Genomic DNA, 72,089 nt, shown 5'->3' on the forward strand with positions numbered 1-72,089 from the left:
ACGGAAACGGGCAGCCAGATGAAGGCGTGTGCGATATACGACATATAGTTCACTCGAATTAACTATTTTTTATGAGGCGGAACAACAGAAATGGGCAGCTACATAAAGGTGTGCGATTGAGGGCATACGCTTCAAAAGGATTAACTATTTGCGATTAGGCGGCAGAACAGAAACGGTCAGCCAGATCAAAGTGTCTGTGATAGATCGCATACACTTCACATGGATGAACTGTTTGTGATTAGCCACAACAAATAGAAACAGTTAGACAGATCAATATGTGTGCGCTAGACGGGCACACATTCTAATTAAAAGAAGCGTGTGTGATGGTAATAACGAGCGCGCACGGTTCTCAGAACAAGACGTGTGCTAACATTGCCTATTGCGGTGCACCCTATGGTGCTAACACCATGTACGCGGCCAAGAAAGTGTGCCCATGTTACGCGTCCGGGAATAGTGTCGCACTTAGAAATTATAGAACCGTCAATAAATTTGGAGTCTGCGTCCTGTCACATTCCAAATTGCAAACCTATTCACACCGATCAAAACCTAAACGGCTTCCCACTTAGGAGCGTATTAGTACTCGGTTATAAATACTACTACTCCAAGATAACTACACATTCCTCCTCAACTCCTCATCCACAAAAACAAACAAGTCATTCATCATCGTTCCCTTGCGTGTGCCATGGCTAGCGTGACTTCTGAGTCGAGAGATTGCCACCAGGGAGAGGCGAGCATGGAAGCGGAATCACCAGAGATGTCCCGCCTCGCCGTGAAAGCAGCCAACATGTCCCGCCGCACGGCCGTAGAAGCATAGAGGTACCACCTCGCCGCCGAAGCAGCACGGAGGTGCCGTCGATGCAGCAGACTGGTGCGGCCGCGCTGTGGAAGCAGCAGAGATGTCCTCCCGCGCCGCGGCAGCCTAGGAAAATGTCTCGTAGGCAGGCGAGGACTCTTACAGGCGCATGCATGCGGTCGTCCATAGCCAGATAGATCAGATCTCCAGCTGGGCGAGGTTGCAGGACGACATGAAAGCCTCGTTTGAACAGGCTACCGGCAACTAAGGGAGAGCAATGCGAAGCTCTAGGCCGAGCGCGACCTGCTGAGGGCGAAGATCATCGGAAGTGCGGAGCAGCAGGAGGAGACCACTGCCTTGTTGAAGAGGACCAGTGTCATCATCGAGAAACTTATGGACGAGAATGTCGTGCTGCGCATGAAGCACAAAAGGCTGGTGGAGGAATCTGTGGATGCTCTCAACCAGCATATTGAGGACAGGAAAGAGCTCATCGCCACTCGCCAAGGAGACTAGTTCCCGTGGCCTGCAGCAATGCATAAAGAAAATAGAGATCAGCGAGCCAGATCGTTGTCTTCCTTCTTCTTTTGTCCTTGTGTATTTCGGGCGTTGCCGCATGTGGCTTTTTTAGTTATGTTCCTAAATATGTAAGACAATTATTATCCATTATCATCGTCCTTATATTCATCATGCTTGCTATAAGTCACAGCTGATGCTATATAGGTCCGTCGGATCTGACATCAAGATCCATACAAAAATTTCTTTTCAGATTTTCATTTTTCTCTCTTCAATCTCAGTCCAGTGAGACATAGCCACGCCGTGAAACAGCGGCTCGGGTGCCATTAATGGAGACGTTGGGAGGGAGGTGCACGGCGGATAGAGGTCAAAGGGCTCTCCTCCCTATGAGCACGCGCAGGGGTCTTATCGCACGCCTCCCGTACTCAAATAGCTACCCCGCACGACACCTCCTAGCCAATAAAAAAGGGGACACGTGGTGGCACGTAATTGGTAAGTAGAACGCCCACGGTTTCAATAATAGTTGTGTTTCCGACTTGTAACGTGACAACACTTTTTCCAAAATGACTTTATTGATTGTTAATGTGTGCACCTTCGCAAATCATACAGAAAAATTACCACGGCATGTTGGTGCCTGATGGCAGCTAGAACTACGTTGGCATTACCCCGGAGAGGGAGGGATGATGTAGCACAGCAACAGTAGAGTATTTCCCTCAGTTACGAAACCAAGGTAACGAACCAGTAGGAGAACCAAGCAACAAAACGTAAATAGCCCCTGCACACAAATAACAACACCTTGCAACCCGACGAGTTAAAAGGGTTGTCAATCCCTTTCGGGTAACGGTGCCAGAAATTGGCGTGTGACGGGAGAAAGTTGTAAATATTGATAGATCGAATGCCAAACAAAATAAATTGCAGCAAGGTATTTTTGGATTTTTGGTTTAATAGATCTGAAAATAAAAGCAAGGAAAAAGTAGGTCATCAAGGCAAATATATGAGAAATAAGACCCGGGGGCCGTAGGTTTCACTAGTGGCTTCTCTCGAGGAAAATAGCGAAGGTGGGTAAACAAATTACTATTGGGAAATTGATAGAACATCAAATAATTATGAAGATATCCAGGCAATGATCATTACATAGGCATCACATCCAAGATTACTAGACCGACTCCTGCCTGCATCTACTACTATTACTCTACACATCGACCGCTATCCAGCATGCATCTAGTGTATTAAGTTCATGGGAAAACGGAGTAATGCAATAAGAACAATGATATGATGTAGACAAGATCCGTTTATCTATATGGCGGTAGATATAGATCTCATCTTTTTATCCTTATTAGTAGCAACGATACATACATGTCGGTTCCCTTTCTATCACTGGGATCAAGCACCGTAAGATCGAACCCACTACCGGGCACCTCTTCCCATTGCAAGATAAATAGATCAAGTTGGCCAGACAAACCCCTAATATCAGAGAAGAAATACGAGGCTATAAGAGATCATGCATAAAAGAGATCAAAGAAACTCAAATACTTTCATGGATATAACAACATAGATCTAATCATAAACTCGAAGTTCATCGATCCCAACAAACACACCGCAAAAGAGTTACATCATATGGACCTCCAAGAGGTCATTGTATTGAGAATCAAGAGGGAGAGATGAAGCCATCTAGCTACTAACTACGCACCCGAAGGTCTACAAAGAACTACTCATGCATCATCGGAGAGGCACCAATGGAAGTGGTGAACCCCGCCATGATGGTGTTTAGATTGAATCTGGTGTTTCTGGACTCTGCGGCGGCTGGATGAATATTTCGTCGACTCCCCTAGGGTTTTGGGAATATTTGGGTATTTATAGGGCAAAGAGGCGGTCCAAGGGGCACCCGAGGTGGGCACAACCCACCTGGGCGTGCCAGGGTCTCCTAGCGCGCCCTGGTGGGTTGTGCCCCCCTCGGGGCACCCCCCCCAGGTGCAACCAGGGCCCATCTTCTTCTTTTTGGCCCATAAAAAATCATCGTAAAGTTTCGTGCCATTTGGACTCCGTTTGATATTGATTTCTTGCGATGTAAAAACATGGAAAACAGTAACTAGCACTGGGCACTATGTCAATAGGTTAGTACCAAAAAATGATATAAAATGACTATAAAATGATTATAAAACATCCAAGATTGATAATAAAACAACATGGAACAATCAAAAATTATAGATACGTTGGAGACGTATCAGCATCCCCAAGCTTAACTCCTACTCGTCCTCGAGTAGGTAAGTGATAAAAACAGAATTTTTGATGTGGAGTGTTGTTCATCAAGTCATATCATATTATTTTCTTTATAGCATGGACATTTGGACATTTTTGTGATTCAAAGCAGTAGTCTAGTTTTGACATAATAATTTAGATACTCAAGCATATCAACAAGCAACCATGTCTTTCAAAATATCAATGCTAAAATAAGTTATCCCTAACCCATCATTCTCAAACATTGATCCATTCATGAAACACACTCGAATATTAACTACACCCAATACTTGAGCACGATCATATTGCCTCCTAGTTGGTGCTTTTTATAAGAGAAGATGGAGACTCAAATTTCAAAATAAAATTTGCATAAAGTAAAAAATAAAGACCCTTCACAGAGGGAAGTAGGGATTTGTAGAGGTACCGGAGCTCAAAGCGAAAAAAATTGAGATAGAAACATTTTGGGAGGTGTATACATCCCACCAACAAAAACGACTTAGAGTTCCGAACACTTTCCATGCTAGATATGCCATAGGCGGTTCCTAAACAGAAAATAAATTTATTCCTTTTTCCACCATAACTTTCATTTTCCATGGCTAACCGTATCCACAGGTGCCCTCCATACCAACACTTTCCAAGGAATTTATTATTTGACAACATAAAGTAAATTCATTTTTTTTTGCATTTCGGGACTGGGAATCCCTAATGCGTTTGCCTTACTCTCATGCAATGACAAGTGAATAAACACTCATTGAGGGAGTCCTGGGTTAGGGGGTGTCCAGATGGCCGGACTATACCTTTGGCCGGACTCCTGGACTATGAAGATACAAGATTGAAGACTTCGTCCCATGTCCGGAAGGGACTTTCCTTGGCGTGGAAGGCAAGCTTGGCGATACGGATATGTAGATCTCCTACCATTGTAACCGACTCTGTGTAACCCTAGCCCTCTCCGGTGTCTATATAAACCGGAGAGTTTTAGTCCATAGGACGAACAACAATCATACCCTAGGCAAGCTTTTATGGTTTAGCCACTCTGATCTCGTGGTAGATCTACTCTTGTACTACCCATATCATCAATATTAATCAAGCACGACGTAGGGTTTTACCTCCATCAAGAGGGCCCGAACTTGGGTAAAACATCGTGTCCCCTGCCTCCTGTTACCATCCGACCTAGACGCACAGTTCGGGACCCCCTACCCAAGATCCGCCAGTTTTGACACCGACATTGGTGCTTTCATTGAGAGTTCCTCTGTGTCGTCACTTTTAGGCCCGATGGCTTCTCCGATCATCAACGGCGATGCGATCCAGGGTGAGACTTTTCTCCCCAGACAGATCTTCGTATTCGGCGGCTTTGCACTGCGGGCCAATTCGCTTGGTCATCTGGAGCAGATCGAAAGCTACGCCCCTGGCCATCAGGTCAGATTTGGAAGTTTGAACTACACGGCCGACATCCGTGGAGACTTGATCTTCGACGGATTCGAGCCACAGCCGAGCGCGCCGCACTGTCAAGATGGGCATGATTTAGCTCTACCACCGAACAGTGCCCTGGAGGCCGCACCTGTGTCCACTCCGACCCCTAGCTCGGAGCCGATCACACCAACCGAGGATGGGTGGTTAGACACCGCCTCGGGGGCTGCAATGTCGATGGCGATCGAGCCGAACACCAGCCCTATTCTCTGCGAAGCCCGTGACTCCAAGGAGCCGGACTCCTCTCTAGACTCCGAGCCCTCCGCGCCCCGACCGATCGAACCCGATTGGGCGCCGATCATGGAGTCCACCGCCGCGGACATCTTTCAGCACTCGCCCTTCGGCGATATTCTGAATTCACTAAAGTCTCTCTCTTTTTCAGGAGAGCCCTGGCCGGACTATGGTCAGCAAGGTCGGGATGCGGATGATGAAGAAATTCAAAGCCCACCCACCACCCACTTCATAGCCACTGTCGATGATTTAACCGACATGCTCGACTTCGACTCCGAAGACATCGACGGTATGGACGCTGATGCAGGAGACGATCAAGAACCAGCGCCTATAGGGCACTCGAAAGCCACCTCGTCGTATGATATATACATGGTGGACACCCCAAAAGAAGGCAATGGCGATGGAACAGCGGAGGATGACCCCTCCAAGAAGCAGCCTAAGCGCCGGCGTCAGCGGCGCCGCTCTAAATCCCGCCAAAACAAAAACGGTGATTCCGGCACGGGGGATAATAACACCCCGTATAGTGCCGAAGACAACCACCTCCAGCAAGATTCAGCACAGGAGGATAGAGAAGCCAGCCCTCATGAGAGAGCGGCAGATAGAGAGGTCGAGGACGATAATTATATGCCTCCCTTCGAAGACGAGGCAAGCCTCGACGACGACGAATTTGTCGTGCTGGAGAATCTCGTCGAACAAGAGCGTTTCAAACGTAGGCTTGTGGCCACGGTGAGCAGCCTCAAGAAAAAACAGCAACATCTTAGAGCTGATCAAGATTTGCTAGCCGACAGATGGACTGAAGTCCTTGCGGCCAAAGAGTATGAAATCGAACGCCCCTCCAAGAGCTACCCAAAGCGCAGGTTGCTACCCCAATTAGAGGAGGAAGCACTTAAACATACATCACCAATGCATGATGCGGCCGACCGGCCACCCCATGGCCGCGACAGAGAGGCCTCTCAGCCCTCCACTCAAGCCGCACCCCGGCGCCGCTCAAAAACCACCAAGGCATGGGAAAATGCGCCAGACCTGTGAGATATATTGGAGGACAAGGAAAGGCAAACAAGATTGATCTACGGATCACGTGGGCGCCCCACGGCACGAGACGGTACTCGTCACGCCGTATACAGTAAATCCGGTCGGGCCGAACACAGTAGACAAAGCTCGTTTGAGCTACGTCGTGATGTAGCCCAATACAGAGGCGCCGCACACCCACTATGCTTCACAGATGAAGTAATGGATCATCAAATCCCCGAGGGTTTCAAACCCGTGAACATCGAATCATACGATGGCACAACAGATCCTGCGGTATGGATCGAGGACTATCTCATTCCTATCCACATGGCCCGCAGTGATGACCTACACGCCATCAAATACCTCCCACTCAAGCTTAAAGGACCAGCCCGGCATTGGCTTAACAGCTTGCCAGCAGAATCAATTGGTTGTTGGGAGGACCTGGAAGCCGCATTCCTCAACAATTTCCAGGGCACTTATGTGCGACCACCAGACGCCGATGACCTAAGCCACATAATTCGGCAGCCAGAGGAATCAGCCAGACAATTCTGGACATGGTTCCTAACCAAGAAAAATCAAATCGTCGACTGTCTGGACGTAGAGGCCCTAGCAGCCTTCAAGCATAACATCCGCGACGAGTGGCTTGCACGGCACCTAGGACAGGAAAAGCCGAAATCTATGGCAGCCCTCACGACACTTATGACCCGCTTTTGCGCGGGAGAAGACAGCTGGCTAGCTCGCAGCAATAACATGACCAAGAGCCCTGGTAATTCGGATACCAAGGACAACAGTGGCAGGTCGCGTCGCAACAAGCAAAAGCGCCGCATTAACGGCGACAATGCTGAGGATACAGCAGTTAATGCCGGATTCAGAGGCTCTAAACCCGGTTAGCGGAAAAAGGCATTCAAAAGAAATACTCCGGGCCCGTCCAGTTTGGACCCGAATACTCGACCGCTCATGCCAGATACATGGCACCCCCGAAAAACCAGCCAATCACACCAACAGGGATTGTTGGGTGTTCAAGCAGGCAGGCAAGTTAAATGTCGAAAGCAGAGACAAGGGGCTGCATAGCGATGACGAGGAGGAGCCCCGGCCGCCGAACAATAGTGGACAGAAAGGTTTTCCCCCACAAGTGCGGATGGTGAACATGATATACGCAACCCACGTCCCCAAGAGGGAGCGGAAGCGTGCGCTAAGGGACGTATACGCGATGGAGCCAGTTGCCCCAAAGTTCAACCCATGGTCTTCCTGCCCGATCACTTTTGATCGAAGGGACCACCCCACTAGCATCCGTCATGGCGGATTCACCGCATTGGTTCTAGACCCAATTATTGACGGATTTCACCTCACTAGAGTCCTTATGGACGGCGGCAGCAGCCTGAACCTGCTTTATCAGGATACAGTGCGGAAAATGGGCATCGATCCATCGAGGATTAAACCCACCAGAACGACCTTTAAAGGCATCATACCAGGTGTAGAAGCCAACTGTACAGGCTCAGTTACACTTGAAGTGGTCTTTGGATCTCTGGATAATTTCCGAAGCGAGGAGTTAATCTTCGACATAGTCCCGTTCCGAAGTGGCTATCACGCACTGCTCGGGCAAACCGCATTTGCCAAATTCAATGCGGTGCCGCACTACGCATACCTCAAGCTCAAGATGCCAGGCCCTCGAGGAGTCATCACGGTCAATGGAAACACCGAACGCTCTCTCCGAACGGAGGAGCATACGGTGGCTATCGCAGCGGAAGTACAAAGCAGTCTCTCAAGGCAATTCTCCAGTCCGGCCATTAAACGTCCGGACACCGTCAAGCGTGCCCGGAGTAACCTACAACAAGACCGCATGGCACGTTCCGAGCAAGCGTAGCAATGCGGCCCCAACCCCAGCCCTCGTGAACTTGTGAAACCAGTGTTGCGCGTACATAACTACGCTCTAGAAATACCATGGGCACAGGGGGAGGGGCACCATCACGGCACGCCCGAAACGCGGCTTAAACCACACTAGGGGCTGCCGATTTCTTAATTTTCTCTTATTTTCAGGACTCCATTCTTCAGAGGGCTTGTCCGGCAGTACAATTGCCGCACAAACGATACAACCAAGGAAGCAGAAAGCTACGCCGCACTACGGAACTCTAAGGTGGTCTCTATAACGAGCAGTATACCTGTTTCGCATAACATTGCGCAGCTCGCCCCTGGAAAGGACATATTTGATAGTCCCATCTTTTGCTTATCGCACTATTTGTATTGTTCTGCTTTGATCGCAGCTTTTTTAAATAAACAATGCATAGCTTCCGTCTATTATTGCATTACCTCTTTTTTACGAATATATGTTCATTAATTACATGTTGCACCCGTACACTTTGGTACGGCCAATACGCCAGGGGCTTAAGTACCCCACAACATGGTGTGAGAAGTCCGAACACTTTCACAAGTGAGGCACCCCGAACTTATAGCATTATATGCATCGGCTCCGAATCATGTCTTGGGTCAATAGTTGGGTTTGCCCGACTCCTATGTTTTGGTACCTTACATTCCGTTATATCGGCTAAGGTAGCACTAGGAGAACTATTACGATTGTGCCCCAGTTGAGCTAGGCTAAGCACCTTAGTAGAGAAAGCTAAAACTGACCGTCGTGATGAGGCGAGAGTTGGTCGCTGTTCGAGAGGTTTTCGAGTCCCTAAAGACTTATGTCGCTTAGAGCGAGGAGTCGGCTTTGTCTGGCCTAGGCATGGATAGCGCCCCGAACTCGGTCTTCCGAACACTAGGGGCTTCGCCGAAATTTAAAATTATAGAACTCTATGGCTAAGTGAGATGTTCAGGCATTATAGTCTGATTGCCTTGTTCGTTGTGTTGAGCGCCTCCCTCGAAGGACCCAAGAATGGGAAAAAGAGCGCTCATGTTTATCCCGAACACCCCAGCACTCGTGCCATGGGGGCAGAAGCCGACGACTGGCCATCTCTCAAATTTGATAAACGGTCGCACAGAAGTTAATATTTTAAATTCAAAAAGCATTGCTTAGTGCACATGAACAAGTTTTCAGCGCACAGGACAAAACGAGCGAGTTCATTGAAAAATTACATTCATGGAACATTCATCCGCCATAAGGCGGGCACCCTTCAGAACGCCCTCATAATACATCTCGGTCTTGCGATGCTCCTTGCCCGGCGGTGGCCCGTCCTTCACAAGCTTCTCAGCATCCAGCTTGCCCCAGTGCACCTTCGCATGGGCAAGCGCCCTACGGGCACCCTCGATTCATACGGAGCGCTTGATGACTTCGAGCCTTGGACAGGCCTCCACAAGCCGCCTCACCAGCCCGAAGTAGCTCCCAGGCATGGCCTCTCCAGGCCACAGCCGGACTATGAGGCCCTTCATGGCCTGTTCGGCCACCTTATGGAGCTTGACCAGCTGTTTCAGCTGGTCGCTTAAGGGCACCGGGTGTTCGGCCTCAGCATACTGAGACCAGAACACCTTCTCCGTCGAGCTTCCCTCCTCGGCTCGGTAGAAGGCGGCGGCATCCGACACGCTACGGGGCAAGTCTGCGAATGCTCCTGGAGAGCTCCGGATTCGGGTAAGTGACAAGTGATTCACTTTTACGTGCTTGCTTTGCATAAAGAATGCCTTACTCGCCGCTATCTTTTTTATTGCCTCAACCTCCTGGAGGGCCTTCTGGGCTTCGGCCTTGGCATACTTGGCATCTTCAATGGCCGCCGCGAGCTCAGACTCTCGCGTCTTTGAGTCAAGCTCCAAACTCTCATGTTTTTTCATGAGAGCCTGGAGCTCTTGCCGCACCTCGCCAACCTGCGTCTCATGCTTATCCCGCTCGGTGCACTCCGTGGCCGCCCTCTTTTCGGCCTCGGACAGCGCTTGCTTAAGGGTCGCCACCTTAGTTGTGGCCCCTACAATAGCCGCGTTAATCCTGTCACTTTTTGCAATTGCACCTTTCACATATTTCAATAAGGTATTCCTTACCTTCCTTCTCCTCGAGCTGCTGCTTGGCTAGGCCGAGCTCTTGCTCGGACCGCTCGAGGTTCTGCTTCAGCGTATCCACCTCCGCAGTCAGTGCGGCGGAGGCCAGCAGCGAAGCATGCATACGCATATTGACTTGATCATGTTAGACTCCTATGAATGTTATTAGATCCTCTATTCGGCTTTTCTTTCCGAACGCCGAACAGAGCATCAGGGGCTACTGTCTATGCGGTAATATTTTTACATATTCTTTACTTACCTCAAAGCCTGTTAGAAGGCTGGCACAGGCTTCAGTCAGTCCGCTCTTAGCGGACTGAACCTTCTGGATCACCGCACTCATAATAGTGCGGTGCTCCTCATCGATGGAGGCGCCGTTAAGCGTCTCCAGCAAACTGTCCGGTGCCTCCGGTTGGACGGAGGTCACCGGCTCGGTAGGCTTGCTCCTCTTGGAAGGAGGCTGCCTACCGGAGTCCGGAACCGTTGAAGGTTCCGGCGCGGTGTCCGGCTCAAGGCCGGACTTTGAGCCCTTGGGGGTTCTATCCCCTTTACGCCTGGAGTCCGGGAGGTTGCCTTGCGGCGCCTCCAGGACCACCTCCTCCTGGCTTGGAACCTGTTGGGACGCCACCTCGGCGCCGTCCGTAGGGTGGGGGGAGGAAGCCGTCGGAAGCGAATTCACATCCGACAAATCCAGGGAGCCACTCGACGATTCGTCGAGCCCGGCCTTGGGCGGACTGCACAATCATGTTCGACGTAAGGAAAAATTGTGCAATGGGGGAATACTATGAATCACTCTGGTATTCGGATACTTAGGATCTCGCCAGGGGCTTGGCCCTGTGCGGCCACTACTCTTCACCGTCGTCGGCGTTGGTGGAGTAGTCCGGAGGAGTGGTCTTCCCCCTCTCGGACCCTTCGGCCTCCCCGGTTGGGGCGGCCTTCCTTTTCTTCCCTCCCCCCGCTGGAGGGGGAGAGGTCTCTTCTTCCTCCTCCTCGTCTACATGGGAGGAGTGTGCCTTGGAGTAGTCGGATGATGAATTCGACACCTCCTGGCGCCGGGAACTCTTTTGAGTCCCCGTGGCCTTCTTCTTGGCCTTCTTCTCCGGCACCACGTAGGGTGCTGGAACCAGCAGCTTCGCCAAGCGAGCGTCCACTGGGCCTTCGGGCAAAGGAGCCAGACAGTTGATCTGTCCGGACGTCTCCTGCCAATCATGTCAAAGGTAAGGGAGCTTAGATCCCGCATGGAGTCAAACTATGAAAAACTAATACCTTGTAAAAGGTAAAAGCAGCTTACCGCACGAGCGTGACGCTGCGTGCTGAATCCGCGATCCTCGGTAGCGGATGCGGGGGCCTTGGCACCCTTGAAAAGCACCTTCCAGGCATCTTCGTATGTCATGTCGAAGAGCCTGCTCAGAGTTCGGTGCCGCGCCGGGTCGAACTCCCACAGGTTGAAAGCCCGTTGTTGACACGGAAGGATCCGGCGGATGAGCATAACCTGGACTACGTTGACAAGTTTGAGCTTCCTGTCCACCAGGGTTTGGACGCATGCTTGGAGTCCGGTCAGCTCTCCCTTTTTACCCCACGACAGGCCCGTCTCTTTCAAGGAGACGAGACGCGTATGGGGTCCGGATCAGAACTCGGGGGCTGCGACCCATTCAGGGTCGCGCGGCTCGGTGATGTAAAACCACCCCGATTGCCACCCCTTTAGGGACTCCATGAAGGAGCCCTCGAACCATAGGACGTTGGGCATCTTGCCCACCATGGCGCCTCCGCACTCCGCTTGGGTGCCGTGCACCACCTTCGGCTTGACATTGAAAGTCTTGAGCCATAGGCCGAAATGGGGGCGGATGCGGAAGAAAGCCTCGCACACGACGATAAACGCCGAGATGTTGAGGACAAAGTTTGGGGCCAGATCGTGGAAATCCAGGCCATAGTAGAACATGAGCCCCCGGACAAATGGGTGGAGAGGGAAGCCCAGTCCGCGGAGGAAATGGGGGAGGAACACCACCCTCTCATGGGGCCTGGGGGTGGGGATGAGCTGCCCCTCTTCGGGAAGCCGGTGCACAATGTCGTTAGACAAGTATCCGGCCTTCCTCAGTCTTTTGATATGTCCCTCCGTGATGGAGGAGACCATCCACTTGCCTCCCGCTCTGGGCATGGCTGGAGAAGGTTGAGGTGGGGTGTGCGGACTTGGGCGCTGGAGCTCGAGTGAACGGAAATGGATAGGCAAAGGAGGAAGAAGGCATGGATGAAAAGGTGGATCCTCCCTTATATGGGCGGACGCGACTATGCGCCCCCACCAGCCTGGTAAAACTCGCTTATCTCCCAAGCGCCGTAGTCAATGGCACGGTTGGGTTACCCACACCCGTATTGATGAGAATCCCGAAATAAGGGGACACGATCTCTGCTTTAATAAGACGTGCCAAGGAAACCGCCTCGCTAAACGCGCTGAGGTGGGACAGTAAAACGATTCGAATAAAGACTTGGCTGTGGTGTGATGTCATGCTACGGAATACGTCAGCGGATTAGATTTGTGTAAATATTATTCTCTCTATGGCAATATGTGGAAACTTATTTTGCAGAGCCGGACACTACCTTTGTGTTCAAAATCTTCTATGAAATACTTGGAGGAGGAACCCGCCTTGCAATGCCGAAGACAATCTACGCGCCGGACTCGTCGTCATTGAAGCCTGGTTCAGGGGCTGCTGAGGGAGTCCTGGGTTAGGGGTGTCCGGATGGCCGGACTATACCTTCGGCCGGACTCCTGGACTATGAAGATACAAGATTGAAGACTTCGTCCCGTGTCCGGAAGGGACTTTCCTTGGCGTGGAAGGCAAGCTTGGCGATACGGATATGTAGATCTCCTACCATTGTAACCGACTCTATGTAACCCTAGCCCTCTCCGGTGTCTATATAAACCAGAGAGTTTTAGTCCATAGGACGAACAACAATCATACCATAGGCTAGCTTTTAGGGTTTAGCCTCTCTGATCTCGTGGTAGATCTACTCTTGTACTACCCATATCATCAATATTAATCAAGCAGGACGTAGGGTTTTACCTCCATCAAGAGGGCCCGAACTTGGGTAAAACATCGTGTCCCCTGCCTCCTGTTACCATCCGACCTAGACACACAATTCGGGACCCCCTACCCGAGATCCGCCGGTTTTGACACCGACACTCATCTTGAGAATAGCACATCTAACATGGAAAATATTAGCCACCCTTCACCGCTCCGCGAGTGAAACAAACACACAAAAGAGAAGTTTATTTTGAAAATTAGAGATGGCACATGCAAATTTGCTTAGTACGGCAAAAGAATACCGCATACGGGTAGATATAGTGGACTCATGTGGCAAAACTGGTTTAAAGGATTTTGGATGCACAAGTAGAGGTCATACTTAGTGCAAAATGAAGGCTAGCAAAAGATTGGGAAGCGGCCAACCAAGAAATGAATAATCTCATAAGAAAGCATTAAGCATAATTAACATCGAATAATGCACCACAAGTACGATATAATTTTCATTGCATGACTATTGACTTTCATACTTGCATAGGGAATCACAAACCTTAACACCAATATTCTTACTAGAGCACAATTACTCATCAACATAACTCACATATCACATCATCATATCTCAAAACTATTGCTAAGAATCAAGTTTATTTTGTCCAATGATCTTCACAACATTTTATTTTACTTTATCCATCTTGGATATCTATCACTTTGGGACTAATTTTCATGAGTTGCTTTTCATAAGCTCAACCAAATATAAGTGAAGATCATGAGCATGACTATGAGACAACCCAATATTTATACCTACTGTTTTTGTGTGTTCACATGATTATGCTACTGTAGTAATAATGTTTTATAGCTTTTGTTTCAATAAAGTGCCAAGCAAGACCTTTGGGATGGTCTATGGTGATAGTTTTTTTGATCTTGCTGAAAAACAGAAACTTTTGCGTGCAGTAAAATTAGTTTCATTTTTTACAGGAAGGTGATGAAATATTTATTCTTTTTGCACAAGATTCATATACAAATTGCCCGGGTTTTCCTAACTTTTAAGAATTTTCTAAGTTACATAAGTATGCAAAGTTTCCAGATTACTACAGACTGTTCTGTTTTTGATAGATTCTGTTTTTCATGTGTTGTTTGCTTATTTTGATGAATCTATGAGCAGTATCGGAGGGTATGAACCATGGACAAGTTGGAATACAGTAGATATAACACCAATATAAATTTATAATGAGTTCACAACAGTAACTAAGTGGTGATTTGCTTTGTTATACTGATGGAGCTTACGAGTTTTCAGTTGAGTTTTGTGTTGTGAAGTTTTCAAGTTTTGGGTAAAATTTTGATGGATTACGGAACAAGGAGTGGCAAGATCCTAAGATTAGGGATGCCCAAGGCACCCCAAGGTAATATTCAAGGACAACCAAGATCCTAAGCTTGGGGATGCCCCGGATGGCATCCCATCTTTCGTCTTCGTTCATCGGTAAATTTACTTGGAGCTATATTTTATTCGCCACATGATATGTGTTTTGCTTGGAGCATTATTTTATTTCATTAGGATTTGCTTGCTATTATTTAGAGTAATGTTTTGCATCTTTTAGTTCAATAAAAAGGTCAAGTATAGCCTGTACCATTCTTATCTTGCAAGTCTATATGTTGTTGTTTTAAAAACAGAAAGTTTTCTATCATTGTTCGAATATTTGTGATAAAATCTTGAAATTTTTACACAATGAGTAACAACAAATTATCTACAGAGTGGTAATGTTTCAGAATTTTTGGAGTTAAAGAAGTATGATTCCTCTTGCACTCTTTACAGACTATCTTGTTTAGACAGATTGCTGTTACGATTGCATTGTTTGCATATGTTTGCTTGTTTAATGATTCTATTTGAGGATAGGAGTGTTAAATATGCAGAGGCGTTTGGTATGCAATGTCAAATTATATTTAGTGATTTTCTATAGTAGGGAATGATAAGGTTTAGCATGGATTTATACTAACTTATCTCACGAGTTCTTGTTGAGTTTTGTGTGGATGAAGTTTTTAAGAATTAGGGAAACCTTGATATGAGAGGAATTAAGGAGACACAAAAGCTCAAGATTGGGGTGCCCAATGCATCCCTAGTTAATATTCCAAGAAGTCTCAAGCATCTAAGCTTGGCGATGACCCGGTAGGCATCCCACCTTTCTTCTTCAACAAATATCGGCCAGTTTTGGTTGAGCCTAAGTTTTTGTTTCTTCACATGATATGTGCTATCCTTGCAATGTCATTTTATTTTGTTTTGCTTGTTGTTTGAATAAAGTACTTAAGATCTGAAATTTTATTTATGAGAAGGAGTCTTCACATAGTTACATAACTATTCAACTACTCATTTATCTTCACTTATATCTTTTGGAGTAGTTTGTCATTTGCTCTAGTGCTTCACTTATATCTTTTTAGAGCATGACGGTAGTTTTATTTTGAAGAAATTGATGAACTCTCATGCTTAACTTATATTATTTGGAGAGTCCTTAAACAGCATGGTAATTTACTTAGGTTATGAATTTAGTCCTAATATGATGAACATCCAAGAGGGATATAATAAAAACTTCCATATAAAGTGCATTGAATACTAAGAGAAGTTTGATTCCTTGTGATTGTTTTGAGATATAAAGATGGTGATATTAGAGTCATGCTAGTGAGTAATTGTGGATTGTAGAATTACTTGTGTTAAAGTTTGTGATTCCCGTAGCATGCACAGATGGTGAACCGTTACGTGATGAAGTCGGAGCATGATTAATTTATTGATTGTCTTCCTTATGAGTAGCGGTCGAGGACGAGCGATGGTCTTTTCCTACCAATCTATCCCCCTGGGAGCATGCACGTAGTACTTCTTTTGATAACCAATATGTTTTTGCAATAGGTATGTGAGTTCTCTATGACTAATATTGAGTCCATGGATTATACGCACTCTCACCCTTCCACCATTGCTAGCCTCTCTAGTACCGCGCAACTTTCGTTGGTACCATACACCCACCATATACCTTCCTCAAAACAGCCACCATACCTATCTATTATGGCATTTCCATAGCCATTCCGAGATATTTTGCCATGCAACTTTCCACCATTCCATTTATTATGACACACTTCATCATTGTCATATTGCTTTGCATGATCATGTAGTTGACATCGTATTTGTGGCAAAGCCATCGCTCATAATTCTTTCATACATGTCACTCTTGATTCATTGCACATACCGGTACACCGCCAGAGGTATTCATATAGAGTCATATTTTGTTTTAAGTATCGAGTTGTAATTCTTGAGTTGTAAGTAAATAAAAGTGTGATGATCTTCATTATTAGAGCATTGTCCCATGTGAGGAAAGGATGATGGAGACTATGATTCCCCCACAAGTCGGGATGAGACTCCGGATGAAAAAAAAAGAGGCCAAAAAGAGAGAGAAGACCCAAAATAAAAAAATTGAGAGAAAAGAGAGAAGGGGCAATGTTACTATCCTTTTACCACACTTGTGCTTCAAAGTAGCACCATGATCTTCATGATAGAGAGTCTCCTATGTTGTCACTTTCATATACTAGTGGGAATTTTTCATTATAGAACTTGGTTTGTATATTCCAATGATAGGCTCCCTCAAATTTCCCTAGGTCTTCGTGAGAAAGCAAGTTGGATGCACACCCACTTAGTTTCTATTTGAGTTTTCATAAACTTATAGCTCTAGTGCATCCGTTGCATGGCAATCCCTACTCACTCACATTGATATCTATTGATGGGCATCTTCATAGCCCGTTGATACGCCTAGTTGATGTGAGACTATCTCCTTCTTTTTGTCTTCTCCACAACCACCATATTCTATTCCACCTATAGTGCTATGTCCATGGCTCACGCTCATGTATTGCGTGAAAGTTGAAAAGGTTTGAGAACATCAAAAGTATGAAACAATTGCTTGGCTTGTCATCGGGGTTGTGCATGATTTGAATATTTTGTGTGATGAAGATGGAGCATAGACAGACTATATGATTTTGCAGGGATAACTTTCTTTGGCCATGTTATTTTGAGAAGACATAATTGCCTTGTTAGTATGCTTGAAGTATTATTGTTTTTATGTCAATATTAAACTTTTGTTTTGAATATTATGGATCTGAATATTCTTGCCACAATAGAGAATATTACATTGATAAATATGTTAGGCAGCATTCCACATCAAAAATTCTGTTTTTATCATTTACCTACTCGAGGATGAGCAGGAATTAAGCTTGGGGATGGTTGACATGTATCCAACATATCTATAATTTTTATTGTTCCAAGCTATTATATTAACTATCTTGGATGTTTTATATGCATTTATATGCTATTTTATATGATTTTTGGGACTAACTATTAACCTAGAGCCCAATGACAGTTTCTGTTTTTCCTTGTTTTCGAGTTTCACAGAAAAGGAATATCAAACGGAGTACAAATGAGTTCAAAATTTACGATGATTTTTTATGGACTGGAAGAAGCCCCCGAAGCAAAAGAGTTGGGCCAGAAGAGCCACGAGGCATCCACAAGGGTGGAGGGCGCGTCCCCATAGGGGTGCGCCCCCCTGCCTTGTCATCGCATCGTGGACCCCCTTGCCTTGTTCCCGACACCAAAAATTCCTATAAATATAGAAACCCCCAGAAATAAACCTAGATCGGGAGTTCCGCCGCCGCAAGCCTCTATAGCCACGAAAAACCAATCGGGAGCTCGTTCCGGCACCCTGCCGGAGGGGGAAGCCATCATCGGTGGCCATCTTCATCATCCCGTCGCTCTCCATGACGAGGAGGGAGTACCAGTAGCTATGTGTTTGATCTCTCTCTCTCTTGTTCTTAATTTTGCACGATCTTGATGTATCGCGAGCTTTGTTACTATAGTTGGATCATATGGTGTTTCTGTTGGGAAACATAGCATGCAATTCAAAAAACATCCTACGCTCACACAAGATCAATCTAGGAGATGCATAGCAATGAGAGGGAGAGAGTGTGTCCACGTACCCTCCTAGACCGAAAGCGGAAGCGTTTGACAACGCAGTTGATGTAGTCGAACTTCTTCTTGTTCCGATCGATCAAGCACTGAACGTATGACACCTCCGAGTTCTGCACACGTTCAGCTCGATAACGTCCCTCGAACTCTTGATCCAACAAAGTGTCGAGGGAGAGTTTTGTTAGCACGATGGCGTGGTGACGGTGATGGTGAAGTGATCCGCGTAGGGCTTCGCCTAAGCACTACGACAATATGACCGGAGGCGTAAACTGTGGAGGGGGTGCTGCACATGGCTAACAACTGTTGATGTTTGTTCTAGCGGTGCCCCATCCCCTCATATATATATATATATAGGTTGGAGGGCAAGAGAGGCAGCCAAGGGGATCCCCAAGTAGGAGGAATCCTACTTAGGTGCCTCCCAATTCGACCTCCCCCTTTTTCATATTCATCTGGAGGGGGAAGGAAGGAGGAGGGACGAGAGAAGGAAGGGGGAGGACGAATTGCTCCCCTTCCTTTATCCCTTCCCCTCTTTCCATCTACCCTTATTTCAGACTACATGGGGTGCACCAGCCCCCTAGGGGCTGGTATGTTCCCTTCTTGGCCCATTAGGCCCATGTAGTTGCTGGGGGGATGCCCGGAACCCCTTCTGGTGACCCGACATGTACCCGGTACCCCCGGAACACTTACCATGTCCGAATATCATCGTCCAATATATGAATCTTTACCTCTCGACCATTTTGAGACTCCTCGTCATGTCTGTGATCTCATCCGGGACTCCGAACAACATTCGGTCACCAAATCACATAACTCATATAATACAAAATCGTCATCGAACGTTAAGCGTGCGGATCCTACGGTTTCGAGAACTATGTAGACATGACCGAGACACCTCTCCAGTCAATAAGCAACAGCGGAACCTGGATGCTCATATTGGTTCCCACATATTCTACGAAGATCTTCTTCGGTCGTACCGTAATGACAACATACGTTATTTCATTTGTCATCGGTATGTTACTTGCCCAAGATTCGATCGTCAGTATCTTCATACCTAGTTCAATCTGGTTACTGGCAAGTCTCTTTACTCATTTCGTAATGCATCATCCCGTAACTAACTCATTAGTCACATTGCTTGCAAGGCTTATTATGATGTGCATTACCGAGGGGGCCCAGAGATACCTCTCCGATACTCGGAGTGACAAATCCAAATCTCAATCTATGCCAACCCAACAAACACCTTCGGAGATACCTGTAGAGCATCTTTATAATCACCCAGTTACGTTGTGTCGTTTGATAGAACACAAGGTATTCCTCCGGTATCCGGCACTTGCATAATCTCATAGTCAAACGAATATGTATATGACATGAAGAAAGCAATAGCAATAAAACTTAATGATCATTATGCTAAGCTAACGAATGGGTCTTGTCAATCACATACTTCTCCTAATGATGTGATCTCGTTCATCAAATGACAACACATTTCTATGGTTAGTAAACTTAACCATCTTTGATTAACGAGCTAGTCTAGTAGAGGCTTACTAGGGACACTGTGTTTTTCTATGTATCCACACATGTATCAAGTTTCCGGTTAATACAATTCTAGCATGAATAATTAACATTTATCATGATATAACGAAATATAAATAACAACTTTATTATTGCCTCTAGGGCATATTTCCTTCAGTCTCCCACTTGCACTAGAGTCAATAATCTAGATTACATTGTAATGATTCTAACACCCATGGAGTCTTGGTGTTGATCATGTTTTAGTCGTGGAAGAGGCTTAGTCAACGGGTCTGTCACATTCAGATCCGTATGTATTTTGCACATCTCTATGTCTCCCTCCTTGACTTGATCATGGATGGAGTTGAAGCATCTCTTGATGTGTTTTGTTCTTTTGTGAAATCTGGATTCCTTCGCCAAGGCAATTGCTCCAGTATTGTCACAAAAGATTTTCATTGGACCCGATGCACTAGGTATTACACCTAGATCAGATAGGAACTCATTCATCCAGACTCCTTCATTCGCTGCTTCCGAAGCAGCTATGTACTCCGCTTCACACATAGATCCCGCCACGACGCTTTGCTTGGAACTGCACCAACCGGCAGCTCCACCATTCAATATAAATACATATCCGGTTTGTGACTTAGAGTCATCCGGATTGGTGTCAAAGCTAGCATCGACATAACCATTTATGACGAGCTCTTTGTCACCTCCATAAACGAGAAACATATCCTTAGTCCTTTTCAGGTACTTCTGGATGTTCTTGACAGCTGTCCAGTGATCCACTCCTGTATTACTTTGGTACCTCCCAGCTAGACTTATAGCAAGGCACACATCAGGTCTGGTACATAGCATAGCATACATGATAGAACCTATGGCTGAGGCATAGGGAATGGCTTTCATTTTCTCTCTATCTTTTGAAGTGGTCGGGCATTGAGTCTGACTCATTTTCACACCTTATAACATAGGCAAGAACCCTTTCTTTGACTGATTCATTTTGAACTTCTTCAAAACTTTATCAAGTATGTGCTTTGTGAAAGTCCAATTAAGCATCTTGATCTATCTCTATAGATCTTGATGCCCAATATATAAGCAGCTTCACCGAGGTCTTTCATTGAAAAACTCTTATTCAAGTATCCTTTTATGCTATCTCGAAATTCTATATCATTTCTAATCAACAATATGGCATCCACATATGATATTAGAAATGCTACAGAGCTCCCACTCACTTTCTTGTAAATATAGGCTTCTCCAAAAGTCTGTATAAAACCATATGCTTTGATCACCTCATCAAAGCGTATATTCCAACTCCGAGATGCTTGCACCAGTCCATAAATGGATTGCTGGAGCTTGCACACTTTATTAGCACCTTTAGGATCGACAAAACCTTCTGGTTGCATCATATACAACTCTTCTTTAAGAAATCCATTAAGGAATGCAGTTTTAACGTCCATTTGCTAGATTTCATAATCATAAAATGCAACAATTGCTAACATGGCTCGGACAGACTTAAGCATCGCTACGGGCGAGAAGGTCTCATCGTAGTCAACTCCTTGAACTTGTCGAAAACCTTTCACAACAAGTCGAGCTTTGTAGACAGTAACATTACCATCAGCATCATTCTTCTTCTTGAATATCCATTTATTCTCTATGGCTCGCCAATCATCGGGCAAGCCAACCAAAGTCCACACTTTGTTCTCATACATGAATCCTTTCTCAGATTTCATGGCCTCAAGCAATTTATCAGAATCTCGGCTCATCATCGCTTCCTCATAGTTCATAGGTTCGTCATGGTCTAGTAACATGACTTCCAGAACAGGATTACCGTACCACTCAGGTGCGGAGCGTGCTCTGGTTGACCTACGAGGTTCAGTAGTAACATGATCCGAAGTTTCATGATCATTATCATTAGCTTCCTCTCTAGTTGGTGTAGGCATCACGAGAATTGTTTTCTGTGATGAACTACTTTCCAATTCAAGAGAAGGTACAATTACCTCATCAGGTTCTACTTTCCTCCCACTCACTTCTTTCAAGAGAAAATCCTTCTCTAGAAAGGATCCATTCTTAGCAACAAAAATCTTGCCTTCACATTTGTGATAGAAGGTGTACCCAACAGTTTCTTTTGGGTATCCTATGAAGACGCACTTCTCCAATTTGGGTTCGACCTCAGGCTAAAGCTTTTTCACATAAGCATCGCAACCCCAAAGAAACGACAGCTTAGGTTTCTTGCCAAACCACAGTTCATACGGTGTTGTCTCAACAGATTTAAATGGTGCCCTATTTAAAGTGAATGCAGCTGTTGATACATCTCCAATGTATCTATAATTTTTTTTGTTCCTTGCTATTATATTATATGTTTTGGATGTTTAATGGGCTTTATTATGCACATTTATATTATTTTTGGGACTAACCTATTAACCGAAGGCCCAGTGCAAATTGCTGTTTTTTGCCTATTTCAGTGTTTCGTAGAAAAGGAATATCAAACGGAATCCAAACGGAATGAAACCTTCGTGAGGATCGTTTTTGGAACAAACGCAATCCAGGTGACTTGGAGTGGACGTCAAGGAAGCAGCGAGGAAGCCACGAGGCAGGAGGGCACGCCCCCCACCCTCGTGGGCCCCCCGTGGCTCCACCGACCTACTTCTTTTGCCTATATATACTCATATACATTGAAAACATCCAGGAGCACCATGAAACCCTATTTCCACCGCCGCAACCTTCTGTACCCGTGAGATCCCATCTTGGGGCCTTTTCCGGCTCTCTGCCGAAGGGGGAATCGATCAGGGAGGGCTTCTACATCAACACCATAGCCTCTCCGATGATGTGTGAGTAGTTTACCACAGACCTTCGGGTCCAAAGTTATTAGCTAGATGGCTTCTTCTCTCTCTTTGGATCTCAATACAAAGTTCTCCTTGATTCTCTTGGAGATCTATTCGATGTAATTCTTTTTGCGGTGTGTTTGTCGAGATCCAATGAATTGTGGGTTTATGATCAAGATTATATATGAACAATATTTGATTCTTCTCTGAATTCTCATATGCATGATTTAAATATCTTTGCAAGTCTCTTCAAATTATCAGTTTGGTTTGGCCTACTAGATTGATCTTTCTTGCAATGGGAGAAGTGCTTAGCTTTTGGTTCAATTTTGTGGTGTCCTTTCCCAGTGACAGCAGGGGCAGCAAGGCACGTATTGTATTGTTGCCATCGAGGACAAAAAGATGGGGTTTATATCATATTGCTTGAGTTTATCCCTCTACATCATGTCATCTTGCCTAATGCGTTACTCTATTCGTATGAACTTAATACTCTAGATGCATGTTGGATAGCGGTCGATATGTGGAGTAATAGTAGTAGATGCAAAATCATTTCGGTCTACTTTTCACGGACGTGATGCCTATATACATGATCATGCCTTGATATTCTCATAACTATGCGCTTTTCTATCAATTGCTCGACAGTAATTTGTTCACCCACCGTAGATTATGCTATCTTGAGAGAAGCCACTAGTGAAACCTATGGCCCCCGGGTCTATTCTCCATTATATTATTTTCCCGTCAACTAGCTATTTCTGTTGCCGTTTATTTTGCAATCTTTACTTTTAAATCTATACAACAAAAATACCAAAAATATTTATCTTATTATCTTTATCAGATCTCACTTTTGCAAGTGGTCGTGAAGGGACTGACAACCCCTTTTATCCCGTTGGTTGAAAGGTTCTTGATTGTTTGTGCAGGTACGAGGGACTTGCGTGTAGTCTCCTACTAGATTGATACATTGGTTCTCAAAAACTGAGGGAAATACTTACGCTACTTTGCTACATCACCCTTTCCTCTTCAAGGGAAAACCAACGCATGCTCAAGAGGTAGCAAGAAGGATTTCTAGCGCCATTGCCGGGGAGATCTACGCACAAGTCAAGACATACGAAGTACCCATCACAAACCCTTCTCCCTCGCATTACATTATTTGCCTTTTTCCTCTCATTTTCCTCTCCCCCACTTCACCCTTGCCATTTTATTCGCCTCTTTTCTATTCGCCCTTCTTTTTCCATTCGTCTCTTTTCGCTTGCCTCTTGTGTTATTGTGTGTTGGATTGATTGTTTGTCACGATGGCTCAAGACAATACTAAATTGTGTGACTTTTCCAATACCAACAATAATGATTTTATTAGCACTCTGATTGCTCCTCTTACCGATGCTGAATCTTGTCAAATTAATACTGATTTGCTGAATCTTGTCATGAAAGATCAATTTGCTGGCCTTCCTAGTGAAGATGCCGCTATTCATCTAAACAGCTTTGTTGATTTATGTGATATGCAAAAGAAGAAAGATGTGGATAATGATATTGTTAAATTGAAGCTAATTCCGTTTTCGCTTAGAGATCGTGCTAAAACTTGGTTCTCCTCTTTGCCTAAAAAATAGTATTGATTCATGGAATGAGTGCAAAGGTGTTTTTATCTCTAAGTATTATCCTCCCACTAAGATCATCTCTCTTAGAAATGATATTATGAATTTTAAGCAACTTGATCATGAGCATGTTGCAAAATCTTGGGAGAGGATGAAATTAATGATACGTAATTGCCCTACAGATGGTTTGAATTTATGGATGATTATACAAAAATTATGCCGCATTGAATTTTGCTTCTAGAAATCTTTTAGATTCAGCCGCGGGAGGCACTTTTATAGAAATCACTTTAGGAGTAGCTACTAAACTCCTAGATAATATTATGGTTAATTATTCTCAATGGCACACCAATAGATCTACTAGTAAAAAGGTTCATGCGATAGAAGAGATTAATGTTTTGAGTAGAAAGATGGATGAGCTTATGAAGTTGTTCGCTAATAAGAGTGCTTCTCCTGATCCTAATGATATTCCCTTGTCTACCTTGATTGAAAATAATAATGAATCTATGGGTGTGAATTTTGTTGGTAGAAATAATTTTGGTAACAATGCGTATAGAGGAAATTTTAATTCTAGGTCGTTCCCTAGTAATTACTCTAATAATTATGGTAATTCCTACAACAACTCTTATGGAAATTTTAATAAGATGCCCTCTGATTTTGAGACTAGTGTTAAAGAATTTATGATTTCGCAAAAGAATTTCAATGCTTTGCTTGAAGAAAAATTGCCTAAGATTGATGAGTTGGCTAGGAACATGGATAGAATTTCTCTTGATGTTGATTCCTTGAAACTTAGATCTATTCCACCTAAGCATGATATCAATGAGTCTCCCAAATCTATGAGAATTTCCATTGATGAGTGCAAAGAAAGAACCGCTAGGATGCGTGCTAAAAAAGATTGCTTTATGAAAGCATGTTCTTCTAGTTTTCATGATAATAATGATGAAGATCTAAAAGTGATTGATGTGTATCCTATTAAATCTTTATTTTCCAATATGAATCTTGATAAATATGGGACTGGAGATGAGTCAACTTTAGTTAAAAGGCGTCCCAATGACTCGGAGTTTTTAGATCTTGATGCAAAAATTGGTAAAAGTTGTCACACCCTAGCTAGTTCAAGCATTAGAGTGTGCATCATGTTTAAATTTCTCTTAAATTTGAAATGGGGAAAGAAGAAACCCCCAACACCCCCCCCCCCCTGGAAACAACTAGGGTTTACTAAAATTATCTTCAATGAACCTGAAATGCCCTTCTAAAAAGTTCACCCTCTTTGTCTTGGGTTAGAACCTCTGGCAAAATTGGTGCACAATTTTCTAGGTCAACAGAAGGTCATGGAATTAAATCATAAGTATTTGAATTTGGGCATTTAAATGCTATAAAATAATTTAAATGCTCAAATAATTCTGGAAATAAATGTTTGCTGTTAGGAATAATCCCAACAGAGCCCACAATTATTTTCAGGATTTTAGTAAGTGCCTAAGTATTTTTAATAAAGCCCTAAAGCTACAGAAAAATAGAAAAACAAAACAAAACAGGAAAGAGAGAAAGGGAAAGGCTTACCTGGCGCCACCCACCAGGCCCACCTGCCGGCCCAGCCCAGCTACCGCTCCAGCGAGCTGCTTGGCTCGGCCAGGCAGGCAGGCAGGTGCTCGACAACGGCACCAGCGCGCGCCACGCAGCTGGCTGCCGCCCTGCTTCCTCCCCTCGCCGCCCTGCTGGCCTGGATAGGCTCCACGTCGCCGCCTCGACCCCCTGGACACGCTCATTCGCCCCCTGCCTCACTCCCTCGCTCCCCTTCGCCATGGCCGACGCACCCGTCGCCGTCCCGCCACCGTAGTCACGTCCACCGCCGTCCCCGTGCTGCACCATCGTGTCCACTCGCTCCGCCGTCGTCGACTACTTCGAACAGACCGAGCCCCGAGCGCTCACACGCTCTGCAACACCTCCACCGACCCCGTCTTCGTCAGCCACCGCCGGAGATCCCTTTCGACGTCCCCGCCGCATCAGCTCATCCCCGACCGCGCCGTCTGTCTCTGCGTGACCGCTGTGAGCCCAGCTACCTCCCCATCCTCTCCGTTCTCCTCCTCGTGCACCACCGCGAGCACACGGAGCTCACCCGCACGCACCGCCGCGGAGCTCGTCGCCGATGTGTCTCCGGTCAACCACCGGCCAAGCCATCTAGTCTACTAACCTCACCGCATCCCCAGGAGCACAACGCCCCACTCCACGCACCTCGCCGTGCCCCACAGCCTCGGGTTCGTCCTCACCCGACTCCGGCGACCGCCAAGCTCGTCGCCGGCGACGTTTTCGGCCACCCCGAGCCCAACCACCACCACCAAACGCTGCGGCTCATTCCCGGCTACCCGTAGCTGCTCTCCGCGCATCAAATGGTGCCCTGTGGGCGATTCCCGCAGCGCGCCTCCGCGTCTGGCCTCGCCGGCGGCTAAACGCCGGCAGGCTTTGACCCGCTGACCGGCGAGGTTGACTCTGCTGACACGGGTTGACCTCCCCCTCTCTCTCACTGACATGCGGGCCCCGCCTGACTAATTACTATGTTAGTGCTAACTAACTAGGTTACTTTAATTAGTATAGTCACTGACTAGTGGGCCCTGCCCAGTTAATTAGGCTAACTAAACGTAGTTAGTGCACAAAGTCACTGACCAGTGGGCCCCACCAGTCAGGTTTGACCTGGGCTGGCGCCTTTGACTCGCTGACGTCACAATGACGTAGTGCTGACGCAATTATTCATTTTCTGGATTAATTTTTATACAGGAAATTCCAGAAAATAGTTCAAACTTCAAAAATTCATAGAAATTCAACCGTAACTCCAAATGAAATAATTTATATATGAAAAATTATCAGAAAAATTCAATCTATCCATATGTAATGGTTTCATGCATGACAAAACAAGTTTACCTTGCTGTTTAAGCAGAATAAGGAAATGCACTATTAAGGCCATGTTTAATGAGCTAATATTTGAATCTTTGATTCAAATGAGTTCATTCCTTTCTGTTATAGCTTGCATTAGGCCAAGACACATTCATATTGCCATGTCATAGCATGCATCATATTGTTGCATATCGTCATGTGTTGATCGTGTTCCGATGTGTTCTTTGTGGTAGGTTCTGCCTCCGAGGATATTCATCAGTATCCAACTGAAGGGCAGTATCCCGCTACCACTCCATAAGGCAAGCAACCATTGATCATTCCGATACAAACCCATGTTCTCGCTTCTGCTCTTGTTTACTGCATTAAGACAACGCGATTCAAACTGCTGTGTGCTACGGTAGTTGAACCCTTATCCTCTGCATGACCTGTCATTGCCACAGTAACTAGATGAAACCCACTAGCATGTGTAGGAGTTGTTTGAGCCATGTATGTGATTCCTACCTTGCTATGCCTGCTATGCTTAGAGTTGTGTCAGGTCTGGTTCATCTGGGTGATGGGCTAGAGTGAAATGCTTATGACGGTAATATGAGGGATGTGTTGAACATGTTTTGGTAAAGGTATCGATGAGAGGCCATGTAGGAGTACATGGTGGGTTGTTTCATTGAGGCCGTCCCTAAGAACTGAGATCTGTATGCGTGATTTAAGTTTCAGCTACTACCACACATTGGGCCCTGAAATATGACCCCGCTCAACTTACTGACCCCTCTCGCCTCTGTCCAGGAGTTGCAACTAGTTTCTGGTGTTTGTAGGACATGTGTTGGCGGCCGTGCGTAGCGCTGACCCTAGGGGTGGGCTATGATGCGGAAGATACACCGTGGCCGGGTATGCCGGGCGCCCGTTTGGCGCCTCGGGACCCTGTACACATCGTTTGGGGCCGTTGAGGACACCCTGGCCGGATTTCCTTGCGGATGGAACCTGAATAGGCGATAAACCTGGACTAGAGACTTGTGAGGTTAGTCAGGTCGTGGTCTACACCCACGTCGGTTTTCGCTTGAAGTCTGCCGAGCACATGTCGTGTGCAGACGCTAAGTGGTGGAAACATGTGTGACGAGGTACACCCCTGCAGGGTATAAAACTATTCGAATAGCCGCGTCCGCGGTAAAGGACTACTTGGTTGCCTATACAGTTCATAGACAAATTAATGGATACTACTAAAAGACTCAAGATAAGTGCGAGTACCGAGGATGGCCCTCTTGTAGGATGACGAGGGAGGATCCACGGTGGAGTATTGTGTTAGTGAGTAGTGGACTCGTGTGCGAAAACTATTTTACTAGTGAAGTTCCGTAGGATAGTTTAGCCAAGAGTCAAAGCTGGCTTGCTGCAATAAACCCACCACCTTCTTGAGAATGAGCATGTATAGTAGGTTCTGATGTAAGACTTGCTGAGTACCTTGTACTCATGTTTGCTTATTTATTGTTTTCAGACGACAACACTGCCCCCTCCGATGGGTTTTATGTACACCTTGACGTCGATGAGTGACTAGCCACCCAGGTGGTGATCCTGGCCATCGAGGGCCCTATGTAGATAGACAGGCTTCGAGAAGCCTTCTTTCTTTCTAGAGTCTGTACTCAGACTAGTTGCTTCCTCATGTGCATGTATGATTGTATGACTTGAGTGTCGGGTCATGTGACCTCTATCTGTATGAACATGTTATGTATGGCTCTCTGGAGCCTTTAAATAAAGTACTTGAGTTGTAGAGTTTTGTTGTGATGCCATGTTGTATGTACTCATATCGGGCATATTGTGTGTATGATTGAAATGCTTGGTATGAGTGGGATCCGACAATCTAGTTGTTTATCCTTGGCAGCCTTACTTATGGGGAAATGTAGTCTAGTGTTCCTCGAGCCATAGTAGTCCGCTACAGCCCGGTTCCCCGGAGTCCTGCTAGCCCAGCACTACTGTTCAGGACACTTGACTGGCCGGCATGTGTTTCACTTTGTTCCTATGTCTGTCCCTTCGGGGAAATGTCACGCAGTGACTTCCGGAGTCCTGCCTAGCCTGCTACAGCCCGGGTTCCCCGGAGTCCTGTTAGCCCAGTGCTACAGCCCGGAATCACTCGTTGATGACCGACATGCTCGATGTGATTCATGTATGCCTGTCTCCATAGGTCTGTGCCGCTTTGGGTTCACGACTAGCCATGTCGGCCCGGGTTCTCTGTCATATGGATGCTAGCGACACTATCATATACGTGAGCCAAAAGGTGCAAACAGTTCTGGGCCATGGTAAGGCGACACCCGTGGGATACCGTGCGTGAGGCCGCAAAGTGATATGAGGTGTTACCGGCTAGATCAATGTGACTTGGAATCGGGGTCCTGACAAAAGTGGTATTGAAGAGGTCAAAACTTTACATAGCAATGAACCCACTATTTTGGATTTCAAGGAATTTAATTATGATAATTGCTCTTTTATATATTGTATTTCCTTGTTGCAATATGTGTTAAATTATCCTCATGCTTATAGTCAAAATAAAGCTTTTACCAAACATATCGTTGATGCTTTAATGCAATCTTATGAAGAGAAACTTAAATTAGAAGTCTCTATCCCTAGAGAACTTTATGATGAGTGGGAACCTACTATTAAAATTAAGATTAAAGATCATGAGTGTTATGCTTTATGTGATTTGGGTGCTAGTGTTTCCACGATTCCAAAAACTTTGTGTGATGTGTTAGGTTTCCGTGGATTTGATGATTGTTCTTTAAATTTGCATCTTGTGGATTCCACCATTAAGAAACCTATGGGAAGTATTAATGATGTTCTTATTGTTGCAAATAGGAATTGTGTTCCCATATATTTCATTGTACTTGATATAGATTGCAATCCTACATGTCCTATTATTCTTGGTAGACCTTTCCTTAGAACGATTGGTGCAATTATTGATATGAAAGAAGGAAATGATAGATTCCAATTTCTGTTAAGGAAAGGCATGGAACACTTTCCTAGAAATAAAATTAAATTACCTTATGAATCTATTATGAGAGCCATTTATCGATTGCATATCAAAGATGACAATACCTAGATCTATTATTGCTTTAATGCCTAGCTAGGGGCCTTAAATGATAGCGCTTGTTGGGAGGCAACCCAATTCTATTTTTGTTTCTTGCTTTTTGTTTCTGTTTAATAATAAATAATTCATCTAGCTTCTGTTTAGATGTGGTTTTATGTTTTTAATTAGTGTTTGTGCCAAGTAGAACCTTTGGGAAGACGTGGAAGAAGTCTTTGCGATCTTGCTGTAAAAAAACAGAAACTTTAGCGCTCACGAGATTAGCTGCCATTTTTTACTGGAGAGTTCTATTAGGTTAATTATTTTTGAAGATGATTAATAGACAAATTACTCACGTCCACCAATTTATTTCAGAATTTTTGGGGTTACAAAAGTATACGTTTGATACAGATTGCTACAGATTGTTCTGTTTTTGACAGATGCTGTTTTTCGTGTGTTGTTTGCTTATTTTGATGAATCTATGGCTAGTATCGGGGGGTATGAACCATAGAAAAGTTGGAATACAGTAGGTTTAACGCCAATATAAATAAAGAATGAGTTCATTACAGTACCTTAAAGTGGTGATTTGCTTTCTTATACTAACGGAGCTCGTGAGATTTTCTGTTGAGTTTTGTGTTGTGAAGTTTTCAAGTTTTGGGTAAAGATTTGATGGATTTTGGAATAAGGAGTGGCAAGAGACTAAGATTGGGGATGCCCATGGCACCCCAAGGTAAAATTCAAGGACAACCAAAAGCCTAAGCTTGGGGGTGCCCCGGAAGGCATCCCCTCTTTCGTCTTCGTCCATCGGTAACTTTACTTGAGGCTATATTTTTATTCACCACATGATATGTCTTTTGCTTGGAGCGTCTTGTATGATTTGAGTCTTTGCTTGTTAGTTTACCACAATCATCCTTGCTGTACACACCTTTTGGAGAGACACACATGAATTGGAATTTCTTAGAATACTCTATGTGCTTCACTTATATCTTTTGAGCTAGATAATTTTGCTCTAGTGCTTCACTTATATCTTTTTAGAGCACGGTGATGGTTTTATTTTATAGAAATTATTGACCTCTCATGCTTCACTTATATCATTTTGAGAGTCTTTTATAAAAGCATGGTAATTTTCTTTGGCTATTAAATTAGTCCTACTATGTTAGGCATCCAAGATGGGTATAATAAAAACTTTCATAAAAAGTGCATTGAATACTACGAGAAGTTTGATACTTGATGATTGTTTTGAGATGTGAAGATGGTAATATTAGAGTCGTGCTAGTTGAGTAGTTGTGAATTCGAGAAATACTTGTGTTGAAGTTTTCAAGTCCCGTAGCATGCACGTATGGTGACCGTTGTGTGACAAATTTGAAACATGAGGTGTTCTTTGATTGTCATCCTTATGAGTGGCGGTCGGGGAAGAGCGATGGTCTTTTCCTACCAATCTATCCCCCTAGGAGCATGCGCGTAATGCTTGATTTTTGATGACTTGTAGATTTTTGCAATAAGTATGTGAGTTCTTTATGACTAATGTTGAGTCCATGGATTATACGCACTCTCACCTTTCCATCATTGCTAGCCTCTTCGGTACCATGCATTGCCCTTTCTCACCTTGAGAGTTGGTGCAAACTTCGCAGGCGCATCCAACCCCCGTGATATGATATGCTCTATCACACATAAACCTCCTTATATCTTCCTCAAAACAGCTACCATACCTACCTATTATGGCATTTCCATAGCCATTCCGAGATATATTGCCATGCAACTTTCCACCGTTTCATTTATTATGACATGCTTCATCATTGTCATATTGCCTTGCATGATCATGTAGTTGACATCGTATTTGTGGCAAAGCCACCATGCATAATTTATCATACATGCCACTCTTGATTCATTGCCCATCCCGGTACACCACCGGAGGCACTCATATAGAGTCATATTTTGTTCTAGTATCGAGTTGTAATCATTGAGTTGTAAATAAATAGAAGTGTGATGATCATCATTAATAGAGCATTGTCCAAAAAAGAGAAAAGAAATAAAAGGGACAATGCTACTATCCTTTTTTCCACACTCGTGCTTCAAAGTAGCACCATGATCTTTATGATAGAGAGTCTCTTATTTTGTCACTTTCATATAATAGTGGGAATTTTTCATTATAGAACTTGGCTTGTATATTCCAACAATGGGCTTCCTCAAATGCCCTAGGTCTTCGTGAGCAAGCAAGTTGGATGCACACCCACTTAGTTTCTTTTGTTGAGATTTCATACATTTTATAGCTCTAGTGCATCCGTTGCATGGCAATCCCTACTCCTTGCACTGACATAAATTGATGGGCATCTCCCTAGCCCATTGATTCGCCGCGTCAATGTGAGACTTTCTCCTTTTTTTGTCTTCTCCACACAACCCCCATCATTATATTCTATTCCACCCATAGTGCTATGTCCATGGCTCACGCTCATGTATTGCGTGAAGGTTAAAAAAAGTTTGAGATTACTAAAGTATGAAACAATTGCTTGGCTTGTCATCGGGGTTGTGCATGATGAGACCATTTTTTGTGACGAAAATGAAGCATAGCCAAACTATATGATTTTGTAGGGATAAGCTTTCTTTGGCCATGTTATTTTGAGAAGACATAATTGCTTAGTTAGTAAGCTTGAAGTATTATTATTTTTATGTCAATATTAAACTTTTATATTGAACCTTTCAGATCTGAACATTCATGCCACAATAAAGAGAATTACTTTGAAAATTATATTAGGTAGCATTCCACATCTAAAATTCTATTTTTATCATTTACCTACTCGAGGACAAGCAGGAATTAAGCTTGAGGATTCTTGATAATTCTCCAACGTATCTATAATTTTTGATTGTTCCATGCTATTATATTATTTGTTTTGGATGTTTAATGGGCTTTATTATGAACTTTTATATTATTTTTGGGACTAACCTATTAACCGAAGGCCCAGTGCAAATTGTTTTTTTCCTATTTTAGTGTTTCACAAAAAAGGAATATCAAACGGAATCCAAACGGAATGAAACCTTCGCGAGGATCGTTTTCGGAACAAATGCAATCCAGGAGACTTGGAGTGGACGTCAAGGAAGCAGCGAGGAAGCCACGAGGCAGGAGGGCGCGCCCAGGGGGGTGGGTGCACCCCCCACCCTCGTGGCTCCACCGACCTACTTCTTTCGCCTATATATACTCATATACCCTGAAAACATCCAGGAGCACCACGAAACCCTATTTCAACCGCAGCAACCTTCTGTACCCATGAGATCCCATCTTGGGGCCTTTTCCGGCGCTCCGCTAGAGGGGAAATCAATCGCAGAGGGCTTCTACATGAACACCATAGCCTCTCCGATGATGTGTGAGTAGTTTACCACAGACCTTCGGGTCCATAGTTATTAGCTAGATGGCTTCTTCTCTCTCTTTGGATCTCAATACAAAGTTCTCCTCGATTCTCTTGGAGATCTATTCGATGTAATTCTTTTTGCGGTGTGTTTGTCGAGATCCAATGAATTGCGGGTTTATGATCAAGATTATCTATGAACAATATTTTATTCTTCTCTAAATTCTTATATGCATGGTTTAAATATCTTTGCAAGTCTCTTCGAATTATCAGTTTCGTTTGGCCTACTAGATTGATTTTTCTTGCAATGGGAGAAGTGCTTAGCTTTGGGTTCAATCTTGTGGTGTCCTTTCCCAATGACAGCAGGGGCAGCAAAGCACGTATTGTATTGTTGCCATCAAGAATAAAAAGATGGGGTTTATATCATATTGCTTGAGTTTATCCCTCTACATCATGTCATCTTGCCTAATGCGTTACTCTGTTCTTATGAACTTAATACTCTAGATGCATGCTGGATAGCGGTCGATGTGTGGAGTAATAGTAGTAGATGCAGAATCGTTTCGGTCTACTTGTCACGGACGTGATGCCTATATACATGATCATGCCTAGATATTATCATAACTATGCACTTTCCTATCAATTGCTCGACAGTAATTTATTCACCCACCATAGATTATGCTATCTTGAGAGAAGCCACTAGTGAAACCTATGGCCCCCGGGTCTATTCTCCATTATATTATTTTCCCTTCAACTAGTTATTTCTGTTGCCGTTTATTTTGCAATCTTTACTTTTCAATCTATACAACAAAAATACCAAAAATATTTATCTTATTATGTTTATCATATCTCACTTTTGCAAGTGGCCATGAAGGGACTGACAACCCGTTTATCGCGTTGGTTGCAAGGTTCTTGATTGTTTGTGTAGGTACGAGGGACTTGCGTGTAGTCTCCTACTAGATTGATACCTTGGTTCTCAAAAACTGAGGGAAATACTTATGCTACTTTGCTGCATCACCCTTTCCTCATCAAGGGAAAACCAATGCATGCTCAAGAGGTAGCAGCTGTCTCTAATGCATAACCCCAAAACGATAGTGGTAAATCGGTAAGAGACATCATAGATCGCACCATATCTAATAAAGTACGGTTGCGACGTTCGCACACACCATTACGTTGTGGTGTTCCAGGTGGCGTGAGTTGTGAAACTATTCCACATTGTTTTAAATGAAGGCCAAACTTGTAACTCAAATATCCGCCTCCGCAATCAGATCGTAGAAACTTTATTTTCTTGTTATGATGATTCTCCACTTCACTCTGAAATTCTTTGAACTTTTCAAATGTTTCAGACTTGTGTTTTATTAGGTAGATATACCCATATCTGCTCAACTCATCTGTGAAGTTTAGAAAATAACGATACCCGCCGCGAGCCTCAACACTCATTGGACTGCATATATCGATATGTATTATTTCCAATAAGTCAGTGGCTCGCTCCATTGTTCCGGAGAACAGAGTATTAGTCATCTTGCCCATGAGTCATGGTTCGCAAGCATCAAATGATTCATAATTACGTAATTCCAAAAGTCCATCCGCATGGAGTTTCTTCATGCGTTTTACACCAATATGACCTAAACAGTAGTGCCACAAATATGTTGCACTGTCATTATCAACTTTGCATCTTTTAGCATCAATATTATGAATATGTGTATCACCACAATCGAGATTCAACAAAAATATACAACTCTTCAAGGGTGCATGACCATAAAAGATATTACTCATATAAATAGAACAACCATTATTCTCCGATTTAAAAGAATAACAGTCTCGCATTAAACAAGATCCAGATATAATGTTCATGCTCAACGCTGGCACCAAATAACAATTATTCAGGTCTAAAACTAATCCCGAAGGTAGATGTAGAGGTAGTGTGCTGACGGTGATCACATCGACCTTGGAACCATTCCCGATGTGCATCGTCACCTCGTCCTTAGCCGTCATTTAATCCATAGTCCCTGTTTTGAGTTACAAATATGAGCAACTGAACTGGTATCAAATACCCAGGCACTACTACGAGCATTAGTAAGGTACACATCAATAATTGGGGCAGTTCCGCTTCTTATAACCAATCCCTTTGCAGTAGAAGCACTCAGTTTCAGGCTTACATCCAGACTTGGGCTTCTTCCCGGGAGTGGAAACTTGCTTGCCATTCTTCTTAAAGTTCCCCTTCTTTCATTTGCCCTTTTTCTTGAAACTAATGGTCTTGTTAACCATCAACACTTGATGCTCCTTCTTGATTTCTACCTCCGCAGCTTCTATCATAGCGAAGAGCTCGGGAATTGTCTTATCCATCCCTTGGATATTATAGTTCATGACGAAGCCTTTGTAGCATTGTGGCAGTGATTGGAGAACTCTGTCAATAACACTATCATCTAGAAGATTAACTCCCAGCTGAGTCAATATGTTATGATACCCAGACATTTTGAGTATCTGTTCACTGACAGAAATGTTCTCCTCCATCTTGCAGCTATAGAACTTGTTGGAGACTTCATATCTCTCAACTTGGGCATTTGCTTGAAATATTAACTTCAACTCCTTGAACATCTCATATGGTCCATGACGTTCAAAGTGTCTTTGAAGTCCCGATTCTAAGCCATAAAGCATGGCACACTGAACTATCGAGTAGTCATCATATCGAGCTTGCTAGACGTTCATAACATCAGCATCTGCTCCTACAGCAGGCCTTTCACCTAGCGGTGCATCAAGGACATAATTCTTCTGTGCGGCAATGAGGATAATCCTCAAGTTACGGGCCCAGTCCATGTAGTTGCCACCATCAGCTTTCAACTTAGCTTTCTCTAGGAACGCATTAAAATTCAAGGGAACGGTAGCACGGGCCATTGATCTACAACATAGATATGCAAAAACTATCAGGACTAAGTTCATGATAAATTAAGTTTAATTAATCATATTACTTAAGAACTCCCACTTAGATAGGCATCCCTCGAGTCATCTAAATGATTACGTGATCCAAATCAACTAAACCATGTCCGATCATCACGTGAGATGGAGTAGTCTTTAATGGTGAACATCTCTGTGTTGATCATATCTATTATGTGATTCACGTTCGACCTTTCGGTCTCCAGTGTTCTAAGGCCATGTCTGTACATACTAGGCTCGTCAAGTTTTACCCGAGTATTTCGCATGTGCAAAACTGTCTTGCACCCATTGTATGTGAATGTAGAGCTTATCACACCCAATCATCATGTGGTGTCTCAGCACGATGAACTGTCGCAATGGTGCATACTCAGGGAGAACACTTATACCTTGAAATTTTAGTGAGGGGTAATCTTATAATGCTACCGCCGTACTAAGCAAAATAAGATGCATAAAAGATAAACATCACAAGCAATCAAAATATGTGACATGATGTGGCCATCATCATCTTGTGCCTTTGATCTCCATCTCCAAAGCACCGTCATGATCTCCATCATCACCGGCTTGACACCTTGATCTCCATCGTAGCGTCGTGGTCGTCTCGCCAACTATTGCTTGTACAACTATCGCTAACGCATAGTGATAAAGTAAATCAATTACATGGCGTTTCCATTTCATACAATAAGGCGACAACCATAAGGCTCCTGCCAGTTGCTGATAACTTCTACAGAACATGATCATCTCATACAATAATGTATATCACATCATGTCTTGACCATATCACATCATGACATGTCCTATAAAAACAAGTTAGACGTCCTCTACTTTGTTGTTGCAAGTTTTACGTCGCTGCTACGAGCTTCAAGTAAAAAAACCACAACGGTGATTTATCAAGTTTGTTGTTTTAACCTTCAACAAGGACCGGCCGCAGTCAAATTTGATTCAACTAAAGTTGGAGAAACAGACACCCGCCATCCACCATTATGTAAAACTAGTTGCATGTCTATCGGTGGAACCTATCCCATGAACGTGGTCATGTAAGGTTGGTCCGGGCCGCTTCATCCAACAATACTGCCGCATCAAAATAAGACATTGGTGGTAAGCAGTATGACGATCACCGCCCACAACTCTTTGTGTTCTACTCGTGCATATCATCTACACCTAGACCTGGCTCGGATGCCACTATTGGGGAATGTAGCATGCAATTCAAAAAAATTCCTACGCTCACGCAAGATCTATCTAGGAGATGCATAGCAACAAGAGGGGGAGAGTGTGTCCACGTACCCTCGTAGACCGAAAGCGGAAGCATTTGACAACGCGGTTGATGTAGTCGAACTTCTTCTTGTTCCGACTGATCAAGCACCAAATGTACGGCACCTCCGAGTTTTGCACACATTCAGCTCGATGACGTCCCTCGAACTCTTGATCCAGCAAGGTGTCGAGGGAGAGTTTCCTCAACACGACGGCGTGGTGACGGTGATGGTGAAGTGTGATACATCTCTGTCGTATCTACTTTTCCAAACACTTTTGCCCTTGTTTTGGACTCTAACTTGCATGATTTGAATGGAACTAACCCGGACTGACGCTGTTTTCAGCAGAATTGCCATGGTGTTATTTATGTGCAGAAACAAAAGTTCTCGGAATGACCTGAAACTTCACGGAGACTATTTTTGGAAATAATAAAAAATACTGGAAAAAGATCAAGACCAGGGGGCCCACACCCTAGCCACGAGGGTGGGGGCGCGCCTGCCCCCCTGGGCGCGCCCCCTACCTCGTGGGCTCCCTGGAGCTCCTCCGACCTCAACTCCAACTCTATATATTCGTGTTCGGAGATAAAAAAATCAAGGAGAAAGATTCATCACGTTTTACGATACGGAGCCTCCGCCAAGCCCTAAACTCTCTCGGGAGGGCTGATCTGGAGTCCGTTCGGGGCTCCGGAGAGGGGAATCCGTCGCCATCGTCATCATCAACCATCCTCCATCACCAATTTCATGATGCTCACCGCCGTGCGTGAGTAATTCCATTGTAGGCTTGCTGGACGGTGATGGGTTGGATGAGATTTATCATGTAATCGAGTTAGTTTTGTTAGGGTTTGATCCCTAGTATCCACTATGTTCTGAGATTGATGTTGCTATGACTTTGCTATGCTTAATGCTTGTCACTAGGGCCCGAGTGCCATGATTTCAGATCTGAACCTATTATGTTTTCATGAATATATGTGAGTTCTTGATCCTATCTTGCAAGTCTATAGTCACCTACTATGTGTTATGATCCGGCAACCCGAAGTGACAATAATCGGGACCACTTCCGGTGATGACCGTAGTTTGAGGAGTTCATGTATTCACTATGTGTTAATGTTTTGGCCCGGTACTCTATTAAAAGGAGGCCTTAATATCCCTTAGTTTCCGCTAGGACCCCACTGCCACGGGAGGGTAGGACAAAAGATGTCATGCAAGTTCTTTTCCATAAGCATGTATGACTATATTCGGAATACATGCCTACATTACATTGATGAATTGGAGCTAGTTCGGTGTCACCCTAGGTTATGACTGTTACATATGAACTGCATCCGGCATAATTCTCTATCACCGATCCATTGCCTACGAGCTTTCTATATATTGTTCTTCGCTTATTTACTTTTCCGTTGCTATTATTATCATCACTACAAAATACCAAAAACATTACTTTGCTATCGTTACCACTACTATCATATTACTTTGCTACTAAATACTTTGCTGCAGATATTAAGTTTCCAGGTGTGGTTTAATTGACAACTCAACAGGTAATACTTGAGAATATTATTTGGCTCCCCTTGTGTCGAATCAATAAATTTGGGTTGAATACTCTACCCTCGAAAACTGTTGCGATCCCCTATACTTGTGGGTTATCAATACTATTTTCTGGCGCCGTTGCAGGGGAGCATAGCTCTATTCTTTGAGTCACTTGGGTTTTATATCTGTGTATCATTATGAAGAACTTGAGAGATCCAAAAACCAAGATTTATCCCTCAACTACGAGGGGAGGTAAGGAACTGCCATCTAGCTCTGCACTTGATTCACCTTCTGTTTTGAGTAAGCTTACGACACCTAAACCTGCTTCTGCTATTGATTCTGATATGTCGCACATTATTGATGATGCCACTTCTGCTATGCATGATACTTATGATGAAACTACTTCTATGCTTGATACAACTGTGCCACTTGGTGAATTTCTTGATGAAAAACTTGCTAGGGCTAGAGAGAATGAAATTATTGAAACTGATAATACTGATGAAAGTGATTATGAAGGCTCTCCTAATAAATATGAATTACCTGTTGTGTCTGAGGGCTATGTTATGGATGAAGACACTAAAAGAGACTTTCTTGCTTGCAATGATAGAAGTGATCTTAAGAAATTATTAGCTAAGCTTAAACAAAAAACTCTGAATGCTAGAATGAAATATGATCCTGCTTATGCTACTTCACCTATCTTTGTTACTGATAAGGATTATGAATTCTCTATTGATCCTGATATAATTACTTTGGTTGAATCTGATCCTTTTTATGGCTATGAATCTCAAACTGTTGTGGCACATCTTACTAAATTAAATGATATAGGTACCTTGTTCACTAATGATGAGAGAACTCGCTACTTTTATATTCTTAAAATATTCCCGTTCTCATTAAAGGGTGATGCTAAGATATGGTTTAATTCTCTTGATCCTGGTTGTGTGCGTAGTCCCCAGGATATGATTTATTACTTCTCTGCCAAATATTTCCCTGCTCAAAAGAAACAATCTGCCTTAAGGGATATATATATATAATTATGTGAAAATTGAAGAAGAGAGTCTCCCACAAGCTTGGGGGAGGCTTCTCCAATTACTTAATGCTTTGCCTGATCATCCTCTTAAGAAAAATGAAATACTTGATATCTTTTATAATGGACTAACCGATGCTTCCAGAGATTACCTGTATAGTTGTGCTGGTTCTGTTTTCAAGGAAAGAAAGAACACCGGATGAAGCTGAAATTCTATTGAATAATATGTTGACAAATGAAAATAATTGGACACTTCCTGAGCCAACTCCTGAGCCTATTCCTAAACCAACTCCGAAAAAAGAGGTGTTCTATTTCTCAGTCCTGGAGATATGCAAGAGGCAAAGAAATCCATGAAAGAAAAGGGTATCAAAGCTGAAGATGTTAAGAATTTACCTCCAATTTAAGAAATACATGGTCTTAATTTACCGCCTATTGAAGAAACACATGGTCTTTATAACCCGACACAGGTAGTAAAGGTAAATTCTCTCTATAGATATGATAAAGCTGAAATCCCATTTACTAAGTTTGCTAGCCCATTCTTAGATGAGTTTGATAAATTTATGGTTAAGCAAGAAGACTTTAATGATTATTTTGGTAGATAATTAAAACGCAGTGCTCATATGCTTGAACACTTGGGTGATTATATGGCTAATGTCAAAGGTGAACTTAAACTTATTAGTAAACATGATTCTATGGTTACCACTCAAGTAGAACAAGTACTTAAAGCTCAAAATGATTTGCTCAATGAATTGAATAGTAAGAATAAGGACTATGTTGTTAGAGTGGCTACTAGAACTAGTAAAATGACTCAGGAACCTTTGTATCCTGAAGGCCACCCTAAGAGAATTGAGCAAGATTCTCAGAGAAATAATATAGATGCACCTAGTCCTTCTAAAAGGAAGAAAAAGAAAAATGATAGGACTTTGCATGATTCTAGTGAACCTATTGCTGAAACACCTGAGAATCCAAATGATATTTCTATTTCTGATGCTGAAACACAATCTGGTAATGAACCTGAAACTAGTGATAATGTTAATGATAATGTTCATGATGATGCTCAACCTAGCAATGATAATGATATAGAAATTGAACCTACTGTTGATCTTGATAACCCACAATCAAAGAATCAATGTTATGATAAGAAAGAATTTGTTGCTAGGAAGCACGGTAAAGAAAGAGAGCCATGGGTTCAGAAACCCATGCCTTTTCCTCCCAAACCATCCAAGAAAAAGGATGATGAGGATTTTGAGCGCTTTGCTGAAATGATTAGACCTATCTTTTTGCGTATGCATTTGACTGATATGCTCAAAATGAATCCTTATGCTAAGTATATGAAAGAAATTGTTACTAATAAAAGAAAGATACTGAAAGCTGAAATTTCCACCATGCTTGCTAATTACACTTTTAAGGGTGGAATACCTAAGAAGTTAGGAGATCCAGGAGTACCCACTATACCATGCTCCATTAAAAGGAATTATGTTAAAACTGCTTTATGTGATCTTGGAGCCGGTGTTAGTGTTATGCCTCTCTCTTTATATCGTAGACTTGATTTAAATAAGTTGACACCTATTGAAATATCTTTGCAAATGGCTGATAAATCAACTGTTATACATGTCGGTATTTGTGAGGATGTGCCTGTTGTGGTTGCAAACGTTACTATTTTAACGGACTTTGTTATTCGTGATATTCCCGAGGACGATAGTATGTCTATTATTCTTGGAAGACCCTTTTTGAATACTGCAGGAGCTGTTATTGATTGCATCAAAGGCAATGTCACCTTTCATGTTAATGGTAATGAGCATACGGTACACTTTCCGAGGAAACAACCTCAAGTTCATAGTATTAATTCTATTGGAAAAGTTCCATTGATTATTTTTGGAGGTTTTGAATTTCCTCTTCCTACTGTCAAGAAGAAACATGATATTCTAATTATTGGGGATGTGCATATCCCCGTTGAGGTAACATAGTGTTATTCGAAATTTCTCCGGTTCCATGTTATTCGGAATGAGTTTGTTAACAAGAGTTGATCAACCTTGTTAATGGATTCCTTTTGATGATCATGAGATGGATGAAGTTAGAGAGCACAACCTTCTGTGCCCTTGTTTTACTTTCTGTTATTTATATTAAATAAAGTAAAAATAGTATTTTCTATCTATTATCTGAATTATCCGTGCAATATAAAAATACCCCGAAAATAAAAGTTCTCCAAATGCCCTGAAATTTAAATATGATTTTTTTTGGAATATTTGAGAATATTTGGCACTAAGAACACACTAGGGGGCATCCACCTGGCCACGAGGGTGGAGGGCACGCCCTACCCCCCTGGGCGCGCCCCCCTGCCTCGTGGGCCCACAGTGGCCCTCCTCCACTTATTCCTGCACCCACACACTCCTTCTTCCTCCCACAAACACCATTATCCAGCTCAAGCATGAGTTCTAGCTCATTTTGCTGCGATTTTTTATCTCCTTGCTCAAAGCACCTCTCACAAAACTACTTTGGGGGATTGTTCCTTGGTATGTGACTCCTCCATTGGTCCAATTAGTTTTTGTTCTAGTGCTTTATTCATTGCAAATTTGTGCTGCCTAGGTGACCATGTTATTGAGCTTGCATGTCAAATTTATATGGTTCCAAGTAGTTCTAATGCATGATACAGGCTCTAGGCACTTGTAGGAGTAGTTGCTATCAATTTTGTTGAGTTTGGTTTACTTTTATTTGAAGTTACTAAAAATTTCAATTTCAGAAATTTTTCAGAGGAACAAATATGTTTAGGAAAATGTACCAAGGTGGTTCTTCAAGGAAACAAGGACCCAGGCTTGCAATGCGTGATGCTGATGATGAGCCACCAAGGGACGCTCCAGTGCGGTCTTGTGAATGGCCTTCAGAGGACTTCATGGATCGAGCAGGAATTAAGGAAGAATTTAACGTATATTTGCGTAATGCTGATCTTGTGAGCTTCGAGCGGAAAAATGTCGTCAGTACCACTATCTCACTAGTTCCTTTGTGAGGAGGTTTGAATTTTCATCTTCACGTAATTCTCAAACTGTCCTGTTTGATCTTTATGAAAATTCTTACACTATGGACTTAGAGTACTTTACCACTGCTTGCAAACTTCCACAATGGGGTGGTGCTAATGAACCTCGCAAATCTGAATTTAGAGATTTTCTTGGTAGTATAACTGTGGGGGAATCTAGAGATATAGCACAAGCTACCATACGGAGCATTCACTTTCCTGCTATACATTATTTTGCTCTCTTCATAGGTAGGTGCATAAATGGTAAAGATGAAGCATGGCATATGTGTGTCCCTGACCTCAGTATTCTTAGGAGTGTTGTGTTAGGAGATAAACATTATAATTTGGGAGCCATTGTTGCACGTAGGTTGCATCATAATATATTTATGGAGATTTATTTGGTGGAATTTATGCAACCCGTATAGCTAATTTTCTTGGTATAACCATACGTGAGGATGATACTGAGCTGCCTCCTGCTTATTTGGATTATGAGGCTATGGTTTGTCATCATTTTGATGAGAGGAACGATTAGTTCCACCAGTACCGACTAATCTTTGACAGACGACGCACCTATCACGTCGCTCTCCCTGCTTCTACTTTCTTTGACTTTTAGGAAAAAGGGAGACATTTTATAACCAGAGAGGAGGTGGAAGAGTATAAGAGGAGGGCTGAGATAGCTCGCCTCCAAGCTGCAGTCCACGATGTAATGACTGTTGCATCTCAGTACGACCCCAACTACAACTTTGGATATCCGCCAGGCCATCTGTGGCCATAGACCAACTTAGGCCAAAAGCCTAAGCTTGGGGGAGCACGTATTTCCCACCGACATTACATTCATGTTTACACACTCATTGCTAGATGTCGGTGCTCATACTTTTTCATTGTAATATCCATGCTAGTTTATTTCCTTTTTATGCTTTCTTCTTGTGTGTTTAATAAACCTTAAGAAAAACCAAAAAAATTAGTTGTAGCTTTTAATTAGTTTACTTTACATGCTTGTAGTTGTAATTAAAAAGAAAACCCAAAAAGATTTCTTGTTCTTCTTTTTGCTTGTTGGGAGCTTTCCGTGTAAATAGTTACATTTCTTTTCTTTTCTTTGGGGGTCGATAGGAGAAGACCATGATTAAATTGTTGAAGTGGCTCTTATATGCATTATTGTTGATCTGACAAAAGAGCCCATATTGCCTTGTCTTCTCCTATTTATTGAACTTGCAGATTCCAGCTTAGTCCAATGCATGTGCACTATTATTATTATCCACATCGTTCGGTCGTGCAAGTGAAAGGAAATTATGACGATATATGATGAACTGATTGAGATGGGAGAAGCTGGTATGAACTCGACCTCTCTTGTTTTTGTAAATATGATTAGTTCATCGTTCCTGATTCAGCCTCTTATGAATAAACATGTTTGCGATGACAATTAGAGATCATAGTTTCTTATGTCATACTTAATTAGCTAGGAGCTTATAATGGTTTACCTTGCGTGCCAACATGCTATTAAAATGGTTGTGATGTGGTATGATAGGGTGGTATCCTCTTTTGAACGATTCGAGTGGTTTGACTTGGCACATGTTCACGCATGTAGTTGAAACAAAATCAACATAGCCTCTACGATATTTATGTTCATGGTTCATTATATCCTACTCATGCTTGCATTCGGTGTTGATTAATTTTAATGCATGTTCATGACTGTTGTCGCTCTCTAGCTGGTCGCTTCCCAGTCTTTTTCTAGCCTTCACCTGTACTAAGAGGGAATACTGCTTGTGCATCCAATTCCATAAACCCCAAAGTTATGCCATATGAGTCCACCATACCTACCTATATACGGTATCTACCTGTCGTTCCAAGTAAATTTGTATGTGCCAAACTCTAAACCTTCAAATAAACATTCTGTTTTGTATACTTGAATAGCTCATGTATCAACTAGGGCTGTCCGTATCTTCCATGTTAGGGGTTATTCTCAAGAGGAGTGGACTCCGCTCCTCACTCACGAGAAAATGGCTGGTCACCGGGATGCCCAGTCCCATGCTTTATGCAAATCAAATCAAAATAATTGCAAACAAAACTCCCCCTAGGACTCTTGTTAGCTGGAGCCACTCGTTGTTTCGAGCAAGCCATGGATTGATGCTTGTTGGTGGAGGGGGAGTATAAACTTTACCATTCTATTTGGGAACCGCCTATAATGTGTGTAGCATGGAAGATATCGCCATCTCTTGGTTGTTATGTTGACAATGAAAGTATACCGCTCAAAATTTTATTCATCTCTATTTAAAAACCGAGCTCTGGCACCTCTACAAATCCCTGCTTCCCTCTGCGAAGGGCCTATATATTTACTTTTATGCTGGGTCATCCTCCTCTTATTAAAAAGAACCCGTTGGAGAGCACCTCTGTCATTTGCATTCATTACTGATTAGTTTACATCGAGTATGACTTGACTGGATCTCTTTTACCATGAATTACAATGTCTAGTCAGTCCTTGATCTTTAAAGGTGCTCTGCATTTATGTTTTGCGGTCTCAGAAAGGGCTAGCGAGATACCATCTATTATATCATATTATGATTGTTTTGAGAAAGTGTTGTCATCCGAGGTTTATTATTATTGCTCGCTAGTTGATTATGCCATTGATATGGGTAAACATGAGACCTAAGCGTTATTGTGAATATGGTTAGTTTATAATCTTTACTGAAAACTTGAATGCTGGCTTTACATATTTACAACAACAAGAGCAAACAGAGTTTGTAAAAGTTTTTCTTTATCACTTTCAGTTTGTCAACTGAATTGCTTGAGGACAGGCAAAGGTTTAAGCTTGGGGGAGTTGATACATCTCCGTCATATCTACTTTTCCAAACAATTTTGCCCTTGTTTTGGACTCTGACTTGCATGATTTGAATGGAACTAACCCGGACTGACGCTGTTTTCAGCAGAATTGCCATGGTGTTATTTATGTGAAGAAACAAAAGTTCTCGGAATGACCTGAAACTTCACGGAGACTGTTTTTGGAAATAATAAAAAAATACTGGCAAAAGATCAAGACCAGGGGCCCACACCCTAGCCACGAGGGTGGGGGCGCGCCTCCCCCCTGGGCGCGCCCCCTACCTCGTGGGCCCCCTGGAGCTCCTCCGACCTCAACTCCAACTCTATATATTCGTGCTCGGAGATAAACAAATCAAGGAGAAAGATTCATCGCATTTTACGATACGGAGTCGCCGCCAAGCCCTAAACTCTCTTGGGAGGGCTGATCTGGAGTCCGTTCGGGGCTCCGGAGAGGGGAATCCGTCGCCATCGTCATCATCAACCATCCTCCACCAATTTCATGATGGTCACCGCCATGAGTGAGTAATTCCATTGTAGGCTTGCTGGACGGTGATGGGTTGGATGAGATTTATCATGTAATCGAGTTAGTTTTGTTAGGGTTTGATCCCTAGTATCCACTATGTTCTGAGATTGATGTTGCTATGACTTTGCTATGCCTAATGCTTGTCACTAGGGCCCGAGTGCCATGATTTCAGATCTGAACCTATTATGTTTTCATGAATATATATGTGAGTTCTTGATCCTATCTTGCAAGTCTATAGTCACCTACTATGTGTTATGATCCGGCAACCCTGAAGTGACAATAATCGGGACCACTTCCGGTGATGACCGTAGTTTGAGGAGTTCATGTATTCACTATGTGCTAATGCTTTGGTCCGATACTCTATTAAAAGGAGGCCTTAATATCCCTTAGTTTCCGCTAGGATGCCACTGCCATGGGAGGGTAGGACAAAAGATGTCATGCAAGTTCTTTTCCATAAGCACGTATGACTATATTCGGAATACATGCCTACATTACATTGATGAATTGGAGCTAGTTCTGTGTCACCCTAGGTTATGACTGTTACATGATGAACCGCATCCGGCATAATTCTCTATCACCGATCCATTGCCTACAAGCTTTCTATATATTGGTCTTCGCTTATTTACTTTTCCGTTGCTATTGTTATCATCACTACAAAATACCAAAAACATTACTTTTGATATTGTTACCACTACTATCATATTACTTTGCTACTAAATACTTTGCTGCAGATATTAAGTTTCCAGGTATGGTTGAATTGACAACTCAGCTGCTAATACTTGAGAATATTCTTTGGCTCCCCTTGTGTCGAATCAATAAATTTGGGTTGAATACTCTACCCTCGAAAACTGTTTCGATCCCCTATACTTGTGGGTTATCAAAGTGATCCGCACAGGGCTTCGCCTAAGCACTACGACAATATGACCGGAGGCGTAAACTGTGGAGGGGGGCGGCGCATGTTGGGTAACGTAGCATGCAATTTCAAAAAAAATCCTACGATCACGCAAGATCTATCTAGGAGATGCATAACAACGAGAGGGGGAGAGTGTGTCCACGTACCCTCGTAGACCGAAAGTGTAAGCGTTAGCTTAACGCGGTTGATGTAGTCGAATGTCTTCTCGATTCAACCGATCAAGCACCGAACATACGGCACCTTCGAGTTCTGCACATGTTCAGCTCGATGGCATCCCTCGAACTCTTGATCTGTCAAATTGTCAAGGGAGAGTTTCGTCAGCCCGACGGCGTGGTGACGGTGATGGTGAAGTGATCCATGCAGGGCTTCGCCTAAGCACTACGATAATATGATCAAAGGAGTAAACGGTGGAGGGGGCGCCGCACACGGCTTGGAACAATTGATGTGTGTTAGAGGCTCCCCCACCCCCGTATATAAAGGAGGGAGAGGGGAGGAGGCCGGCCTAGGTGCTCCCCAAGTGGGAGGAGTGTAGCGCCCAAGATGTGATTCTATCCCAATCACGTGATGAATTCACTATTGGGACACAAGCGCATTTCGAGCGCATAGCAAGGTGGATATCATTACAACATACCATGTATTGAATACTCCCTCCGTTCCTAAATATTTGTCTTTGTAGAGATTTCAAATGGACTATCACATACGGATGTATATAGACATATTTTAGAGTGTAGATTCACTCATTTTGCTTCGTATGTAGTCACTTGTTGAAATCTCTAGAAAGACAAATATTTAGGAACGGAGGGAATAGATGAGAATACAAGATAAAGGCTTACAATCACCACAAGATACAACATCCATACAACAGTTCATCAATACATAGCAATCATCATACAGAAGAGCAGGATCTGACTACGGATGAAATCAAACGAAGAAGAAGAGCGACGTCCACCCTGCTAGTCCCAGGCTCCCCGACCCAGAACCTATCCCTTGATCAAAGAAGAACTCTAAAAGCAATCAGCATCGCTCTCACGTCGAGTCATCGCATTACCTGTACCTGCAACTATTGTTGTAGTAACATGTGAGCACGAGGACTCAGCAATCCCATTACCATGGGTATCAAGACTAGCAAAGCTTAATGGGTATGGAAAATGATAAGTGGTGAGGTTGCAGCAAGAGACTAAGTATTGTATGGTGGCTAACTTACGAGTACAAGAATAAGATGAGAAACTACGCAACGGTCGCAAACTAGTAATGATCAAGAAGTAATCCTGAACTACTTAGGTTCAAACATAACTCAACCGTGTTCTCCTCTCGAACTTCCCTGAAAAGAGACAATCACAGTTACGCACGCGGTTGGTGTATTTTAATTGAGTTTAGTTCAAGTCCACTACAACCAGATATTAACAAATTCCTATCTGCCACATAACCGCGGGCATGGCTCTCGAAAGTTTAAACCCTACAGGGGTGTCCCAACTTAGCCCATGACAAGCCCACGATCCACGGAGACAATCCTCCATCGCGGGACATCCGATCAAACTCGGGATCCCGGTGCACAAGACATTTCGATAATGGTAAAAAAAATCCAGAAAGACCTCCCAATGCACTGACCTATCCTGATAGGAGTCGCACGTATCTTGTTCTCAGGGTACACCGGATGGGTAAGATGTCGGGTTAGCTGAGACCCTGGATGCCCAGGGGGCGCCGGACATCGCCCAGTTTGGACCAACACTCATGAGGAGCATTGGCCCGGGGGTTGATTAAGAGTGCTCGGGTGCTAGCCGGTCCCTATGCAAGTTTTTAGTTGTTATTAGGCAAATGGTAAAACCAATGTTGGGCCTTGCTGGAAGAGTTTTATTCAAAGTGAACTGTCAAGAAGGCCCCATACCCCTCACTGTGTTAGGGACGCAAAATCAAGGAACATAACACCAGTATGACGGAAACTAGGGCGGTAAAAGTGGAACAAAACACCAGGCATAAGGTCGAGCCTTCCACCCTTTACCAAGTATATATGTGCATTAATTAAATAAGAGATATTGTGATATCCCATGATAGCCATGTCCCAACATGGAACAACCTGCAACTGCACCTGCATCTAGCAACGCTATAAGAGGGGCTGAGCAAAGGGGTAACATAGCCAAACAACGGTTTGCTAGGAAGGGTAAAAAGGTTAGAGGCTAACAAGGCAGTTTGGGAGGCTGTGGTAGGTAGCGCGACATAAGATAGCATAGAGACAACTAGCATAGCAAAGATAGTAGTGAGATCCAAGGTCACGGTCATCTTGCCTGAAATCCCGCTAGGAAGAAGATCGAGTCCTGAAATCCCACATAGTCGAACGGATCCTCACAATCGCAACGTTGCCGGAACTATCAAGAATAAGCAACACCGAAAATAAGCAAACAATACGGTAAACACACAACACATAAACATGGCATGATGCGCAACCAAGTATGATGCATGTCCAGTTTAATGATTCATGGCATAGCAAAGTGCAACAAACAACACTACAAATTAAGTGGAGCTCAATATGCAATGAGTTGCATATTGACGAAGCGCCACGTTCAATTATTTAGTTCGCTCTTGTTTATGCTACTCATCAATATTAAATGTTGTTAAGCATGGCAAGAGGTGAAGCATGACAAAACTACCTATCTAGGCAAGTTTAAATGAGGCCGGAAACAACAAACGACAATTCTGGAAGATCCCCATATGCATATTTTGGATTTGGTACTGTTATGTCCTAAAGCATATTTTTATTGTTGTTAAACAGTAAAACAAAGTGCACCATGTTAAACTATGCATTTTTCTACCCCATTTACATATAAAGTTTATTTAAAACAGGGCTACGTTTAGTTAGTTATGAAATAAATCATTTTAACATTGCCATTTATGCAAATTAATACAAACAACAAGTTTAAACATTTTAAACATGGATGAGAGCAGCATATTATGAAACTAGATTAAATTCTAACCATCTACATATATGACATGTTTTATTTGGATGCATGGTTAAATAGTTATTAGCAGTTTAAAATAGGGGCATTTCTGTAATATGCATGTCTAGGATTTAATGACAAATTCACAACGCAGAAAAAAACAAGTCACGAGCCAAATCTGCACTTGGGCCAACAGTGGAGGAGTGGGTGCATCAGTGGCTCGCCATGGGACAAGCCTAGGTCAGTGGAGAGGCCAGGCAGGCCGGCTGGGCTTTGAGGCGCTGGGCCGAGCAACTTGAGGCAGCGACGCGGTCAACGCACGGCTAAATCGAGCGAAGCAGGGCGTGTCATCCTGGACGAAGCAGAGGAAGCAGGGTGCTGGCAGTAGGGACTTGACGCGGAGGGCCTCACGTCCATGGCGCGTCACCGGGGCGGCGCGGGGCTTGAGGGGGCCGAGGTCAACGAGCGAGGGCTCATCTTCCTCATAGAGAGACGAGGTTGACAGCGGCTGCGCTGGAACGGGTGAACGACGGTGCCCTCCGGCGGGTGAGGAACGACTGGCGGAACTTGGTGAGGCGAAGGGACTTGACGGATCCAGGCAGAGGCGGCGCTCGACGGCCAAGGCTGGAGGCCGAACCAAGGGAGGCCGTGATGAAGAGGAGGCGACGGGCTGAGCAGGGGCTGACGACGCGGCTGCACATTGGCGACGCTAGGACGAGGCAAGCGGCAGTCATGGTGGCGCTGAGGACTCCGGCAGTGAGGAACTTGAGGCAGCGGCGGGACTTGAGGAGCTCGGCCATCGATGGTGTGAGGTTCCTGAGGCGGCGACGACGAGGGATGCGGGGTCATGAGGCGGCGGCGCTCGGGCAGACGGGAGGAGCGGGCGCGAGGGCTTCCCTCCCTGGACCGAGGCGGAGGTGACGGGAACCTCCAGGAGCTCCATGGGTGGTAGGCTCCTGCAAAACAGCAGCGTCGCAACACCATCAGAGGGAGTGAGAGAGAAGAAGTGGAGGAAGGAAGGAGAGGGGCGACGAGGCTGGTCCTGCTAGTTGTTGTTGCTGGCCGGGAATCTCCCGACGGGGAAGCGCCGGCAAGGAGGTCGTCAGGCGACGAGGTCGAGCTCAAGGCCAAGGTCAAGGGGATCGAGGAGCTCCTCTCCTATGCGCTAGGCGCCTGGTGGATCGAGGCAAAGGGCTCGAGCATGAGCATGGGGATCGGGGAGGAGGTGATGTGGTGCTGGTTGGGTGGATCGAGGGAGGTGACGGGCGTAGGGATTGGCTCGAGGATGAAATCGAGGAGGAAAGGTGGAAGCTGGTTGGGTGGATCGGGCAGGGGGAGATCCCGAGGGGGATTTGCAAGGCGGCGGCGGGCGACGGGACACATCTCCTAGATTTTAGGGTTTGTGCAAAATAGGCTAGTGGTTGATCTATATATAGCAAGTGGATTTTCATTTGGTCCCTCTGATCTTAATCGAACGGTCCGGAGTAAATAGGTTAGAGGAGCCAAAGAAGAAACCAGAGATGTTTTAGGGATGTTTGGGGATGATCCGGACCCATCAGTAACAACAGCCCAGTTCGGGTTCGGGGAAGTTTCAGACATGGGCGAGGGGTCGATGCACTATGCAAAGAGGGGTTAGGCAGGCGAGGTCAACTGTGTGGTTAGACTGAGAATCGTCAAGGAAGACAAACGGTCTGACAACATTGCCACGGAGAAGACAAGATAGAAGAGAACGGTCTGGCAGAGACAAGGAAGAAGCGGCAACCACGAACGGATGCAAGTTTTGAAAACATGAATGCAACAGAGTGTCGTTGCAATGCAAATGATGACATGATGAATGCAATAATTAAATAAAACACACAGCAACAACGAAATAACTGGAAGGCTTCTGGAGCGTCGGTCTCGGGTTGTTACAAGGAGTCCCACTTGGGCTCCTCCAATTCGCCCCCCCCCCTTCCTTTTATCGGAGGGGGGAAGGGGGAAGGATAGGGAGAATGAGAAGGAAAGGGGGGCGCCGCCCCCTCCCCTAGTACAATTCGGACTCCTCCCTTGGGGGGGCACCCCTTGTGGGCTGGTCAGCCTCCCTCCTATGGCCAATATGGCCCATATCTTCCCCCGGGGGGTTTGGATGACCCCCCCCCCCCCCCCCGGTACTCCAATTGATGACCCACAAGTATAGGGGATATATCGTAGTCCTTTCGATAAGTAAGAGTGTCGAACCCAACGAGGAGTAGGAGGAAATAATAAGCAGTTTTCAGTAAGGTATTCTCTGCAAGCACTGAAATTATCAGTAACAGATCGTTTTGTGATAAGGTAATTTGTAATGGGTAACAAGTAATGAAAGTAAATAAGATGCAGCAAGATGGCCCAATCCTTTTTGTAGCAAAGGACAAGCCTGGACAAACTCTTATATAAAGGAAAGCGCTCCCGAGGACACATGGGAATTATCGTCAAGCTAGTTTTCATCACGTTCATATGATTCGCGTTCAGTACTTTGATAATTTGATACGTGGGTGGACCGGTGCTTGGGTACTTTCCTTCCTTGTACAAGCATCCCACTTATGATTAACCCCTCTTGCAAGCATCCGCAACTACAAAAGAAGTATTAAGGTAACCCTAACCATAGCATGAAACATATGGATCCAAATCAGCCCCTTACAAAGCAACTCATAAACTAGGGTTTAAGCTTCTGTCACTCTAGCAACCCATCATCTACTTATTACTCCCCAATGCCTTCCTCTAGGCCCAAACAATGGTGAAGTGTCATGTAGTCGACATTCACATGACACCACTAGAGGAAAGACAACATACATATCATCAAAATATCGAACGAATACCAAATTCACATGACTACTTATAGCAAGACTTCTCCCATGTCCTCAGGAACAAACGTAACTACTCACAAAGCATATTCATGTTCATAATTAGAGGGGTATTAATATGCATAAAGGATATGAACATATGATCTTCCACCGAATAAACCAACTAGCATCAACTACAAAGAGTAATCAACACTACTAGCAACCCACAGGTACCAATCTGAGGCTTTGGAACAAAGATTGGATACAAGAGATAAACTAGGGTTTGAGATTAGATGGTGCTAGTAAAGATGTTGATGGAGATTGACCCGACGATGGTGATGATTTCCCCCTCCCGGAGGGAAGTTTCCCCGGTATAACAGCTCCGCCAGAGCCCTAGATTGGTTCCGCCAAGGTTCTGCCTCGTGGCGGCAGAGTTTTGTCCCGTGAGCTTGCTTCTGATTTTTTTCCGGATGAAAGACCTCATATAGCAGAAGATGGGCACCAGAGGGCTGCTAGGGGCCCACAAGACAGGGGGCGCGCCCCCACACTTGTGGATGGTGGGTGGCCCCCCTCTGGTACTTCCTTTGCCCAATATTTTTTATATATTCTGAAACATGCTCCCGTGAAGTTTCAGGACTTTTCGAGTTGTGTAGAATAGGTCTCTAATATTTGCTCCTTTTCCAGCCCATAATTCCAGCTGCCGGCATTCCCCCTCTTCATGTAAACCTTGTAAAATAAGAGATAATAGGCATAAGTATTGTGCCATAATGTGTAATAACAGCCCATAATGCAATAAATATCGATATAAAAGCATGACGCAAAATGGACGTATCACCGATCCATACCCGATACATTCCTAAACACTTCCGGTGTCCGAATTCTATCGTCCAATATATCAGTCTTTACCTCTCGACCATTTCGAGACTCCTCGTCATGTCTGTGATCTCATCTGGGAATTGGACCAACATTCGGTCACCAAATCACATAAATCATAATACAAATCGTCATCGAACGTTAAGCGTGCGGACCCTACGGGTTCGAGAACTATGTAGACATGACCGAGACACATCTCCGGTCAATAACCAACAACAGAACCTGGATGCTCATATTGGTTCCTACACATTCTAAGAAGATCTTTATCGGTCAAACCATAATGACAACATACGCCATTCCCTTTGTCATCAGTAGTTTACCTGCCCGATATTCGATCGCCGGTATCTTCATACCTAGTTCAATCTCGTTAATGGCAAGTCTCTTTACTCGTTCCATAATGCATCATCCCATAACTAACTCATTAGTCACATTGCTTGCAAGTATTATCATGATGTGCATTACCGAGAGGGCCCAGAGATACCTCTCAAATACTCAGAGTGGCAAATCCTAATCTCGATCTATGCCAACCCAACAGACATCTTCAGAGATACCTGTAGAGCATCTTTATAATCACCCAGTTACGTTGTGACGTTTGATAGCACACAAGGTATTCCTCCGGTATCCGGGAGTTGCATAATCTCATAGTCAAAGGAATATGTATAAGTCATGAAGAAAGTGCTACCTCTTGAGCTTGCGTTGGATTTCCCCGAAGAGGAAGGGATGATGCAGTAGAGTAGCGTAAGTATTTCCCTCAGTTTTTGAGAACCAAGGTATCAATCTAGTAGGAGGCCACGCTCAAGTCCCTCGTACCTGCACAAAATGATAGCTACTCGCAACCAACGCGATTAGGGGTTGTCAATCCCTTCACAGTCACTTACGAGAGTGAGATCTGATAGATATACTATTTTTGGTATTTTTGGTATAAAGATGCAAAGTAAAAGTAAAAGGCAAAGTAAAAAAGCAAAGCAAGATTAAAGTGATGGAGATTGATATGATGAGAATAGACCCGGGGGCCATAGGTTTCACTAGTGGCTTCTCTCAAGAGCATAAGTATTCTATGGTGGGTGAACAAATTACTGTTGAGCAATTGACAGAATTGAGCATAGTTATGAGAATATCTAGGCATGATCATGTATATAGGCATCACGTCCGTGACAAGTAGACCGAAATGATTCTGCATCTACTAATATTACTCCACTCATCGACCGCTATCCAGCATGCATCTAGAGTATTAAGTTAAAAACAGAGTAACGCTTTAAGCAAGATGACATGATGTAGAGAGATAAATTCATGCAATATGAAATAAACCCCATCTTGTTATCCTCGATGGCAACGATGCAATATGTGCCTTGCTGCCCCTTCTGTCACTGGGAAAGGACACCGCAAGATCGAACCCAAAGCTAAGCACTTCTCCCATGGCAAGAACTACCAATCTAGTTGGCCAAACCAAACGGATAATTCGAAGAGACTTGCAAAGATAACCAATCATACATAAAAGAATTCAGAGAAGATTCAAATATTATTCATAGATAGACTTGATCATAAACCCACAATTCATCGATCTCAACAAACACACCGCAAAAAGAAGATTACATTGAATAGATCTCCATAAGAGAGGGGGAGAACTTTGTATTGAGATCCAAAGAGAGAGAAGAAGCCATCTAGCTACTAACTATGGACCCGAAGGTCTGAGGTAAACTACTCACACTTCATCGGAGAGGCTATGATGATGTAGAAGCCCTTCGTGATGACGGCCCTCTCCGGTGGAGCTCCGGAATAGGCCCCAAGATGGGATCTCGTGGATACAGAAAGTTGCGGCAGTGGAATTAGGTTTTTCGCTCCTCTTCTGGTCATTTGGGGGTAAGTAGGTATATATAGGAGGAAGAAGTACGTCGGTGGAGCTCAGAGGGGCCCACGAGGCAGGGGGTGCGCCCTAGGGGGCGCGCCCCCCACCCTCATGACCGCCTCTTTGACTCCTTGGAGTATGGTCCAAGTCTCCTGGATCACATTCGGTGAGAAAATCACGTTCCCGAAGGTTTTATTCCGTTTGGACTCCGTTTGATATTCCGTTTCTTCAAAACACTGAAATAGGCAAAAAAAACAACAATTCTGGGCTGGGCCTTCGGTTAATAGGTTAGTCCCAATAATAATATAAAAGTGGAAAATAAAGCCCAATATAGTCCAAAACAGTAGATAATATAGCATGGAGCAATTAAAAATTATAGATATGTTGGAGACGTATCACAAAGCAATATCAATAAAACTTTAACGATCAAGGTTGTTAGAATCACGATTTTGAATCGGCTCAGAGCTCTAATGGTAGGATCACAAATCGTAGAATCTTCACAAATCTATGAACTAAAATCGTAGAATCATAGGGGTTAGTTTGGATCGTAAAGTCGTAGAATTGTATAATAGAGTTGCGATTCTGACAACCTTTTTAACGATCATTATGCTAAGCTAATGGATGGGTCTTGTCCATCACATCATTCTCCTAATGATGTGATCCAGTTCATCAAATGACAACACATGTCTATGGTTAGGAAACTTAACCATCTTTGACTAACGAGCTAGTCTAGTAGAGGCATACTAGGGACACTGTGTTTTGTCTATGTATCCGCACATGTATCCAGTTTCCGGTTAATACAATTCTAGCATGAATAATAAACATTTATCATGATATAAGGAAATATAAATCACAACTTTATTATTGCTCCCACTTGCACTAGAGTCAATAATCTAGATTACATTGTAATGATTCTAACACCCAAGGAGTCTTGGTGCTGATCATGTTTTGCTCATGGAAGAGGCTTAGTCAACGGGTCTGCCACATTTAGATTCATATGTATTTTTCAAATCTCTATGTCTCCCTCCTTGACTTGATCACAGATGGAGTTGAAGCATCTCTTGATGTTTTTGGTTCTCTTGTGAAATTTGGATTCCTTCGCCAAGGCAATTGCTCTAGTATTGTCACAAAAGATTTTCATTGGACCCGATGCACTAGGTATTACACCTAGATCGGATATGAACTCCTTCATCCGGACTTCTTCATTCGCTGCTTCTGAAGCAGCTATGTACTCCGATTCACACGTAGATCCTGCCATGACGATTTGCTTGGAACTGCACCAACTGACAGCTCCATCATTCAATATAAATACGTATCCGGTTCGAGACTTAGAGTCATTCGGATCATTGTCAAAGCTAGCATCAACGTAACCATTTACGACGAGCTCTTTGTCACCTCCATAAACAAGAAACATATCCTTAGTCCTTTTCAGGTACTTCAGGATGTTCTTGAACGCTGTCCAGTGATCCACTCCTGGATTACTTTGGTACCTCCCTGCTAAACTTATAGCAAGGCACACAAGAGGTCTGGTACACATCATTGCATACATGATAGAACCTATGGCTGAGGCATAGGGAATGACTTTCATTTTCTCTCTATCTTCTGAAGTGGTCGGGCATTGAGTCTGACTCAACTTCATACCTTGTAACACAGGCAAGAACCCTTTCTTAGACTGATCCATTTTGAACTTCTTAAAAACTTTATCAAGGTATGTGCTTTGTGAAAGTCCAATTAAGCGTCTTGATCTATCTCTATACATCTTGATGCCCAATATATAAGCAGCTTCACCGAGGTCTTTCATTGAAAAACTCTTATTCAAGTATCCTTTTATGCTATCAAGAAATTTTATATTATTTCCAATCAACAATATGTCATCCACATATAACATTAGAAATGCTACAGAGCTCCCACTCACTTCCTTGTAAAAACAAGCTTATCCAAAAGTCTGTATAAAACCATATGCTTTGATCACCTCATCAAAGCGTATATTCCAACTCCGAGATGCTTGCACCAGTCCATAAATGGATCGCTGGAGCTTGCATAGTTTGTTATCACCTTTAGGATCGACAAAACCTTATGGTTGCGTCATATACATCTCTTCTTTAAGAAATCCATTAAGGAATGCAGTTTTGACGTCCATTTGCCAGATTTCATAATCATAAAATGCGGCAATTGCTATAACATGATTCGGACAGACTTAAGCATCGCTACGGGTGAGAAGGTCTCATCGTAGTCAACTCCTTCAACTTGTCGAAAACCTTTTGCAACAACTCGAGCTTTGTAGACAGTAACATTACCGTCAGCGCCAGTCTTCGTCTTGAAGATCTATTTATTCTCTATGGCTTGCCGATCATCGGGCAAGTCAACCAAAGTCCACATGTTGTTCTCATACATGGATCCCATCTCAGATTTCATGGCCTCAAGCCATTTCGTGGAATCTGGGCTCATCATCACTTCCTCATAGTTCGTAGGTTCATCATGGTCTAGTAACATGACTTCTAGAACAGGATTACCGTACCACTCTAGTGCGAAACGTACTTTGATTGACCTACGAGGTTTGGTAGTAACTTGATCTGAAGTTTCATGATCAGTATCATTAGCTTCCTCACTAATTGGTGTAGGCATCACGGGAACTGTTTTCTGTGATGAGCTACTTTCCAATTCGAAAGGAGGTACAATTACCTCATCAAGTTCTACTTTCCTCCCACCCACTTCTTTCAAGAGAAGCTCCTTCTCTAGAAAGGATCCATTCTTAGCAACAAAGATCTTGCCTTTGGATCTGTGATAGAAGGTGTACCCAATAGTTTCTTTTGGATATCCTATGAAGACGCACTTCTCCGACTTGGGTTTGAGCTTATCAGGCTGAAACTTTTTCACATAAGCATCGCAACCCCAAACTTTAAGAAACGACGGCTTAGGTTTCTTGCCAAACCACAGTTCATACGGTGTCATCTCAACGGATTTAGATGGTTCCCTATTTAACGTGAATGTAGCTGTCTCTAATGCATAACCCCAAAACGATAGTGGTAAATCGGTAAGAGACATCATAGATCGCACCATATCTAATAAAGTATGGTTACGACGTTTGGACACACCATTACGATGTGGTGTTCCAGGTGGCGTGAGTTGTGAAACTATTCCACGTTGTTTTGAATGAAGGCCAAACTCGTAACTCAAATATTCACCTCTGCAATTAGATTGTAGAAACTTTATTTTCTTTTTACGATGATTTTCCACTTCACTCTGAGATTCTTTGAACTTTTCAAATGTTTCAGACTTGTGTTTCATTAAGTAGATATACCCATATGTGCTCAAGTCATCTATGAAGGTCAAAAAATAAGGATACCCACCGCGAGCCTCAACACTCATCGGACCGCATACATCGCTATGTATTATTTCCAATAAGTCAGTGGCTCGCTCCATTGTACCGGAGAACGGAGTCTTAGTCATATTGCCCATGAGGCATGGTTCGCAAGCATCAAATGATTCATAATCAAGTGATTCCAAAAGTCCATCCGCATGGAGTTTCTTCATGCGCTTTACACCAATATGACCTAAAGGGTTGTGCCACAAATATGTTGCACTATCATTATCAACTTTGAATCTTTTGCATCAATATTATGAATATGTGTATCACTACGATCGAGATTCAATAAAAATAGACCACTCTTCAAGGGTGCATGACCATAAAAGATATTGCTCATATAAATAGAACAACCATTACTCTGTGATTTAAATGAATAACCGTCTCGCATCAAACAAGATCCATATATAATGTTCATGCTCAACGCTGCCACCAAATAACAATTATTCAGGTCTAAAACTAATCCTGGAGGTAGATGTAGAGGTAGCATGCTGACGGCGATCACATCGACCTTGGAACCACTCCTGACGCACATCGTCACCTCGTCCTTAGCGAATCTTCGTTTAATCCGTAGACCCTGTTTCGAGTTGCAAATATGAGCAACAGAACCAGTCAAATACCCAGGCGCTACTACGAGCATTAGTAAGGTACACATTAATAACATGTATATCAAATATACATTTGTTCACTTTGCCATCCTTCTTATCCGCCAAATACTTGGGGCAGTTCCGCTTCCAGTGACCAGTCCCTTTGCAGTAGAAGCACTCAGCTTCAGGCTTGGGTCCAGACTTGGGCTTCTTCCCGGGAGTGACAACTTGCTTGCCATTCTTCTTGAAGTTCCCCTTCTTTCCCTTTCCCTTTTACTTGAAACTAGTGGTCTTGTTAACCATCAACATTAGATCCTCTTTCTTGATTTCTACCGCCACAACTTCGAGCATAGCGAAGAGCTCGGGAATTGTCTTATCCATACCTTGCATATTATAGTTCATCATGAAGCCTTTGTAGCATGGTGTCAGTGATTGAAGAACTCTGTCAATAACACTATCATCCAAAAGATTAACTCCCAGTTGAATCAAGTGGTTATGGTACACAGACATTCTGAGTATGTGTTCATTGACAGAACTGTTCTCCTCCATCTTGCAGCTATATAACTTGTTGGAGACTTCATATCTCTCAACTCGGGAATTTGCTTGAAATATTAACTTCAACTCCTGGAACATCTCATATGGTCCATGACATTCAAAATGTCTTTGAAGTCCCGATTCTAAGCCGTAAAGCATGGCACACTAAACTATAGAGTAGTCATGAGACCAAGTCTGCCAAACCTTCAAAGCGTCTACATTAGCGGGAGGGGGCTTTTCACCTAGCGGTGCATCAAGGACATAATTCTTCTATGCAGCATTGAGGATAATCCTCAAGTTACGGACTGAAAGTGCAACTATCCCTGGGTGGTTTTGGTAATTCCTAACAACATATAGCTCATTGAGCTAATGCTACTTGAAGATAAATATTTCAGGAAAAGCTCAATGATTGGCATGGCATGGATTAGAAAGTGGACCCCTCAAAATGCTAAGGACAAAAGATTGGCTCAAGCTCAAAGCACAAGCATCTACATTTTACTTTTAGTGATCCAAGATCACATTGAGTACATAGGAAAAGCCAATACTATTAAAACGGGGTGAGGTGTTGCTTAATGAGTTGCTTGCTCAAAATGCTTAGTGATATGCTCCAAAAACCCTCAACTACTTTCCCATATCCACATATGTCCCAAACCAAAAGTCAAACTCGGGCCCACCGAAATCTTCTATTCGGCGCCATCGAGTTCACTTGACATAGCTACTGCCAGAAACCCTGGTCACTTCGATCTCACCGATAGGGATCTCGGTCACCCCGAGATGGGATTGCAAACTCTCTATTTCCCTTCATAACGTTTTGGTCCAACCGAGATGAGAGATCGGTCCCACTGAGATTGCAATGCAAACTCTTTGTTTCCCCTTCGTAACGTTTCAGTTTAACCGAGATGAGCGAATCGGTCCCACCAAGTTTCCCTGACCAACTCTTTGTTTGCCTATTACCAAAATTGGTCCCACCGAGTTTGTGTAATTGGTCTCACCGAGATTACGTTATGCCCTAACCCTAATGGAATCGGTCCCACCGAGTTGACATGTCGGTCCCACCGAAAATCCTAACATTCACATTTTGAACTAAATCGGTCTGACCGAGTTATATGATTCGGTCCCACCGAGTTTGGTGATTTGTGTGTAACGGTTAGATTTTGTGTGGAGGCTATATATACCCCTCCACCCACTCTTCATTCATGGAGAGAGCCATCAGAATATGCCTACACTTCCAATATACATTTTCTGAGAGAGAACCACCTACACTTGTGTTGAGGTCAAGATATTCCAATCCAACCACATGAATCTTGATCTCTAGCCTTCCCCAAGTTGCTTTCCACTCAAATCATCTTTCTACCAAATCCAATCCTATGAGAGAGATTTGAGTGTTGGGGAGACTATCACTTGAAGCACAAGAGCAAGGAGTTCATGAACAACACACCATCTATTACCTTTTGGAGAGTGGTGTCTCCTAGATTGGTTAGGTGTCACTTGGGAGCCTCTGTCAAGATTGTGGAGTTGAACCAAGGAGTTTGTACGGGCAAGGAGATCGCCTACTTCGTGAAGATCTACCCTAGTGAGGCAAGTCCTTCGTGGGCGATGGCCATGGTGGGATAGACAAGGTTGCTTCTTCATGGACCCTTCGTGGGTGGAGCCCTCCGTGGACTCGCGCAGCCGTTACCCTTCGTGGGTTGAAGTCTCCATCAACGTGGATGTACGATAGCACCACCTATCGGAACCACGCCAAAAATCTTCGTGTCTACATTGCGTTTTCTCCCTCCAAACTCCTCCCTTTACCTTCATATGCAATTGTTTTACATTCCGCTGCTATACTCTTAGAATTGCGTGTGTAGGTTGATTACTTGTTTGTGCTAAGTTGCTAAAATCTGCCAAGACTTAAAATTGGGAAAAGGCTAGATTTTTATTTGGAAGTAGTCTAATCACCCCCCCCCTCTAGACATACTTTCGATCCTACACGGACCTAGTCCGTGTAGTTGCTACCATCATCTTTCAACTTAGCTTTCTCTAGGAACGCATTAAAATTCAAGGGAACGGTAGCACAGGCCATTGATCTACAATATAGATATGCAAAAACTATCAGGACTAAGTTCATGGTAAATTAAGTTCAATTAATCATATTACTTAAGAACTCCCACTTAGATAGACATCCCTCGAGTCATCTAAATGATCACGTGATCCATATCAACTAAACCATGTCTGGTCATCACGTGACATGGAGTAATTTTCAATGGTGAACATCTCTATGTTGATCATATATACTATAGGATTCACGTTCGACCTTTCAGTCTCCATTGTTCCGAGGCCATGTCTGTACATGCTAGGCTCGTCAAGTTTAACCCGGGTATTCCGCACATGCAAAACTGTCTTGCACCGGTTGTATGTGAACGTAGAGCTTATCACACCCGATCATCATGTGGTGTCTCGGCACGACGAACTATCGCAACGGTGCATACTCAGGGAGAACACTTATACCTTGAAATTTAGTGAGGGGTCATCTTATAATGCTACCGCCATACTAAGCAAAATAAGATGCATAAAAGATAAACATCACATGCAATCAAAATATGTGACATCATATGGCCATCATCATCTTGTGCCTTTGATCTCCATCTCCAAAGCACCATCATGATCTCCATTGTCACCATCTTGACACCTTGATCTCCATCGTAGCATCGTTGTCGTCTTGCCAACTATTGCTTCTACAACTATCGCTAACGCATAGTGATAAAGTAAAGCAGTTACATGGCGATTGCATTTCATACAATAAAGTGACAATCATAAGGCTCCTGTCAGTTGCCGATAACTTTTACAAAACATGATCATCTCATAGAATAACGTATATCACATCATGTCTTGACCATATCACATCACAACATGCCATGCAAAAATAAGTTAGACGTCCTCTACTTTGTTGTTGCAAGTTTTACGTGGCTGCTACGGGCTTCTAGTAAGAACCGTTCTTACCTACGCATCAAAACCACAATGATGCTTCGTCAAGTTTGTTTTTTAACCTTCAACAAGGACCGGCCACACTAAAATTTGATTCATCTAAGTTGGATAAACAGACACCTGCCAGCCACCTTTATGCAAAACAAGTTGCATGTCTGTCTGTGGAACCAGTCTCATGAACGTGGTCATGTAAGGTTGGTCCGGGCCGCTTCATCAAACAATACCGCCGAATCAAAATAATACATTGGTGGAAAGCAGTATAACTATGATCGCCCACAATTCTTTGTGTTCTACTTGTGCATATCATCTACGCATAGACCTGGCGCGGATGCCACTATTGGGTAACGTAGCATGCAATTTCAAAACAATTCCTACGATCATGCAAGATCTATCTAGGATATGCATAGCAACGAGAGGGGGAGAGTGTGTTCACATGCCCTCGTAGACCGAAAGCGGAAGTGTCAGCTTGACACGGTTGATGTAGTCGAACGTCTTCTCGATTCAACCAATCAAGCACCGAACGTACGGCACCTCCGAGTTCTGCACACACTCAGCTCGATGACGTCCCTCGAACTCTTGATCTACAAAGTGTCGAGGGAGAGTTTCGTCAGCACGATGGTGTGGTGACGGTGATGATGAAGTGATCCGCACAGGGCTTCGCCTAAGCACTACGACAGTTTGACCGGAGGAGTAAACGGTGGAGGGGTGCACCACACACGGCTTGGAACAATTGATGTGTGTTAGAGGCGCCCCCACCCCCGTATATAAAGGAGGGACAGCGGAGAAGGCCGGCCTAGGCGTGCCCCACGTGGGAGGAGTCCCACTTGGGCTCCTAGTCCAATTCATCCCCCCATCCTTCCTTTTATCGGAGGGAGAAAGGGGGAAGGAGAGGGAGAAGGAGAAGGAAAGGGGGGTGCCTCCCCCTCCCCTAGTCCAATTCGGACTCCTCCCTTCGGGAGGGGCACCCCTTGTGGGCTGGCCTACCTCCCTCCTATGGCCCATATAGCCCATATCTTCCCCTAGGGGGTTCCGGTAACCCCCCCCCCCCGGGTACTCCGATACGTACCCGATACATTCCGAAACACTTCCGGTGTACGAATACTATCGTCTAATATATCAATCTTTACCTATCGACCATTTCGAGACTCCTCGTCATGTCCGTGATCTCATCCGGGACTCCGAACAACATTCGGTCACCAAATCACATAACTCATAATACAAATCGTCATCGAACGTTAAGCGTGCGGACCCTACGGGTTCGAGAACTATGTAGACATGACCGAGGCACATCTCCAGTCAATAACCAACAGCGGAACCTAGATGCTCATATTGGTTCCTACATATTCTACGAAGATCTTTATCGGTCAAACCATAATGGCAACATACATCATTCCCTTTGTCATCAGCAGTTTACTTGCCTGAGATTCGATCGTCGGTATCTTCATACCTAGTTCAATCTCGTTACTGGCAAGTCTCTTTACTCGTTCCATAATGCATCATCACGTAACTAACTCATTAGTCACATTGCTTGGAAGGCTTATCATGATGTGCCTTACCGAGAGGGCCCAGAGATACCTCTCCTGTACTCACAGTGACAAATCCTAATCTCGATCTATGCCAACCCAACAAACACCTTCAAAGATACATGTAGAGCATCTTTATAATCACCCAATTATGTTGTGACGTTTGATAGCACACAAGGTATTCCTCCGGTATCCGGGAGTTGCATAATCTCATAGTCAAAGGAATATGTATGAGTCCTAAAGAAAGCAATAGCAATAAAACTTTAACAATCATTGTGCTATGCTAACGGATGGGTGTTGTCCATCACATCATACTCCTAATGATGTGATCCCATTCATCAAATGACAACACATGTCTATGGTTAGGAAACTTAACCATCTTTGATTAATGAGCTAGTCTAGCAGAGGCATACTAGGGACACTGTGTTTTGCCTATGTATCCACACATGTATCAAGTTTCCGGTTAATACAATTCTAGCATGAATTATAAACATTTATCATGATATAAGGAAATATAAATAACAACTTTATTATTGCCTCTAGGGCATATTTCCTTCACCGCACACGGCTCACAACTGTTGATGTGTGTTCTAGCGGTGCCCCCCTCATATATATAGGTTGGAGGGGAGGAGAGGCAGCCAAGGGGGCGCCCCAAGTAGGAGGAATCCTACTTGGGCGCCTCCCATTCAGCCTCCCCCTTTTCCATAATCATCCGGAGGGGGAAGGAAGGAGGAGGGAGGAGAGAAGGAAGGGGGAGGCCGAATTGCTCCCCTTCCTTTCACCCTTCCCCTCTTTCCTTCCCCCCTTATTTCGGCCTACATGAGTCACACCAGCCCCCTAGGGGCTGCTCTGTCTCCTTCTTGGCCCATTAGGCCCATGTAGTTGCCGGGGAGATGCCCGGAACCCCTTCCGGTGACCCGATATGTACCCGGTACCCCTGGAGCACTTCTGGTGTCCGAATATCATCATCCAATATATGAATCTTTACGTCTCGACCATTTCTAGACTCCTCGTCATGTCCGAGATCTCATCCGGGACTCCAAACAACATTCGGTCACCAAATCACATAACTCATATAATACAAAATCGTCATCGAACGTTAAGCATGCGGACCCTACGAGTTTGAGAACTATGTAGACATGACCGAGACACATCTCCAGTCAATAACCAACAATGGAACCTAGATGCTCATATTGGTTCCCACATATTCTACAAGGATCTTTATCGGTCATACCGTAATGACAACATACGTCATTCCCTTTGTCATGGGTAGTTTACTTACCCGAGATTCGATCGTCGGTATCTTCATACCTAGTTCAATCTCGTTACTGGAAAGTCTATTTACTCATTCCGTAATGCATCATCCCGTAACTAACTCATTAGTCACATTGTTTGCAAGGCTTATCATGATGTGCCTTACCGAGAGGGCCTAGAGATACCTCTCCGATACTCGGAGTGACAAATCCTAATCTCGATCTATGACAACCCAACAGACACCTTCGGAGATACATGTAGAGAATCTTTATAATCACCCAGTTATGTTGTGACATTTGATAGTGCACAAGGTATTCCTCCGGTATCCGGGAGTTGCATAATATCATAGTCAAAGGAATATGTATAAGTCCTAAAGAAAGCAATAGCAATAAAACTTTAACAATCATTATGCTATGCTAACGGATGGGTGTTGTCCATCACATCATACTCCTAATGATGTGATCCCGTTCATCAAATGACAACACATGTCTATGGTTAGGAAACTTAACCATCTTTGATTAACGAGCTAGTCTAGTAGAGGCATACTAGGGACACTGTGTTTTGTCTATGTATCCACACATGTATCAAGTTTCCAGTTAATACAATTCTAGCATGAATAATAAACATTTATCATGACATAAGGAAATATAAATCACAACTTATATTATTGCCTCTAGGGCATATTTCCTTCAGTCTCCCACTTGCACTAGAGTCAATAATCTAGATTACATTGTAATGATTCTAACACCCATGGAGTCTTGGTGCTGATCACGTTTTGCTCGTGGAAGAGGCTTAGTCAACGGGTCTGCCACATTCAGATCGGTATGTATTTTGAAAATCTCTATGTCCCCCGCCTTGACTTGATCACGGATGGAGTTGAAGCGTCTCTTGATGTGTTTGGTTCTTTTGTGAAATCTAGATTCCTTCGCCAAGGCAATTGCTCAATGTAGATCGCACCATATCTAATAAAATATGGTTAGGATGTTCGGACACACCATTACGCTGTGGTGTTCCAGGTGGCGTGAGTTGTGAAACTATTCCACATTGTTTTAAATGAAGGCCAAACTCATAACTCAAATATTCGCCTCCGCGGTCAGATCATAAAAACTTTATTTTCTTGTTACGATGATTCTCCGCTTCACTCTGAAATTCTTTGAACTTTTCAACATTTCAGACATGTATTTCATTAAGTAGATATACCCATATCTACTCAAATCATATGTGCATTTTAGAAAATAATGATACCCGCCGCGAGCCTCAACACTCATCGGACCGCATACATCGGTATGTATTACTTCCAATAAGTCAGTGGCTCCCTCCATTGTTTCGGAGAACAGTGTGATGCCCCGAGACCGATGTGCCAGGTGTCTTCCAGTTATTCGCCGTTGTTGCCATGTAATTTGTTTGCATGTTGCATCTTGCCATTTCATCATGTGCATTGCATCATCATGTTTTCATAACTTGCATCCCTCCGGGTTCCCCCAGTTCCGTCCGTTTTCCGTTCTGAGCCCAGACACACTTGCACGCGCCCGCGGCACGTCCGAAATAGTATTTTATAAGTGGCCGGGAAATGTTCTCAGAATGGGGTGAAAGTTGGCATGCAGTGTTGTTTTGTTGTCAATAGACCGCCTGCCAAGTTTCATCGCATTCGGAGTTCGTTTGACGCCCCAACAGATAACTATAGCGACAATATAGTCGGTCAAACGTCGGACGTTTTTGGTCTCCGGAAACGGTTGCCGGGCTACCTTCTTTCCTCTCCTCTCAGCCCAAGCCCCTCTACACAGGCCATCACCTATCGCCAGGCCCAACTTAACCTCTCTCGTCAGCCTGCGGCCCTCCTCGTGCGCGCGTCCGAAAGCTGTCCCGGACCCGACACGGGCAGTCGTCACTGTTGGATCCGGATCATCCCCTAACATCTACAAAACATCTCCGTTTTTCTTTTTGGTCTCCCTAGCCTATTTATCTCGAGCGTCCGATCTAAATCGGAGGGACCAGATTAGCCCCTAACCTAAACCACTCACTATATAAATCTGAGCAAACCCTAAAAATTAGGACCCTTGTCCCATCTCTTTCACCTCGGGATCCATACCGATCCATCCCCACCCTACCAGTTCGCTGCAGCCACCACCTGCCCAAATCCCCTCGCAACCCACCATCCTCCCGTGCCTCCCGTTCGTCCTCCGCTCCCAACCAACGAGTGCCCGAGGCCGCCTCCGACTTGCGCCTCCCCTGGAGTCCCTCCTCCACCAACCGGAGATGCAGCACCGCCGCTTTGCTCCGCCACCTTGACTCTAGGTCCGGCCGTCGCCGGCAGTTGCGACCAACAGATGAGCGCCGCCCCTCCTTTCTCTCTCCCATTCGTCTCCCCTCCATCCCTTCCTCCCTCTTGTGCTCATGTCTCTCTCTCCTTGTTCTCTGGACAGGGAGACCCCCATGGTTGTTGCAGGAGCTTCACGCGACCCCGCCGCCGACGAGCTCCACCAGGAGCCTCGAGTACCCCCCGCCTCCTTTGCCTCGTCCCTGCCGCCGGCAGCAGGAGCAGCTCTTGCATCCCCGACGAGCAGATGAGCCCCCGTCGCGCCCTCTCCTTCCTCCGTTTTCCTCTCTGTATATCATCTCCCTCGCGTTTCTCTGTCAGGTAACCCCATGGCCGCCGACCCCTGCCTTGCCTTGGGTCTCGCTGGGATGTCGTCTCATTGTTGGATCTGCCATCCCCGCGCCTCCCAGCCTCCTCCGCTCTCGATTCCCGCAGCTCCCGGGCCAAGCCATCGCCCTGGAGCTTCTCCGTCGCCGGCGCCCGTCTCCTGCGCCCATGCTTCTCCCGCTGCTGCCTGGTCAAGCGAGCGAGGTGACCACGTGGGCCGCATCCAACGCTGAGGCCCTCCTCTTCTTCTGATCCGGCGCCCTCCTTCGCGCGTGGCACCGCACCAGACGCCGCCCTCCGCTGCTGCCTTTGTCATCGTCCAGCCGTGCCGCCATCCCCCTGCTTCCTCTGCTTCGTGAACGAGCGAGGAGAACGCTCGCGTTGACCGCGCATCAGGCCCAGCGCCAGGCCTCCTCTATTTTCCGAATGGGCCAAGCCCACTGTGAGCAGCCGCCCTAACCCCCACTGTGCACGATTGGGCCAGCCAGTTTCGGCCCAACTCCTTTTTTTTCAGCGGACAATTTTGTTAATTATTCCAGATTTACCTATTTTTACAAAAAAACCCCTAAGCTTCCTACATTTAATAACTTCTCAACCGTGCATCGGTTTAAAATAATTTATATATGAAAAATGCTTAGTTTTTCATATAGTTTCATAATATGCCACTTTCATCCATGTTAAAATGTTTAAGATGTTGTTTGGTTGAATTTTCTCCTATGCCATGTTAAAATGCTTTAATTCATAACTAAATAACCGTAGCTCGGTTTTAAATAAACTTTATATGTAAATGGGGTAGAAAATGCCTAGTTTAACATGGTGGCTTTACTTTGCATGTTTAATAACTCTAAAATATGGTTTAGGGCAGAACAGTACCAAACCTAAAATTATGCACATGAGGATTTTCCGGAATTGTTGTTTGTTGTTTCCGGCCTCATTTAAACTTGACTAGATAGTTAGTTTATGTATGCTTCACCTCTTGCCATGTTAATCAACATTTAATATTGTTGGGTACCTAAACGAGAGAGAACTAAATAAGTCACGTGGTGTTTCGTCAATATCCAACTCGTTGCATATTGAACTCCACTTAATTTGTAGGATTGTTTGTGCATATTGCCATGCCATGGCTCATTAAACCGGACATGCATCATACTTGGTTGTGCATCATGCCATGCTTATGTGTTGGTTGTTTACTATGTTGTTTGCTTCTTTTCGGTGTTGCTTCTTCGGGTTGGTTCCGATAACGTCGCGTTTGTGAGGATTCATTCGACTACGTCCTTTGTCTTCTTCATGGACTCGTTCTTCTTCCTTGCGGGATCTCAGGCAAGATGACCATACCCTCGAAATCACTTATATCTTTGCTTGCTAGTTGCTCGCTCTTTTTGCTATGCCACGATACCTACCACTTGCTATATCATGCCTCCCATTTTGCCATGTCAAGCCTCTAACCCACCTTTCCTATCAATCCATTGTTTGGCTAAGTTACCGCTTTGCTCAGCCCCTCTTATAGCGTTGTTAGTTGCACGTGAAGATGGAGTTTGTTCCATGTTTGGAACATGGATATGTTGGGATATCACAATTTCTCTTATTTTAATTAATGCATCTATATACTTGGTAAAGGGTGGAAGGCTCGGCCTTATGCCTGGTGTTTTGTTCCACTCTTGCCGCCCTAGTTTCCGTCATAGCGGTGTTATGTTCCTTGATTTTGCGTTCCTTACACGGTTGGGTGTTATGGGGACCCCTTAACAGTTTGCCTTGAATAAAACTCCTCCGGCAAGGCCCAACCTTGGTTTTACCATTTGCCTCACCACCACCTACTTTTACCTTGGGAGTCGCTCTCTCGAGGGTCATCTTTATTTTAACCCCCCCCCCCCCGGACTAGTGCTTCTCTAAGTGTTGGTCCGAAACAGAGCCACTTACAGTGCCACCTGAGGGAAACTTGAGGGTTGGTTTTAGTTGTACGTAGTGTTCATCCAGTGTTGCCCTGAGAACGAGATATGTGCAGCTCCTATCGGGATGTCAGCGCATCGGGCGGTCTTGCTGGTCTTGTTTTACCATTGTCGAAATGTCTTGTAACCGGGATTCCGAGTCTGATCGGGTCTTCCTGGGAGAAGGAATATCCTTCGTTGACCGTGAGAGCTTGTGATGGGCTAAGTTGGGACACCCCTGCAGGGTTTTGAACTTTCCAAAGCCGTGCCCGCGGTTATGGGCAGATGGGAATTTGTTAATGTCCGGTTGTAGAGAACTTGAAACTTAACTTAACTAAAATGCATCAACCGCGTGTGTAGCCGTGATGGTCTCTTCTCGGCGGAGTCCGAGAAGTGAACACGACGTTGGAGTTATGCTTGAACGTAAGTAGTTTCAGGACCACTTCTTGATCACTTCTAGTTCACGACCGTGCTTTGCTTCTCTTCTCGCTCTCATTTTGCGTAAGTTAGCCACCATATATGCTAGTGCTTCCTGCAGCTCCACCTCATTACCCCTTTCCTACCCATAAGCTTAAATAGTCTTGATCGCGAGGGTGTGAGATTGCTGAGTCCCCGTGACTCACAGATTACTTCCAAAACCAGTTTGCAGGTGCCGATGAAATCATGCAGGTGACGCAACCCAACTCAAGGAGGAGCTCGATGAAGATCTTGTTCATTGTGTTGTTTCGTTTCAGTTGATCATTAGTGGAGCCCAGTCGGGGCGATCGGGGATCTAGCATTAGGGGTAGTCTTCTTTTATTTTGGTTCCGTAGTCGGACCTTGTTTGTATCTGGATGATGTAATGCTATATTCATGTATTGTGTGAAGTGCCGATTGTAAGCCAACTCTTTATCCCTTTCATATTCAGTACATGGGATGTGTAAAGATTACCCCTCTTGTGACATGCCTACCATGCGGTTATGCCTCTAAGTTGTGCTCCGACACGTGGGAGATATAACCGCATCATGGGTGTTACAAGTTGGTATCAGAGCCTTCCCCGACTTAGGAGCCCCCTGCTTGATCGAATCGTTGGCGTTGTTGAGTCTAGAAAAAATGTTTTGAGTCTTATAGGATTATATATATCGGAGAGTAGGATTCTTTTTACTCCTCAGCCCCTTCGTCACTCTGGCGAGGCATCCTAACGTAGAGTTTTGACTCTTCTCTTCTCAAATTTCACTAAAAAATTAGGATCACGCGGGTATCTTGGAATCATTCCGATGGTTTTGTGATGAGAACATTGTTCTTGGTGCCTCCTGACATTAGGGGTTGTGGCAGTGTCCCGGGGAGTTGAGCTCCGAGGTGTTGTCGTCACAATTTTATCGTTGCAGTTCTGGAATACCTGAGTTCACCGACATCAAAAATCTCTTTTATGCAGTTGTTGGTGAGATAACCTCGACGCCACCCAGTACTGGGGCGGGAGTTCGGGAGTATTGCCATAA

Source organism: Triticum urartu, chromosome 3, assembly GCF_003073215.2.
Source record: "Triticum urartu cultivar G1812 chromosome 3, Tu2.1, whole genome shotgun sequence".
Lineage (NCBI taxonomy): Eukaryota > Viridiplantae > Streptophyta > Magnoliopsida > Poales > Poaceae > Triticum > Triticum urartu.